At 35.9% G+C, this 72,089-nt stretch overlaps 2 protein-coding genes across 2 annotated transcripts; one reads left to right on the plus strand and one right to left on the minus strand.

Annotated features, from left to right (window-relative positions):
- Positions 1-5,865: 5,865 nt before the first annotated feature.
- LOC140798951 (beta-1,3-galactosyltransferase pvg3-like) lies at positions 5,866-6,774 on the minus strand. The gene has a single exon (XM_073153042.1). The coding sequence runs from the start codon at positions 6,772-6,774 to the stop codon at positions 5,866-5,868; it is 909 nt and encodes a 302-aa protein (XP_073009143.1).
- A 7,362-nt stretch (positions 6,775-14,136) lies between these two features.
- Positions 14,137-60,244, plus strand: LOC140798915 (alpha-mannosidase). The gene is made up of 29 exons (XM_073153002.1): positions 14,137-14,471; positions 14,547-14,630; positions 15,994-16,082; positions 16,169-16,343; positions 22,409-22,528; positions 22,601-22,684; positions 22,775-22,846; positions 22,928-23,041; positions 25,530-25,630; positions 25,713-25,806; positions 25,914-26,078; positions 26,179-26,259; positions 28,304-28,369; positions 28,488-28,544; positions 30,016-30,235; positions 30,500-30,636; positions 38,808-38,873; positions 38,971-39,030; positions 39,382-39,453; positions 42,408-42,455; positions 42,588-42,707; positions 43,432-43,497; positions 56,173-56,285; positions 56,378-56,462; positions 56,846-56,956; positions 57,018-57,113; positions 57,202-57,249; positions 57,316-57,384; positions 59,755-60,244. Exons 1-29 carry the CDS (start codon positions 14,262-14,264, stop codon positions 59,941-59,943), a joined length of 3,012 nt encoding a protein of 1,003 aa, XP_073009103.1. The 5' UTR covers positions 14,137-14,261; the 3' UTR covers positions 59,944-60,244.
- Positions 60,245-72,089: the final 11,845 nt, after the last annotated feature.

Genomic DNA, 72,089 nt, shown 5'->3' on the forward strand with positions numbered 1-72,089 from the left:
CATGTCGTTTGGTTGCTGAGATAAAATGGAGTTATGATAAGGAAATATGATTACCAAACTGTTCCAGATCTCCTATGATTATTACATTGCATCCTTATTTTCTAACCAAATCATTAAAATTAAAATAAGGATAACATTATTATTTATTCTATGATAAATCCCCCCCAAAAAATAAATTTTCCAACAAATAATCAAAATTTAATAAGATCAGTAATAGTACTACACAAAATAACATATTCTTTCTATCTTTATTTTTAGAAGAATACTACACCTTTTAGCTGGCCATACATAATTATTAACTTGAAGCATCTATTAGCTAGAGCCATATCCCACCACAACCACTCACCCATCAAGCTGGTTATAACTTGCATTGAAGATTCACACTAACACTGATGGAAAAAAAAACAGGAGAGAAAAGAAGAGAAAGTTAGGAGAGAATAATTTCTCTTGTTTGAATTGTTCTTTTAGTAGAGAAAGGGAGAGAAAAAAATAAACTTTTAATGGTCATTTATTTTTCCCTCCAGAAGTGGAGAAAGGGATAGAATACAATACAATAAGAGAAAAGAAAATATGGAGTATTTTTATATTTTATATATTTTAATATTCTAAATAAGCCTCTATTCTATTATTTACTTTAGGATTCTATTAAAATATTTAAAAGAATCAAACACAAGACACAAGATATCCATTAGATTAGATTAACATGTGATCAAGTAAATTAATCTAAGACAAAGAAATCTCAAGAATATTGAAAGGGTGCAAGTAATCCTCCTCTTTCTTTTAATAAAGAAATATAACATATGGTCTTATACAATAATGTTTCAAAAGAATTACCTCAACGGTTTGGATTAGACGTCGATAAGAAGCATCTCAAAAATCCGATGAAATCTATTAAAGAAAATGTTTAAGCTTGTTGTGATCTTTTTAAAGGAATGAGTAGATTGGCATAGAGCCTAAAGACTAAAATAAGGGATGTAGAGCATGAAGTTTGGATATCACTAATTGAGTTATGTATATAAATAAAACATACTTTTCTTGTATAGAATGTGTGACTTCACACAAACTGTAGTTTGTTTGTTATTTATCTTCTTATAGCAAATCTCATTGAGAAAAAATGGATGGTCAAGCCAATTAATTATTATGATAAATTGTTATAACTATTATAAATCTCTATGGTGTGGGTGTTCTCACTAATGACAGGTCTAGTACTAAAATTCTAGTCAGTGGTGGTAGACAATCAGTCAGCTATTTTGGACAAGTACGAATTATGAGCGATGAGCCCACTATCATATATAATGGGAGAACGTGTGAATGTCGAAAGAGTTAGCATGTCGCACGAGTCGAACTATGCCAACTTATCTAATTAGATGCACACTATATATCATGTAGGATGATGTGATATATGTTTATTCATACACTTATTGTGTTGGATGTAAATGTATAAATGCGTAATATTATGCAATTCTTTGTACATTACCAAGCTAGAGATAATGCACTTAGTAAGTGTTAGAGGCATCCCTATTTAATATATTATAAGATTTTTATGTAATTGATAATATGTTTCAAAATATTTTAAATATGTAACTATGGCTAAAATTTTTATATAAGTATATGCACAAATTGTTACAAAGGTCGATGAAGAAAATTGAAGTGAAAAAATGAAAACAAAATTCAAGTAGAAGAAAATTTTCTTGAATGTTATTCGAACACTACTTAGAAATTCTTAAATATAGAGGTTTTTCAATTACAGAAGTTTGAAGTTTGGTTTGAATAGAAATTATAAAACGGAGAAAAGAAGGATTTTGTCTCTACGATATTTGTACACTCATATTCTTTTGGAATTTTTAGCTTAAATTCTGGTTAGTTTATGGACTATCTTTTAGAGCTACTTGGACACTTTTTGGAAGAGGTGTTTAAAGCTGATTTTAATCTAACTCTAGATAGCCTGCTATTAGATAGAATAAGTTGAATTGCTATTAACTCAACGCATCGACATCATTCTCTAATAGCTTAAGTATTTAGAATAGTTAGTGAGTTAACGTAATATCAAAACCAGAGGTCATAAGTTCAAATCTAGTCATGCCCATCTTTGCCTGAAAACATAAATCTCTACCTATTTAAATTAAATCCATTTCTTTAGCTCATCAAAATATCTCATCCTAGAAGTGAGTGAGAATATTCGAATATAAAATATAAAAATGGGTACGTTCTCTAATAACTTAAGATTTTAGAGTAGTTTGCGACTTAACATGGTATTAGAGCTAGAGATCGTAGGTTCAAATTTTGTCATGTCTATCTTTGTATGAAAATATAAAACTCCACCCATTTAAATTAAATCCATTTCTTAGGCTCATCGAAATATTTCAGCCTAAAAGTGAGAAAGAATATTAGAATATAAAATATAAAAAACATCATTCTCTAATAGCTTGAGCTTGTAGAATAGTTGGTGTGTTAACACATCTACATCGGATCCAAAATAATAATATCTCAAGAGTCACTGAGACGGAAAGATCAACTTTGAGGATCACTAAGGTAAAAGAACCCAATCATGGGAAGCAGACATCGATGGGTGATCTATAAGCTTCTTGTAACTATTATAGATTTTAGTGAATGATTTCGATCAGAATTTAGGTCTATAATTTTTTTATTCGGTTTGAGTTTTTTTCACATAAAAATATATCTATGATTGCCTTTCCACACTTTATTTTTTGTATTTATTTTATTAATAACATGTGATAGATCACTTTCATATTTGATTAGAAAGTGTGAGATCTAGATTTTGTTCTATCATGTTTGCTTGTGTATCTCTATGATTGATCTCAAGCATGATGATAAGTATTTGTCATAATTCCTCATAGATTTTCATATTCTATTTGGTCATCTTTTGGTTTCACATAGCTTGTGCTTTGAGAATAATTTAGTTTATTTATTGTGTACATTTGTTTTGCATTTCATTTTGAAGCTTTTGCTATCGATCTTTTGAGATCATCTACCATTCTTCACAATGAGCATGTAATTTCTTTGAATAGCATAGATGATGAGTTGTCTGAAATATGAAAAAGTTCTCAAAATTTTGTATAAATGTAAAAATAAGCAAAAGCCTAAATGAATCCTTCAAGGTCTCTATTGCTAAAGGCTCTAAGCCTAAGAACAAAAATATAGGAGAATGATTCAATGTATTGTTTCTCAAGACATTGACCATAACGCATAAAATTACTTAAATCAAAAGAAAAAGAATCAAGGGAACTATGATGTTGCTTTATTTTCATCCTTGTTGTCATGTAACAATTCTTGTGAAATATTGTCAAATGTAGCTGAGAAAGGACTTAATTCATATAATGAAAGCCCTACTCATATTCAAGCGGCTTATGATGTCTTGGTCATAAAATCTTATAAACGGAAGAAGACAAATTTAAAGCTTGTGAGCAAACTAAAAAGCTCAAAAATGGGAAATAAGATTTGTATACCAACTAGGTTTACATATATGGAAGATAAAAAATCCAAGTCAAGTCAAAGTCAAAAACTAAATCCAAATTGGTTTAGAAAAATTAAAATCCTATTAAGTTTAAAAAATAAATTAAGAATCGAATTTTGTCCAAAATATAGTAGGAGATGGAAAACCAAGTGCTACTCTAACTAGGAAAACTAAACTCAAGTCGGTGAGTGAAATTTTGAATAAGAGTGAAAAACAGAAATTCGAATATAAATAAAAAAATAAAGCATGGCAAACACACCAAGACACATCTTTTTAATGTGAAAAACTTCTTTATATATAGAGAGAAAAAAACACAAATCCACCTAAAAATGATGAATTTATTTTATCAAGCAATAGAAATAAAACAAACTCATAACATTTCCCGATAGTTCAATATTATAGTGTTTAAGTAACATCTTGAGTACAAACCACGTGATTAACTATACTTGTGAAGAAGATTATCTCTCTTTGGTAAGCACCTAACCGATGGATCAATCCTCAAAATGCAATGTGCCAGTAGTGATGGTATCGATAATATAAACAATTTAGCTCCTTTCGATGTTACTAGATCATCCTTATTAGTAGCAAGCAATCGAACATTAACATAGCTTTCCTCACACTAAATACTCATAGGAATCTGTGAGAGAGAACTCTTCTAAGAAGAGAGTGGAAATTTTTACAATTCTCTCTTGGATTGATTATTCAATCTCTGGCTTTAGGCTTCTTAAATACAAATGAGGAATATTCTTGATTCGTGCTAGGACAAGCCACCAAAAGAATCTCCAAAACTTTTTTTGAATTTGAACTTTCTTTTGGTATCCTATACAATCCATCTTAATATCACTTATCTCGTCCGAACCCCACTTATCATGTTTGCATACGACTTAAGTTTTCTTAAGTGATTGTGTTCTAGCCACACAATCTGGATGTCACTTATCCCATTCGGATATCACTTAAATTTTCTTAAGTGATTACTTCCCAGCTACATAGACGCCCTTAGTCCCGTTTGGACGATATCAAAAAATACTATTTTTTGAACTCAAATATGCATCGATTGATTTGAAATCTTCGCTCATTCTGATCTTTCATAAGCTATGTGACTTAATCGTGATTCTAATTTGTATAATTCAATTAAATATGATATTATCCATGAATTCTTACAACCTGAAATTTACTTACTCACTAGCGACATTAAACAAGAAAAGGTATATAGTATGCATCTCTTCCTCGTGTTCTCACGAGAACTCCTTTACTGCATGATTTCTCTAGAGTACATTGACCAAGGGTATGACTAGTTCTCAACAAAGTCTTTACTCCTCTATCAAGAATCTGCATTGATTGCTACTCATAATTAAGGTCTTCTCTGAAGGTGGACAAGTTCATATTAAAGCACAAGGGAATGGTCATGCAAGTATTTCCATAACTCAAAAAAAAAAAAAAACCAGGAAGTATTTTTTTTTCTTTTTTGTTTTCTTTGAGAAGTATATTTGGTTAGAAATGTATTGCATGAGATGTGATCTGGTGAGTTGAGAGAAAGGAGAAATAAAAGGTCTGAGGATAGGAGAGAGTTGGGAAATTAAAGTACGTGTGAAATGGTTTGAAAATATTACTATCTTTTTGTATGCGATGGTATATCATTTTCTATTGTTTCATGGATGGAACTTGATATGGCAATACTATAATGGCCACATTCATTTAGTTAATCCTATATTGAGAGAAAAAGAAATAGTTCCAAAAAAATTAGCCAACAAATCCTTCTATATTGTGTTTAGGCAACAGAACAGCGTCCAATATATCTTTCATTGCAAGTACTTTTTGGTTCTTCTCATTTTAGGTCTTGTCCTTATAGCCTTCATTTATAAACCAGCTTTTGTCTAATTCAGCCATTTGTTTTAGTTTTGGATAAGAAAGCAGTCATTAACGGAGAGAGAATTTAAATGTAGTACTGATTGGCTTAGGACTGACCAATTGGGCCAAATATTATAGGCTGGATTTGCTTAGTAAACTTCCTTTGAGGCCTAAATGTTATTAGAAGATGGCACTATTTCATTTGATCCTACATTTTGCTTTCAATATCTTTGAAATATTATAAATTAATTATAACCTAATAGCACCCGATGGAGTAGAGAATATAAAATATGTAAAATACCCATCATTTGACCCTAAAAAAATCAGGTTCCTGTTCTATTTCTATCTTTAATCTTGAAAAAGTTACTCAAGGGTATAAAGATTATTTTTAATTAATTTAACTCATTAAGAAAACTAAAGACATAAACCAGCAATTTGAGCTTGGCTCGAATGTAAATGAGTCGAGCCTGAACAAAATTTCACAACTAATTTGGTTTCCCTCAAACCAAACAAGCAAAATCTAGGAGGAAAAAATTAACATATTAAAGAACATGGTAAAGCTTAGATGGCTTCAACCCATCCGTGACATTAAAATACTTCAAAGTTCTTGCCCACCATGAGTTATTCTTCAGCAGGTGCACGGCAATGGTGTCCGGAACCAACTCATGCCTGAAACAATTGCTCGGATAAGATCCCTTATAATCGTACATATCCGGCTCTGTGCCATGCCTATTCTTCCCCTTATTCCCCATGCTAAGCCACTTCCCAACCATCATATCCTCCGGCCCGATCGACTCATTCCGGGCTATCTCCGACGTTGCAATCCACTCTACCAAGTCCCAAGACAATATATACCCCATTCCTGTCATGAATGGTGCCGGAAATGGAGGAAAATTCTCTCCATCACACGGAATAATAAGCCCGTAGTACATATCCTCCCTCGACTTATTCTTCAATGACTCGACCAAGTTATCGAGACGGAAGTAGGTGTCGTCGTCCATCTTCATCACGTAGTCGTAACGCCGGTCGTCGAATAATTCTGGAAGGCTAGAGAAGTAGTCGTAGGTCTTGCCGAAGTTCATGCTCTCGGTGCAGTTGAGGATTATGATGTCGTCGTACCGCATGATCTCGAGGGAGACGACGAGAGATTGCTCCTGGTTTGTTAGCTTACAGAAGACGAAGCGGATGTCGATGTCGGCGGTGAGGCTGGATTGGAGAGAGTAGACAAGACGAAGCAGATGGCGGCGCTCGAAGTTGTCCGGATGAGTGAGGATTCCGATCAAGAGGCGAAAATCGGGTTTCACAGTGACTGGACCTACGAAGTCTGTGACAGACGGGTGGTCAAAGGAGATGGAGATGGAAGTAGTTCTGAGTAGAAGGTATGTTAGAAAAGGCAGTAGAAGAACAACGAGGGAGATGGTGGAAGGAGATTGTTTGCAGATAGAAGACATCCTCTTTCACTTCATGAAAACTGGCTATAAGGTTGATATGCTCACCAAACCATTAGCTCTTAAAGAATCAATTAAGAAGTGCACTTGATATATTTTGGACTTGGTGAAGAAGATATCTGATCTTTCCTGATTCGCTTTTCTTTCTTTTTAATTAGGTAAATGAAGCTTTTGCTTGGTCTTCTATTTGAAAATGCCTAAGTGAATATATATAAAGTTTCTTGTGGAGAGAGATGTATTGAAGTCTACTAAGTTGCTTGTGGAGAGAGAAGTACTTGATATATAATAAGTTTTGGACTTGGTGAATGGTGAAGGTCCTGAAGGAGATATTTCGACTTATTAATTAACATTGAAAAATGCTACTAATTAAGTTAATTACTTATTAGTTGCTATGGATAATGACAGCTAGTTGCTTGGTCTTCTATTTATAAAACAAACCATGTGAATCTTCCTCTTCTGTGTAGAATCAAATGAGGGTTAAGAAAATCTCTTTTTTTAATGTGTAAAGACTAAAATTCATTCATAGTTTAAATCACAGTACATTTCAGTCTATTCCATAGAATTACAATCTCAAATAGCTAGAATGGCTAGGGGGGAGGGGGGGATGTACTTTTCTCAAAAAACAAACTAGAAGGGTTGGATGGATAACCCAATTGACCTCTTTCAAAATACCAGTAATGCTCTAGGCCATCCTGGAAGGTATCTATCTTATATCCACGTTCTGTGAGGACATGGATAAGTGGATCTTCGTTGACTACTAAGCGACAGTCCTCGCAATCAACGACGATAATTCAAAGTTAGACTGGTCTGCTCACCGCTTCTTCACAAGTATAGGAGGTTGATCTCTCTGAACTCTTCTATTATGATAGGCTTTACAAGTCAATCCAAACGTGTTGGACCAAATCTGAAACTTTTTTTGTGGACCTTCCTTAAAAAAATACCATTAATGCTATTAACCACCATGGCCAAGTCACTGAAAATCCACTACCTTCCTTTGACATCCATCTCGCTGAGCATCACCAGACCCATTAATATAGCCTGAGCTTCCCCATGTAATGGTTTTTTTACACTGATGAGTGAAGACAGATTTAGGTTTTAGGGTCTTTGAAGGATGGAGACTAACTGCTATTCCTATGCCAGCCACATGAGAACCCCTCCAAGCTCCATCCACCCACATAACGGGATCATCATGTTGAGGTTGTTGGTCTTCCTCTAACCATTAGTTTGGCATGGGTGACATGGATCATCCTTTTGAGCTCCGAGACTAACCTTTTAGCTTTTTCCACCATTTTCACTAGTGAAGGGAGATAGCTTCTAAAAACTTTCCAATTCCTTCTCTGCCAGATACACCACATTACCGTGAACGCATAGTCCCTTAGTTCATTTCCTAAAGTCGAGTTAAGCATATCCAACCACCAATCCAATCTGTTAGCAGTTTGGTTAAAGCCAAACATCCCTGACAAAGGACCAGTTTATCAACATATGATCCACCCTTTCTTTCTCACTAAGCTATGAAGCACAGACAACTCTCCTAGGAGGAGGTGTCCGAGTCGGACACGAACACGAACACGCGTTAGACACGTGTTCGACACGGTTAGAAGTATCCTTAATTAAATAAAATAAAATAAAAATATTGGACATGGGAGGGACACGGCAGGACACGGGCGGGACTAATATTAGTGTTAATGGGTTGGGTTTGGGTCCTTTTTATTAATCCAAATCCAAACCTAAAATTAATTTCTCCAAACCCCACCCCTTAGAAGAAATCTCTCACTCTCTCATCCCTAAATCCTCACCTGTAATGAACAAGCTGCTGCAATGGATGAGCACGATGAACGGGCGATTGTGACGGCGTGAGCACAATGAGCGCGACGGACGAGTGGGTTGAGCAACTTCTTTGAGACCGGTTGCGATGGACAAGGTTCTCTCTCTCCCTCCCTCCTTCCCTCCCTTTGTCCCCATAAGCAGACCTCTCTCTCTCTCTCCCTACATACATTTCTTCGCGTCATATTTGTAACGCCCCCCGTAGCACGTGCATGTGCACGCCCATGCGCCTACACGACACGCGCGACGCATGCACAACGCATGCGACAGGTCGAATGGGGCCCGTCACGCACAGATACACGAGTGATATCATTGCCTAGGGTTTAAATACATATGTGTGTCCAGGTGTTTTTCAAGTTTTTCTACTTTCATAATCTTCTAACCAAATCGACAATTGTCTAGCATAATTATTTTAGATTCATAACTCTTATCTCGTTTACTACTTTTTACCAATTACTCCTAACGTTGCACAATCATAAATAATCTAGCATAAGAATTTAGTATCTATATATAGGCTAGTCAGGTAATCATACTATCATTCTACATAACTCAATAATAATACTATTGGATAAAAAAGAATTATTATTACTCAGTAATCGTGTACATTGATTCTATAATATAAAGAACATTATCATATGTCAAATATTTCATAGACTATTCCAAAATAACGCAATTTATCCGAATCTATCACTACTCATGTGAACTACAACCAAATAACAATATAATGTCATAATTATCTATGATAATACAATACGATTTAAGTAAATCAGTTATCTCCAAGATCTACTAAATGCATACTCCAATACACAAATATGTTTAATGGGTACTATTGAAACGTAGTAGTAACCTCCTTTATAGTCGTGCACGTGTACAAGTGGCATAATATTATATAGTAGAATAAGCATAATGGAACACACATTATTATCATATTTTATGTGCTAACGTACATGTTCATGCCTAATAAATATGCATAAAAATTATGATATGTAAAATCTTACCGAATAACAAAATAAAATTAGCATGCATGATATGGAACAATAATAGTAAGAAGAACGTATGCACATGTATGATATAAATGTGATGATGTCATAAAGTAAGTTATTTCATTCTCTATACTACTCTTAGATTATAGAAGTTTCACTTGCATAAACCATTTTCTTGATACTAATTGCCACTACGCCATGGGATCATTCTCATAGAGTATGGAGTCTATCTCGATAAGGAAAGTAAATAAAAAGCATAAACACAATATTCTTATCACTAATTAGTTAAATAATCTTATTGACGTTCACTATAGGCTTGGGTAAGTCTATCTCATAATTCCTACCTCTATTAATTAGATAGAGCTGGCATAGTTATACTAATGCATAACATGTTGTTAAACATAATAAAAAAAATATTCTCCTCAAATTATCGCCAAAATCGCTATTATCAAATTTACAGAAGATCGCATAAATAACATTTAATTAATAAGCTTCGTTAAATAATGCAACTTGCTTGCCCGGCCGGTGGGGAAGACAATGATCGCCCACTGACAGCAAAAACCCAATCGATGGGAGGGGAAGAGCTGTCGGTGAACCCGGCCGTCGGCAAACCCTATTGACCCCACCAACATGCTCCCCTTGGCAAACAAAAGCTAGTAAAGGGGAAGCCCAGCTGCCAAAGTTAAGGGGACGCCCGACGGCTCTGGACCGACACGGCAAGGCACGAGGCCAACGTGAGCATCCTCATGAAGAGGGGAAGCTCACCAGACCAACGCGGCAAGGCACGAGACCGCTCGCCGGCTAGATCACGGTAAGACCGAGAGGAGGACAAAATTGGAGAAAACCCCAAAGTAACAAATCAAACTTACCTAGAGGATGAGAGAGCTTCGGTGCTTTGATCCAAGGGGGTCGGTAGTTCTGGCGGTGTTTCAACGTGGCGGGAAGAAAGGGGGAAAAGACTACTAGCGGGGAGAAGAAAGAAGAAAGAAGAAAAAGAAAAAAAGGAAAGAGAAGAAAAAAAAGAAAAAGAGGGGGAAGAGAGGAAAAAGGGTGCGTGTCGGGCACGTGCCAATTTTTTTTTTTGTGGATGTTACGAAATATGTACCCATTTTGGGGCCCAAAGCTAATGAGAAGTTTAGCACTTATATACCGTACTAATATTTTTCAAATATTCAATATAGTACTAAACTTTCTTTTATTTATTTTCATTGTCATAATGCCCACTTTAAAGCCAATTTTTATTCACTTCTCTTTATAGATTTAAATAAATAAATATATGACATTAAAGTACTCATTGAGCTCTTTTAATTCCACCATTAATCCATCATTAATAATGTGTAGACCCCACTAAAAAATGAGCTCAAAATTAATAAAATATTCAGGTCAAATATATGATATTTTCAACATATAGTAGGCAAATCAAAGTAGAAATTAAGAAATAATTATAGATTTATATGAGTAAAACTTAGAATTCTGATCTGTGAGGCGTGTTGAGGAATGTAAATGTATGTCTAGTTGATGAGAAGTAAGGAAAAACAAAGTGATAAAATTTTAAAAGTCTAATCATTTACTATGTTTGGATAAAGGATATAGACCGAAAAGTGAGCTTCTTCGTTCCAATAAAATTACAAACTTTCATAATTTTAGCTTATTTTACTTCCTCTCCGTATGTGCTATAATTATCCAATTTTATTATATAAATTTAAGTTTCACTAAACACTAATAAGTCATGAATATACCAGAATTGGTTTTAATTACTAAATTGTTTCCATCTCTTTCACTCACAAACTGTGAGGGCTTTTTTATATTGTTCGCAAATGAACTCTGAAAACTAAACACATCCAAAGTTGTAATCACTCTCAATGAGTTTGATAAATAAAGCTCGTAAAAAAAAAAGAAATGAGAGAAAAATTAGAAACTTGTTAAGTGATAAATGAAGCTCATAAACTTGTTTTTTTTTTATATATATTTCTTTGAAATTCTCATTTCAAAATAAGGTATGAATCTTCTTTAATAAGCTTGAGAGGTTTTTATTTTTTCATTTGAGAGAGTCAGATTCATCCCAGATTTTAGTCTTTAACTTTTGGCATCTCTTTGACAAATCAAACCATCCAATTTAACTTGATAGATGAAGTAAACATGTGTATCTTTGAAGTATCTTTTCAACATTATAAGAATCACATTGAAAATTTATTTGGTCAAAAAGCTGCAATTAGAAAAGTATATCTGTCTCTAGACCGTGTCACTCTAGGAATAGGTTATTTATATGTTCACTTGTAATCTAAAATAGTAGTATAATAATTATGTTTAAAGAAAAAAATTATATTTTATTTTTTATAAAATATGAAAATACCTAGTGATGTATTATATTCTATGTATGTGTATATGCATTATCATTATGTATGTATGCAATATCTTGTAAGGCATCACTGTGTGTGTAATGCTTGAGAGGTTATCGTTATGTGCGTAATAGAAGTATATATTAACACTTTCTATTTACACAAAAGCTACATATTTGTTCTTTATTATATTATTGTAGACCAGGCTAAGGTGAATTTATTTATAGTGATGGTGGTGGGTGGTTCGAGGGGGTTCGACGGAGAAAGAGGTAGAGAGGATGGTATCTAGAGGATAGAAACGAAATGAAAAATAGAGATGACAATGGCGTCGGGGTAGAACCGATACTTGGAGAGAGAGGATGGAGTAGGTGGTCCGGTCCTAAAGAGGACGGGGGTCGACGGATGAGAGGGTTCCATAGTCAAGGAGGAAAGGGTTGTGTCGGCGTTGGTTATTGTTCATCGATTACTATTCACTTGATCATGACATTGCATACTATTCATTGATGGGATGGATAAACTAACTTTATATATGTACTGATTATATATTATCATTATCTATATACATAATAACTACATTGTCATTAGCTATATATGCAATAGCTACATATTAATATTCTATGTATATAGTGAATAAATATTTATAATCTATGTATATAATGACTAGATATAAACATTCTCTATGGAGACAATTATTATATATTAACATTTTTTATATGTATAATGACTATATATTAACGTTTTATGGATGCAATGAGCAGATATGTGGAAAAATTAAGTGATGAGAGATAGATTTTGAAATAAGTTTAGTCAAACCAAGAGTAAAAATTTAAATTTGGATAAAAATATTTCTAAATTAAAATAGGGATAATCTAATGTGCACTCTCTAATCTGAAATATTATACTCGAATGTTGAATAAAAAGTGAACGGAGCTAAACCCAATCCAAATGTTTAAGCCTAATATGGAAAGAGAAATAATGAGGATTTAATGAAGGGAAAGGAGGAGGAAAAGGGAGGTGGACAGCAGATCGAGGAGCTTAGATTGGGAGTCCAATGGGAACCAGCAAATCGAGGGACCGACAGAGCTCTTTGAGCAGCCTACTGTGACTTCAGACTAGATTCATGCTAAGTCCCAGAATAGAGTTAAGAGTTTGGTGGTGCTCCCACATCTCACGGATAAGGATTAAGCCATCAACTCTCTCAATTGTAGGCATTAAATACTTACCAACAAACTTATCCAGCGTCTCTTTCCTTGTAGACAAACGTCTTAGGCTGGCCCATTTAAAAATACTTAGACATAGCAAGAAGTTGAGTTTTTGGCAGGTATTCTGCTGTTTTTGACCAAACTAGTACTAGTACTGTTTTAAATTTAATTCATCAAAGCATATTACTCTAGGCACTGTAGCTCTAAAGGAACATTGAAACTTTTGGCGTCTCTATTGTACGGTAAAACACTTAAAAATGTGGCGTTTTTACTTGTAAGGAAAATGGTCAAAATTTAAGCATTTTTTCATACAAATCGGCTAAGGAAACTTTCTTTTTCAACTAAAAGGCTTGTCTGATGAGTGTTATTTTTAAAAAAAATCTTAAACGCCGAAATTTTTAGCATTTTTATTATGGCACAGTGTTTCAGACCCCTTTTTAGTAATAAATTTAAGGAGTGATCTATTTTAGTAAATTAAAGACTAGTTCGGTCAAAAACTCGATATCCACTTCTATCTAAATTAATTTAAAATTTAAATACGAATTTGGATGAATTTTACCTTGCCTACAAGCTGCTTTCCTTAATAATCTACTACTAGTTTTCATGGCCTATTTCGGGTATTGACGACACGTAGAATGGGACTCTCTATATCAAACTTTGGAATGAATGATTTGATTACTTAATATTCGATTCTTTGTTCAACTTCCATTGGAATGCATTTATGCAATTTTTCAGAATTTCCTATTTCATAATCATTCATATTTCCTAATAAACACTAATAATATAAATATATTATATGATACGGATTCGTATCGTGATTAATCGTTTGATTAAATCGGTCTATTTTCGGCGTCGTATACAAAATTAGCAGCTTCGTATCAAAGTCATTATCGAAATCGTCACCATCATCAATATCGACATTTTAGTACCGGAAAGGAAATCCAAGAATTTGGGCCGGCATATTTCGACATTCCATCTGTTTGGATAAATAAATTATTCCTGCAGAGGCACCCTTCCCATTAGCTCCAAAATCATACAAGAGTTAAAAGCAACAGACAAAAATTTCAAATCTAAAACCCATTTCCAATCCCCATTCAATTCCAGGACACAATCCCCAGGCCGATTCCATTCTCTTGGAGACGATGAGCTCCATGGAGTTGGTAATCTTCTTCATCTCCCTCGTCGTTACTTGTTCCCCTAGCTTTGCTACTGCCGCTTACATCAGCTACAACACGAGCGCCGGAATTGTCTCCGGCAAGCTTAACGTGCACTTGGTCCCGCATTCCCACGACGATGTTGGATGGCTCAAGACCATCGACCAGTACTACGTTGGGTCCAACAACAGCATCCAGGTTGGTAGTTTTAGAGGCACTGAGATGCTTCCTTTTAGTGGAGATTTGAGTGAATTTTATCTGGTTGTTGTATAGGGTGCTTGTGTTATGAACGTGCTGGATTCGGTGGTCGATGCGTTGCGGAAAGACCCGAATCGAAAATTCGTGTTTGCCGAGCAGGTATGGATGATGATTCCCAATTGGATTTGGTGTGCCATTATAGTAATAATAATTTTTCATGCCTCAAATCAAATGCCAGTTTGAAGAAATACTCGAAGATTGTAGGCAGTGGTTGATGTTGAAATATAAGCTAGCCCATTTGACTAGTCAATTAGATTAATTGGCTAGTGCAGAATTTAAGAATAATTAATATTAATTCTCTAGTTTTGAAGTAACTTTTGATCTTCTTGGATTTGTGACAACCTTTTATGTTATCTAAAAATTGGGAAACAAAGAGTCATGTAGTGAAAGAGTCAAATATGATAAGAGTCAGACGAGTACAAATGTTCAAAAATTCGGATGATTATCCTTAATTTTTAAGATCTACCGCATTGGCTTTATTTGTATCTTATCTGTATCCATGCTTCATAGATACCAAGGCACTCTTATAGTGAATGATAACTACGTATTTCCTTATTTTCCTTTTTTTTTTTATCAGTCATTCTTCCTCGCGTATCGAGAATCAAATGAGTTTTCGCCTAAGTAGCCACTTATCTAACAAATTTCTAATTTCCCAATTGAAGGCTTTGACTATAAGTGCCGTCTAATTAACTAAAATTGAAATTTCATTTCAGAATGTGAGAGTGATTCCTGTACCGTCTGAGTCTAGTCATTTGATGAATTCCTTGATTAAGCTAACCTCATTGATGACCTTCTTTTCTGCAAGAATTTCTTTTGGATACTCATCAATATTCAATATCTGTTTCTTCTGAAGCAGGTCCTTCTCCTGCTAGGATTTGAATCCTGTAATTACATATATTTTTGTCTTGGCATAAGTAATTTGGTAAATGAAAAGTAAATAAAATTAAATATATGTTTTCAATAATTAACTATATGAATTTCTTTGTTTTGTTTTCTACAATGTGATTGTGCATTCTCTTTTCTTCTATATGGAAATATATTACTACCATCAGAGCTATTACTATTACTTTCAGACGGTCGCAAGTTTGTTGAACTAGTAGGAAGACTAAAAACATCCTAGATTTTATGTTAAATCTAGTGACAGCAAATATTTACGGTGTCAAGTTTTCTTACATAATAATTTAGTTGTGCAGGAGTGCTCTTGACAGACAGTCACCTCAATAATCTCATAGAAGTTGCTGAAAGTTCTATTTACAGTAAATAACTAAAAACATCATATCCTGCTAGGCATGTGATGTGATAAGACATCCCTCAGATTTTCAGGAATCTGTTTGGTACTAAAATGTTCTATTTGACTGTCAACATATGTTCGCTAAACTAAATGATTCTCTGCTTTTTGTTTACTTATGGACTGCCAAACTTGCTTAGTTCCAAGTGATCAGCCTTTTGCTACTATTTTAAGGCATTCTTCCAAAGGTGGTGGGTGGAGCAAAATGAGAAAATTCAAGACATGGTCAAGAAGCTTGTGGATTCTGGTCAGCTGGAGTTCATGTACACAACTTTTTCTGTTTATCCTTTACTTTAAACCATGCATGTCACCTATTAATTTATGAAGTTACCATTTAACTGCATTTCAGAAATGGAGGTTGGTGTATGCATGATGAAGCTACCGTCCATTACATTGATATGATTGATCAAACAACACTTGGTCACCGTATGATCAAGACTCAGTTCAACAAGGTTCCTCGAGTTGGTTGGCAGATAGATCCTTTTGGGCATTCCGCTGTGCAAGGTTACTTACTTGGAGCAGAGGTTACATATAACTCTCTTCTCTTGACATAAGGATGTAGATTTACTGCTAAGATACGCATTATCCTCTTCTTTTAGTTTAAGTTACATTCACTCTAATTCTGTCATAAATTTCTACCTGTGATGCAAAATTTCATGAGATATTTAAACTTGGTATTTATGGTGAAATCAAGGTTATCTAGGCTAACATTGTAATCTTGTTAGTTATATCAAGAATTTGTCTACGTAGCCAATGCCTGTCTTATCATGCCACTTGCAAACTATCAAATTGACTAGCATGGCTGCGTATAGAGGCTCTAAAGTTTGTAGAAATATTTTAATGTCAAGATCAGGGGTTGCCATGCCTGTGGCACAGACCGTCCGGTACGTGCCGCCACACTTGTTGACTGTGCTGCAAGATAGGACAGCTCCACCACTAGCACCATGCAAGAAAGGGAGAGAAAAAGAGGAGAGAGGGAGACTAGCTGTGCCAAGCCATCATCGTTGTTCTCTCTTCATTGCCATGCCCGAGCCCAAAGTAGATTTTTTACTTTTTTATTTTTGACCCGCTAAGCCCATCTTCTCCATCTCTCTATCTCCTACTAGGGCATGACTGGCGATGTGGAGAGATCAATGACGATGAGGAGAGAGGAGTGATGCCGTTAATCGCCTATAGGACTACTACACAGTGATGAATTGCTGCTAGGTGAGGTGCCGCATGACACCTCTCATGCCACATGCTAGTCAAGTGCCGACACAATCTGTGCTGGTAGGCACGTCAATCCTTGATCAAGATGGACTTGTTTTATTGTAAGATTTCTTAAAAATAATGGGAAATATTTAGAATTTAAGCAACCATGAAATAACTTAATACTATAGAGTAATGTAGGAGAAGAAAGATGGGAAATAAGGTAGAAAAGCGCAATAGAAAAGAGGTAAAAGAAAATATATCAGCAGGCCGGTTGACATTATATTGCCATGCTGGTTGACATTCATTCTTTAAACATCCTCTTAAGCACATTGTCTGTTCTAGATGATCCTCTTAAGGTGATCATCAATATATTGACAATATGTTTAGGCAAATCATCTATTTATGCTCCTATTAGCAGGTTATCTTAGAGTTGATTATGTTTCCTTGGCCGACAAAGTTCTTTGACTTCTTTCCTTCTCCCTTTGACAGCCTATGATCAGACTATTGTGCCTTTTGATTGCAAGTACCAATATGATATCTACTTATTTCCCTTTCTATTACTGTCCTATCCTTCAACCCTCTTTCCTCCTTTCTTCATTTAGTTGCAGCACCATGCCATGACTTGCTTTGTTCAGTTAGTATGTTCAACTGTGCTGTGTGTCGGTACAAACACATGCTGCAACACGTACCTTGTTGACCATCGGACTGTAGAAGTAATGACGACACTTAATTCTTATTCATCTTCATCTTAATAAGTTAATCTTCTTCATTGTACTAGTTATTTTTATTCCAATCATATTGTTAATGACAGATCCACCACTTAATGGAATCAAATCATGATCTTCTCTGTGCTTTGCAGAATGAGAACCCTATAAAATCTCTTATGACTTTGTCCTAGTTGCTACATACATGAGTGAATACTGATGATCAACTGATTCAGTCCATATGAACAATCGATTGTTCTTGTCTGCTCCTAAACTTGGAGGATTAATATTTATTCAGAGCATTTAACTATTTGATTGGTTATTGGTTCAGAGCTTTTCAATCAATCGTACCTTAGGTTGATTTGCCAATCATCATGTGTATTTTCATAAAGTTCTAAACTGATTGAGTCTGTCATATGCACTTTGAATCTTTTATTTCATTTCTATCCAAACAACAAGAACTAGGGTGAGCACAGTTAGCTTGACGTAAAGAATACAAATTTGCTCTAATAATAGCAAGATAAATCGTATCATCAACTGGGGTGTCAGATGAATATATTCAACTATTTTCTCATAAGGTTATCAGCTTATCATATTCAAGGAAATATTTAAAGATTTGTGCCAATATTACCCATATCTTTTGTAAGATTAAGAAGCAATCCAACATGTTGCATTAGAAGACCTTAATTTCCTCTGTATCTTTAATAAGGAGATCTATATGTACGTGGGAGATGTTAGAATATCGTTTGCAGATTCCTGATGAATTTTAGGACTTGGTTATATTGGGGTTCATTGTTTACCAAAGAAGTGGGAAAGGGTTTGAAGGTTAGAGATGTGGATATTCAAGTAAGGTTTTGGATATGAAAGAAAGATCAAGAATCAAAATCAATGAGAAGAAAATAAGAAAGAAAGAACGAGAAGAATAGAAGGAAAAAAAGTTAAAGAAGGGATAAGTACCAAACTCACTTTGGCTTCCTATAATCACACCAGAGGGTCGTCTCACACCAATCAAAGCTTCAATGAAGAAATAAGGCACAATTTTAACTTATCTTTTTCTTGCAAATGAGACTATAACTGTTGTTACAGGAGAGGTACATCCCCTTCTCTAATAGCAGTAGATGATTACTCCTTAACTGGCTCAAATCCTAATTTCAATAGTTCACATTTTCATAGGAGACCTCACACAGTTAGTATCATAAAACATTCTCCCAAAATTCTGAAATCAAATCTAAATCTGAACAGGATGGTTTGTTTTAAGGCTATTCATTCTTAAGGCCTCAGATAGTCTAACTCATGGTTGGCAGGATCGGCTGATGCGGATTGGTGAAAGTCAACAGATTTTATTTTATTTTTCTTTCGGTTTTCTTCTCTAATCTCTTCTTCTTTTTCTTCTCTCCTTCACATACTGATTTTTTTTTCCACGTAATAACTTTCCAAATTGTGCTTGAGTAGTTCTAATTGAGTAATTTCTAAAAGCATGAAGTACTATTGAATTTCTATTATTTGTATAAGGAAGAAAGGATGAGAGTTGTTGCCATTAGAAAAAAGTATACATTAGAAAACATACTTTGGAGTTGCCATAAGATCAATAACTTTCCAACAGTTCATAATCCATAAACTACAAGTAAAGTTATAATTTGTAAACCCACTTTGATACCAGTCCACTTTCTCTCAGAATTTTCTCAAACTAATTGGAAGTGCTCTGTGATTAATAAGCAATAAAGTTCATAATTTGGAACCTGGTCACCTACAGCCATTTTTGTTCCTTTTTTATTTCTCTTTTTTTCTATTTCTTTTTCTATTTTTTTTCACTGTTCACTGACAGAAATTTTTTTCTTTTGTTTTTTTCTTCCACTCTCTCTCTAGTCTCTTCTTTTCAATTTTCAGTGGCAGCAAACTTGTTTTTAATTCTTTTTTTTGTTTTCGTTTTTGAATTTAAAGCTCTTATTTTTCTTCTTTCCCTTATGCACTTAAATTGAATCTTTTCATTCTATTTATTCTGAAGGTAGCAAAGCTGTAGTAGCTGAAATTAAGATAAAATATTTATTGAAATATTTAATTTGCTAAAATTGAGATTAAATATTTACTGAATTATTTAATTTGTTAAATTTGAGATTAAATATTTGTTGAATTATATTTTTAATTTGATCTGAGTTTAGGTGTTTACATTAAAAGTAAAATGCCTCCAAGAGAAAAATCACAAGATAGCAATATTGGTTGGCAATATTGCATTTCTCTTAGTTAAGACAAAAAATGTATCAAATGCAATTAGAGTGGAAAGGAAATAAGAGGCAACATTAGCCGTCTGAAAGAAAATTTAGCTAGAAGAGAACAAAATGTAGCAGCTTGCACTCAAGTTAGTTTGGAAGTCAAAAGAGAAATGTTGGTCCATCTAATAGGCAAAAAAAGGGAAAAATAAATTGTATAAAAACGAGAGTTAATGTTTTGTCAAGAATTGATACATGACTATGAAAATATTGATGATGATAACAGTGAGCATAGTGAGGAGGATAATAAGGAGAGACAGATAAGAAGAGCAATAAAAGAAAATAGAAATACACAAAGAGAGGAGGAGATGAGAAAAAGCAGTTATGGTGACTTTTAAAGATTTAGATAGTATATATGTAAGGAGAAAAAGAATATAGGGATAGTAGTTTTAGGACTCCTAGCGGTACAGGCTTTACGGCGGAGTGTAAAAATATTGGACCGATGGATATATATCTTAAGAAAAAAAACGTCGTATATAGACTACTATTAAGGCAACTCTCAAAAAGATAAAATGAAAAGAAACATATTGGTAAGTCTATTTCTAAATTTTTTTTCTATAATTATATTTCTTTCAATTTAGTTGATAGTCCTTATTATTAGACCACGGTAAATGCTATACAATTAGTAGGGTCTAGTGTTCCACCACCTAGTTCAAAATATATTGCTACTAAATATCTGAAGTCAAAGGTAAATGAGCTTCACACTTATATTAAGACATCTAAAAAATATTGGGATTAATTTGATTATATAAAAATGTGTGATGGGTGGATAATATAGAACAAAATAAATATAATTAATTTCTTGGTGTATTCAGCATAAGGGCAATATTTTTAAAGTCTATCGATGCTATTGTTTATTTTAAAAGTATAAATTATATATTTTTTGTTTCAGTTAATGGATGAGGTAGTAGAATAAATTAGTAAAAAAAGGTAGTCGAAGTAGTTACTGATAATAGGGCAAATTATAAGGCTGCTGGATAATTATTTATGATCAAAGTATAATATTTATATTAGATCTCATGTGCTGTACATTATCTTAATTTCATGTTGGAAGATATTGCTAAAGATCCTAAAATTAACATCGTCATACATGAAGGTCGATATTGATAAATTTTATATATAATTATGGTTGAATTCTTAATTTGCTTAGGCAGATGGTTAGTGATAGAGAGATTATCAGACTCGATCTCACTAGATTTGCTATTCATTTTCTAGCATTGGAGAGTATAATACTATATAAGGATGACATTATATAGGTATTTACATCACCAGAGTGGTCTATAAAAATTAAGAATATAAAACCTAAATATCGAAGTTTAGGTAAAGTTTTGAAAAATATGACTTTTGGGAATATATTATGAGATAATATTATAATTGCTACCACAATATTTGAGTCTCTTATCAAAGTACTATAATTTATAGACAGTGATGACAAGTCTGAGATAGATTTCTTATATAAGGCTATGGACATAGCAAAAGATTGAATAAAAATAAATGTGGACAAAAGTTATCGAAAGTGGTTGAAGTTGATTGATTATAGATAGAACAAATAACTACATAGAGATATATACGTTGTTAGTAGATATGCTTTTATATTATTATTTTATTTTTATTTAAATATTATTATGGGCTTTATTGCAGAGTGTGAGAATATTAGACCGATGAATATATATCTTAAAAAAGGAGTCGTATACAAACTATTATTAAGACAGTTTTCAAAAAGATAAAAAATGAAAAGAAACATATTGGTAGGAATAACTATGGTGCAGTGAAAGAGAAGAAGAAAGAGAGAAGAAAGAGAGAGAGAGTGAAAGAAATTAAAAAACTGAGAGAAATAAAGAAATAGAATTAAAAAATTACTTAGTGGAGTTTGTCGGAGTTAAAAATCCACGTTGCCGGAATTTGCCGGAGATAGATCTCTCTATTAAAAATAATTGTTATATGAAGGAGAAAGAAAAAGTGAAAAAGAGGAGAGAGAGGGAGAGAGTGAGAAGAAAAGAGTGAAAGAGAGGAGAGAGAGAGCTCAGATCGGAGACATCAATAATTGATATTCCTGGGTCAGATCCAGATTAGATCTATAATCGATCTGACACGATTTACCCAAAACCCACCGATCCTGATTCGGATCGAGATCAGTTGATCCTGCTAACCATGGTAAATTTGACTACCGTATATATAATATAGACTCCTCCACTCAAGCATATAGATTTCTTTTCTCTTAGCTAAAACTTATGTAGATTTCATGTTAAACAAAAGATTAGGAAAACATTTTGAAATATTTTCAAAATCAGTAGATAATCTTTTTCTTCTTTATTAATGACACATAATGTATGATTATTATTTTTTTCTATTTCTAATAGGTATAAATATTAGCTCATTATGGTATTGTTTGATACTGGGGATTTAATTGTTATACCACAATTGTAGCTTGGTTTCGATTCTGTACATTTTGCAAGAATCGATTATCAGGACAGGCAAAATCGTAAGGTGGACAAATCTCTCGAAGTTATATGGCGGGGTTCAAGAACATTTGGTTCCTCGTCTCAGGTTCTAAGCTTCACTTGCTTTTGTTTGCCTTTTTGATTATATATTTGTTAATGTGTGTAGTTAAATCTTCAGATCTTTGCAAGCACCTTTCCTGTTCATTATAGTCCCCCAACTGGATTTGGTTTTGAAGTCTTTGATGACTTTGTACCTGTTCAGGTACGATGTCGTATGAAGGAGCTGGAACTTCATACACTTTCATTTGTATCCAACTACTCTAGTGATTGTTTTCTTACTTAATTTTTGCAGGATGATCATTTGCTTTATGACTACAATGTTGAACAACGTGTAAATGATTTCATCAATGCTGCTATAACTCAAGTAAGTCCCCTCTTATACTTACAATGCTTTATATCTTCATCTTCTTAAGTTTTTCTTTTCTACGTGCTCATTTCAAATCAGGCTAATGTCACACGTACAAACCATATAATGTGGACTATGGGCGATGATTTTCAATATCAATATGCAGAATCTTGGTTCAGGCAAATGGATAAGCTTATCCATTATGTTAACAAGGTAATCCGTTTAGAATGTATTCATTTGTTTGTATTCTTAAATATAGTGAATGGGAGTAGCTGATTTGATGCAATAACTTGTGAATATGAGTGATAATGATGCAAAATTATCTCTTTGAATCATATAATCTTCCCTTCTATTATATTCTAGCTTTATTTGAAAAGATTGCCTCTGAAAATATCTTATTATATAGATCATCTTCTGTTCTGACCTCTCCAGTCAACATTCAATTACGTAAAGGATGAAAAGTCTCTAATTCAGGAGGATTACCAGTTTAACAAATCAAAATTTCCAGTAATCAGAAATTTTTATTGATGGAATTCAGACATAAGATGTGATAATACCTCTAGATAATTTTTCTAGTGCTGTTTGGGGCTTGTTTTCCACGTTGGGATGGTTTAAGGCCTCAGTAGCAAGAGATACATATAAGGTCTAAAACACAAGATTAAGCTTTCAAATTCCATTATCTTTTCATGCGGTTTTCAATTTCACTACATTCATAAGTCAAATTCATGCTTCTCAATGTGACTTATAACAAACTTATGCAGCCATAAGATTCCGTAGATTCAAGATCATTTGTACCTAAGTTGGCTTACAAGTCATTTTCTACTAGTCGGGATAAGATACAAGTCACTGTCAAGGCAAGAAATTATTAGCTTCAGAATACTTTCATCCTCTTATTTTATACGAAGGCCTGAAAGTATTCTGAAGCTAAAAATTTCGTACATGTTTAACCCAACTTGGATGAGAAAATTGCGGTAATCTGAAATAAAATAAAAAAAAAAGATCTAGTTGAATAATATGCAATCTATACTTCAATTTGATGATTTCCATATTTCTTTTCTTTAGATTTTTTTAATTGGCCAAAATAATTGTGGAAACGTAAAATTTATATTTATTTGAAATTTCAACTCATAGTTGTGAATTGCAAAATAGCTGAGATTGACCCATCTACTTGGATAATATACCAATTAGACTCCAATTAGATAATTTTCTCTACTACAATTTTCTGAAAGTTTATGGAAAATCCAAACTTCATGTATACGGCTGAACTTCAAACCAATAATTGCAAAATATGGTCGAGATCTGTTTTGATCTTGCCACCACTAATTTTGTGATTTTCTGCAATTTTCCAATTCTTTTTTCCTCAATTTTACTCAACACCAAGTGAGGATGTCCATTTTATAAAGTATGTAGCTATTAAAAACAGTCTCTCTATATTTCTACTAGGATAAGAGTATGAGCCAAATTTGAGGATTGGTATTAAAGAGGTATGTACCCATTATATCGTGGCATAAGAAGTAAGATTTGGAGAGAAGAAACAGTTGTCGATTTTTCTTCCATAACAATTTTGTACATAGAAATTTGGAGAGAAGAAAGGCCAAAATCCTACTTCACTACTATAATAATTCTATATATTGGATTTGAAAAAAATAAAAAATAGAAGGGTCGAGAACACTTGGGAATGATACCAAGGGCATGAGGGTGACACGACGGAGCTTCCAGGATTGGTAGGTGGTGAATCAAAAGGTAAAACACAGATTGCATTGACAAGGCTTTGACGGTCCAATCTGAGAAGGTGTGCTCCTATGAGGGAAGAAGAAGGAGAAGAAAATGATGATGATAATGGTGGTGGCATCGTGGGGTGGAGGAGTAGGGTTACATTTTAGAAAGGGGAGATTTTGAGGGTTTGTTTGATTTGGTAACCGATTACTCATAGGGGAATCCACGACCGCTCCTCTCATCGCGTAATGGCCGAGAGGAGCGGAAGGAGATCAAGTGTCTTTCATTTTCATTTTCTTTTTTAGTTATTATAACTATTCCCAGCAAAAAGAAATTTCGTCATTGATACTAAAATTGACTTAGTAGGAAGCTAAGGTAAAACCATAAAATTCACAATTGAAGAAGAGTGATGTACCACTAAAGAGTCACAACGAAGGCTTAGGAAATAGCTCCGGATGCTTCTAAAACATTTTATCTTCATGCTCTCCTAAGTTGCTTCCTCTGAATTGTGGTAATGTGTAGACTAAGGTAACTGGCAACTTGCCAAGGGATCCGTGGTTGCTCCCCTTGTCGCATAACAGTCAAGAGCAGAGGAAGAAGATGCATGTGACCTTCAACTTTTCAGTTATTTCAGTATCAATTTGGGGTGAATATTGCTAGAGATTTTGGGAATTTGGTTTCCAAAGAATTTTCTCAGATTTTGAAGAATTGGTCAAAATCCAATGGTTCTCTATTTGGGGTTTTTGCGAGAGAACATATGCAAGCAATTGAACAATGACATGTCCAAGTTCTTGATATAATCTATCATTATTAAGAAACATGATACTTTCTGTGGTTCTACAGCTAGTACAGTAATTTATGTTAAAAATCCATGAATATCCATATAGTTCACCATATTGAAAAACCCAATTTGGTGAATAAAAATAACTCAATAAATAAAGGAATATTGTTCACAAGAAATACTGATATTGCCTGGATATGACAGGATGACCGAGTCCATGCACTATATTCTACTCCATCCATTTACACCGATGCAAAGAATGCAGCAAATGAATCTTGGCCATTGAAATATGATGACTACTTTCCGTGAGGACATTAGTATATCTTATTAAGTTTAGTCAAAGTAATGCTTGCTCATGTTTTGAACTCTTCTATCTGATGATTACAGTTATGCTGATTCATCAAATGCTTATTGGACTGGATATTATACTAGCCGCCCAACATTCAAGCGATACATCCGTATGCTTAGTGGATATTATCTGGTATAGCAAATTTCTAGTAGGATTGCCAATAAACTACATTTATATTTTACTCCTGTTTCTCAAAATTGCATAAAACTAATGAAACATTACATGACTTATCCAAATAGGCGGCACGACAAATTGAATTCTTGGTTAGGACATCTTCAGGGTTATTTACAGATGGTTTAGGAGATGCACTGGGTATTGCTCAGCATCATGATGCTGTCACTGGTACAGCAAAACAACATACAACAAATGATTATGCAAAACGCCTATTTTATGGAGCATCAAAGGTTTGCAAGTTTCGGTTATTTTCCTTATTCCCAGTTATCTTCTTTTCTCCGAATGAGATGTAGTCAAGTGAGCTCACTAATTTCTCTGTCCTACTATTAGGCAGAAGAGGGTGTAAACTTTGCTCTCACCTGCTTAACAAGTTCAAATGGACCTTGCTCGTCTTCAGCAAAATTTAGTCAGGTAAGGTGATTATTTGTTTCTTCATTTAGGCTGATTCTGAGAGTGTGGTTATTTATAGGCCTTGCTTAATGCTCATTTCCTTTCTTCCTGTTTGACTTTTTGAGCTTGTCCCAGTGTTAGACCTGAGAATGGGGTTAACAATTTAGTGGAACGTAGAGGTATAAGCATCCTAAATAAACATCTCATATAGCAACTGATTCAAAGCTTTCATGGGTACTGATTCCAGGGATTGTCCACCCAGGGTTACCAAAAACGTTTAGAAGATAAATCTCCCACGTGCTTTAACCAGCTGATTTAAACTTATGAATTGAGCAACACTGTAGCCTTTTTTTTAGGTTCAGATTGAAGATAAATATGTAAGCAGACTGAGATGATCTCAACAATTGAATCATGTCATTGTGTGCTGAAATCTGACATTGTGATTAATGTTTGTGTTACTTCACCAATTACTCTCAAAGCTTAAAGCTGATAGAGAATGGTGGCTTTTATATATTGTATTTATTACCTCACTTCTGCGCTAAAATATTTTGACAGACTTAAGAAGTGGATTTTATCTAATTGAGTGGAGTTTTATATTTTCAGGTAAAAATGAGCATGACAAGATTTGAATCGATATCTCTAACTCTGTTACAATATTAACTCATCAACTGCTCTAAAAATTTAAGTTATTAGAGAATGGTGATTTTATATTTTGGGTATTTTATAAATCATACCTTATATTTTATCTATTTTGTGATTCACATCTTGTATTTGACGATTTTATAATTTGATCACTCCTTTTTCTTTAGAATTCTCGTTTAACACCCTAACTTTAATTTGATTAACTGATATCGATCAAATTATTAAAATACCCTTATCACTATTTTTCCTCCTCTATGTCCCTCTTCTAGGAAGACATGGGTAATTTAGGTATTTATAAATTATTTCATATATTATAACAGTATATTTTTTTGCTGGTACTGTTTAAATTAACGGAAGGTGTTAAATAAGAATTATAAGGAAAAATTAGGGGCTTGGGTTAAAAACCTCAAAGACAGGGTGTGAATTATAAAATAGATAAATTGTAGGGTGTGATTTATAAAATTTCCTTATATTTTATATGTAATAGTTTGAAATTTGTCAAGTTTTATCACTTTGCCTTCTCATAGTCATACTTTTATTTCTTGACCTTATTTCTATCAGCATAATAAGATTACAATTATGTGGTAACTTCATATATTTAGTATTGCTCCGAGGGACAAAGTTCATTTAGTTTTAAAGGTAGATAACCTGTAGAATTTTTCGAATTTTCTTATCCTGCAAATATTTCATTATTTAATTAGGTTTTTGATTTGTCGAATTTCTCACTATAAAGGATAGAAATCCTTCTTTTCTTACATTTTTCTCTCTTTTACCTAGTCTTTTTATATCTGCATGTAGTATCGGAGTGTTGTAGAGTGGAACGCGTTCCTCCTCCATTATGATCATGAAGTTGTTGACAAATAAGAGAAAATAAAAAAATAAAATTCATTCCTACATCAAATGGACTTTTTAACATTTGGGTCATGACAAGTGATCTCCTCGGAAATTTCAAAGTCATTTGTCATTGAAATAACTTAACAATGTCTGAATTGTTATTAAGTATGGATATGTCGATTTATGTCTAGAGTCTTATTTAATTGAGAATTGCTATTTGAAAGGAAACTTGGGGCCAAGTCACTCACTGAACTCCCGAAGTTATATTAAAATCAAGTTTCAAAATGTCTTTAATGTTGTCAAACAGAATATAGATGCTGATCCTAAACTACCATTTCTTCAGTTCCCCTTTTATGGAAATATCATATTATAATGATAAAAGATCATTCCTTATGGCCTTCTATTCTTTGCTATTTTAAATGCTTAATGTTTGTTCATACTATCATACTGTGGAAGTGTATTCCTACATTAATATTTTATTTTGAAAGAAATAATCTCACTGGTCCTTACACATTGATGGAAGCAAAATCTGGCCATAGATCAATCTTCTGTTTTTTTGTTTAAATTAAACTCAATTCTCCATTTCCAGTGCAATTTGCTCAATATAAGCTACTGTCCTTCAACTGAGGAAGAAATTTCAGCTGAGAAAAGCTTAGTAAGTTTTCTTGTCACATGCGGTTCTCCGCTTTTATGTAATATAAACTAAAAAACTACAGAACTACAAGAGATTACTCACTGGATGAGATGACATATTAAAATGTCTTACTCTGCAGATAGTGGTGGCATACAACCCTCTTGGATGGAACCGCAGTGATTTAATACGAATTCCGGTGAGTACATCAATGAAACCTGTCTTCAGGTTGATGATTTAGGAGTTTCCTGTTCCTAGCAGTAGAAAACTTCCAACTTGATATTGTAAAATAAACTTACTGGTAGTTAAGTTTTGAAACTTCCAGTTTTACTGAGCAGAATTTTATTGTAAACATGACAATTGTTAGATTTCATCGAATAATAATTCATTGTATTGTTTCATGGCTTGATGGAGAAGACTAGTCATTCGAATTCGCTTCTGCAATCCTTCTTTTTTTTGTTGATCATTAAGTAACTTTATGCATGGTTGCAAATTTTTATCCTCCTGTTTATTCAATATACATTCTAGGTTCATGTCTCACAAAAATTATATATTAACTTTCCTAGCTGATTATTAGAAACATTCCTTCTTCCAAATTACATATAAGCTAAATGAGTAAATTCACTTGAAATTATTTTTTATCATGGTTCCAAAAATCTGCCGATCCCGATCCTGGCTCAATACTAGTATTGGAAGTGTATCGATTGTTTCAACCGATACCTGATTCGGATCTTTGTCTCAGTTGATACTCAATCTAGATTGGGATAGGCTGATTTGGGTCAAGTGGGTCAGATATATATCCAACTCCGGGACATCAATAATTGGTCCCCAACGTCTTCTTCCCTTCTTCCTCTCTCTCTCCCAACCAAAGTTGGTGCTTCTCCGATGCAAAGATCCAGCTCTGGCAAGGTCTTTCAAACTTTGGTGATGTAGATCCAGTTCTTGTGAACTCCGACGACCTTGGATATGTGTTTGTTTTTTGCTTTCTTTCGTCTTTTCTTATTCACTGTAGTTTTATTTCTTCTCTTCTCCTCCTCTTCTTCTTGTTCACTGCGGCAGTAGAAAAATGTGGATTTTCCTTCTTTCTTTTCTTTTGGTTCTTCCATTTTTCTCTATCTTCTTCTTCTTCATTGTGTAATGAACATAATTTTTATCTTTTTCTTCTTCTTTTCGGGTATCGGTTGTACCTTGAGATGGGGGAAGTTGTTACAGAGTATTGCCTAATGTTCTTAATGTTCTTATAGACTCTCTAGTGATGTTCCTGCGGCTGTACTTGATGCATATGATCGCAAGCATTACCATCAGATTGACCCCTTCTCTTGTCATAGAACAAAAGTTAGTAGAATTGGTGTCTTTTTTTCCCTCATTTAATCTCCTAGATCTGCATGCTTCTTACAAAATTTGTCATGTAAATCCATTATCAAAACATCTAGCTGATAAAGATTCATATTGTTGTTTAACTTGTTTTGGTGGTTTAACTTACTGGTAAGCCTTATGCATGAATAGTTCATTCTATTCCTATAGTAACTATTATTCTGTCTCATAGATATTCTAATACATGATTTATTATAGTAACTATGCAATTATTAGACTGAGTTGGTACTGTTTTCAGCCTTGGGACAGCTTTCCATCTCCCTGTAGACTTTTCTGAGTTTCTCTCCATTTGTTAGGTTAACGATAACCAGCTTGTCGTACGAGACTCTGAAGGAACCGTTATTGAAACACAGTTTGTGGAGGTGGACAATGTCACACGAAATATAAGGAAATTATATGTTAAAGCTTATCTTGGAGTGTCATCAAACGAAGCTCCAAAATATTGGCTCATATTTCAAGCTTCTTTGCCACCAATGGGATGGAATTCTTACTTCATTTCCAAGGCAGCTGGGAAAGGTGCAGATTTTAGAAATTCCTTTAAAGATTATTATTGGTTACTTTATCTGAAAAGGACTAGAATTTCCTGTTCTTGCATTAGGATAGTTCAAAGGCTTGGTTAAAACCTGACATCTCCAACATAGTCCAGTACCTTCCAGTAACCTGTTCCCAAATATCATCGTGCTGAAGATGAACATTTGAACACACAAATGCTTCTAAAATAAAAGTAAAACTGATGTATTTTGGGGTTTCTAGATTGTAACTTGTTATATAATGACACAGGATTCATCAGAAATGGCTACATCTCTACCTTGACTTCTCCAGAAAATGGAACGGTTATTGTTGGCCATGGGCCTCTCACATTATCCTTCTCATCAAGAACTGGCCAACTTGAAAGAATGTCCAATTATGCTACAGGAGTGAGTTTTTATCCATGCTACTAAATACAATGTATCTGGCATGAATAATTTGGTATGGCAAATTTCATCTGGTTAACTAGTAAAAATACGTAGGCGTTAATAAACTCGCTAGTTGTTACTTCATAAAACTGCATCAGGTACTCTAAATGGAACACATTAAATTGAAGTGAAACCAATTACAAGGTTGCATTGACACTCGTGACCTATGTTAGACAACTAAAATTAAAATTGATGGTTAAGAAAAAGATCTACAAAGATTGTCGGTGAAAGTTCGCTTATTAGACAACTTAATAAAATATCGCCATATAGAAGAAATTGTTGAACTAAAAGAGTAGATAATATCTGTCACCCTCCATTTTGGAACATGATGGCCATGAATCTCTAGAGTAAAATTTGGAGCAACATAAAGCCTAAACAATGATTAGATCTTAAGTAGAGGTTGGTACAATGGATATGTGTCACGACCCAAAATAGGAATTATGACCGGCCATGCATCTCAATATGCTTGAGATGCACGAAGCCTTAATAATACTCTCTACGTATACGATGACAAGATAAATAAATAAAATGAGAATGTGCTTTATTAAAATTTTATTACTAAATGCAATTAAAATAAAAACAATGTTAATATTTTTGAGTCTCTAAAATAAAATAAAATAAAATAAAATCTTCTAATCTAAAGCACAAAATCTAAAAGAGCGGAAAGGTAAATAGGTGAATCCTAAGTGGAGGTGGAATCCGGGTACATCACGCTCAGTTGCTCCGCTGACTATTACCTGAAATAAATAAACAAATACAAAAAAAACAATAGAACTCGTGAGCCAACAACTATAGCTCAGTGAGTGGAATCCACTCGAACCAAATAAATTTTAAAACATATTAATGCTGAATAAATTAAACTAAAAGCAACAATATCCATCATAATATGCAATAGGCATGCTCTCTACATAATAACAATAATAATAATAGAGAAATTTCACAACTTGTAACCTTGCACGTTTTCAACATATTAACATCTTTTTTGATATTTATATTGTCATATGTCTCAATGGGTCTAAACCCTGTAGATCCACATCAACTAAAAGTCACCTCGAGATGACGCTCGAGACTTTTCTTCATAGCTGATCCGGTTAGGGTCATCAGAGGGTATCACCCTGTGATCAACACACTCTGTCTTTTCCTCTAACCGTTGAGAGAAGTTAGAGTCACCTAGGAAATTTTCTCATACTTCCTAGGATTGTTCCCTAACCCCGCCAGAGTCACCTAAGAAAGTCACCGCAGTGATCTAATTTAGGACTTTCCCCTGGACTTCCAAATAGACTTGAGTCACCACGGAAAATCGTAAACGATTTATACCGGGACTGTTCTCTAAGTCGTATCAATACTAGTCTTATTTTTCTTTTCACAATTTTTCAATATTTGCACGAAGTATGGTGATGCACTGAATATAATAATTAAATGCACACAGGAAAATAAATTTTCGCACGTACGGATGAAATAAATAGATTTGCACACAGAAATTGCAACAATTTAATTTTTACATATAAGGGTGAAATAAATAATTTGCACACAGATAATTTACATGGTCTAACAAAAATACGAAATACAATAAAATAAATATGTGAGTGAACCCACTCACCTGAGTCTAGGCAAGACAACCAAAATCTCAAATCTCTAGCCCACGTACTAAAAATCACCACCTTAAATAATAAATAACAATAATATTTTTAATTAAAATAATTATTAAAAATGTTTATACAATTCAACCTAAGAATAATTAATTTGGGCTAAAATAAGCCCAAATCAATTGGGCTGGGCTGTAGTTGGCCCGCAGCCCACCCAATTAATTCTTAAATGGATTGGGCCAAGGCCCAATCCAAATAGATAATGGAACCGGGTCGGGTTCCTTGGATTCGGATCCAACCCGACCTGAATCCAACACTAAAAGGGAGAAGATCAGACTCGGGCAACCCGAGTCTGTCTTCCCCAAACCGAAGAGAGAGAGAGAAAAAGAGAGGAAAAGAGAGAGAAGGAAGAAGAGAAAGAGGAAGACGCCGGCGACCGCCACGGCGAAGGTTCGCCGGCCGCACCCCCGGCATCTCAACACCCATACGGTGCCGCCGTCCTCGCGAGGTGGAGGAGAACCCGCGAACGGCGGTCCGTCCTCTCTAGTCAGCTTCTTGATTTCTTAAAAAATAATAAATCCTCACAAGTTAAGCTAGATGCCCTGCAAATAACTCATCTATTAGGAAATGTTACAACTCTTGGAGGGAATAACCAAGCTCGGTCTAGGTGGGGACTAGGGGCAAGTCGAGAGGACTAGGAGGTGCTCTCGATTAGGGCTAGATGTGCACATGGGTGGGACGATGACTAAGGTTTTGATTGGCAGGTGGTTGTAGTCATGGAGGTGATGATGGAGAGTTGAGATGAGTAAGACAGACATGGATGAGAATGGAAGGAAAGAAGCAAGAGCACCAAGGGTTGGGTGCTCTCGAAAGTGGGCTGCGTGTGGATCGGTGGCTGTGGGCAAAGTAGGCCTCAGCTAGGGTTGGCTAAAGACGGGAGGAAGAGGGAGGAGAGAGAGAGAGAAACTAAGTTAGGTCTGATTCAGCATGACCTAATTAAATTGTGTTCAGAACTTGTATTGAAGGCTAATCGACTGGACCTGCTTTAGTAAATCGACTAAGACCCAATAGCTAATTTGGTTTGGACTGAACCGTACATGGACCAAATGAAAGATAATGAGCAAATGACACAACTGACTCACAGACTCAACTAACTAGGACACGGGCTCGACCCATACTATAACAGGAATATGTCTAATGACAAAAATCAACACTGAGACATAGTAGCAGAACATGAATTGTAATGGAATGAATACATAAGACAATCTTAGAAAATAATAATTCTCTTATCTCGTACTAAATCAAATATATGCTAAATTGAATTATAATTTATTCATAATATCTTATATTAAATAAATCAATATAACAACATAACTGGTATCTGTTAAAAGTGTACTATTATAAAAACTCATCAAAATTAATGATATACAATAGTATCTCATTAATGGGTATTTTGACCCATGACCACATCGTAGTTTAATTACCATCGTGTTAGCATTCGAAACGTCTCTAGATAGCTGATTATCTAAGGCCACAATAGGAATCTCTGTAGCGCCCATTGATCTTTTTGCTAGACGCTGAGTAAAATTAAAGTCATTACAGATAAAAATTTAGAAATTTTTTCTAATCCGGCCAGATTTATTTGGTAGCATGCCGTGGCATACTTCCAAGAATTTTTTCCCTCAACTTATTTTATCAAAAGTTTGGGTTCCGAATCTTACTTTTATCAGTATTCATTTATATTGATTCATTCTAAATTTCAAAACATCTATCATCAAGATTCTCAATTCTTCTCAATACAATTATATATAACTTATTCATAAATAAAAGGCATCAAGATGCTAATATTTTTTAAGATATATGAAATTCCATTTTATAATCATGTATAGAAAACATGAATAAATAATAACCAAAGGTTTGATCTCATGAAGATTCTCATCTCAAAATAATTATTTATATTTAATTTTCTATAAATAAAATATATCAAATAAATAAAATCTCTTCCATTTTATTTTTTGTAAAAAAATTATATAAATAAAATATTTACAAAAATCTGAAATTCCATTTATCAAGATATTATTGATTTGTTAGAAATAGCACATAATAATCTCTTTTTATTCTGAAGATTTAAGGTATTGCTTATCTTCCAAACCTTTCGGGCAGAGAGAAAGAGAAAGAACCCTCACGAGAACGATTTCCGCACACGTAGCATAAATAACAGTATCTTATTAAAATTCTCATGTCACTAAGTTGCATATAGTAAAATAAAGGGTTAAATACATTTTATCCCCCTGTAAATATGCCCAAAATTATTTTACCTCCTTTATACTTTAAAAAATTTCAAATCAGTCCTTATATTTATGACCAATGATAAGCGGTGTCGTGCCACCATCGGCACGGTATGGGCATGCTAAGCAGCACGCCCCTACGTGCCAGTGACACGCCTTTACGTGCCACTGACACATATTTATAATATTTTTAGTAAACCTTTTAAGATATTTGGAGATGTTTTTAGATCTTCGGTATGTCAATTTTTTATTTTTTATTTAAATATATGTATTAAAACATACATTATAGTGCTTTATCTTTAAATTATTTTTGTAAATGACCTATTTTAATAAAGATAAAGCAGTAGTTAAATATAAATATTATTCAACACATACTATGATTGAATACATTCAATAAAACTAATATCAATGATTGAACACTACATAATATAATTAAATACTTCAAAATAAAATTGAACTTATAATATTAATTAATAATAGTTCAATAATTAATACAAAAATTTTAAAAATTAGGATTGGGATTGGGATCGACCTTTCGAAAAGACGCTACATATCGACTGTAACAGTCGCTTGGATCAAATTGGATTTTTTTAATTACGTAAATTCCAAATATTATTTAAAAATGCAGAAATATTTCTAAAAATTTAGAAAAATTTGACAAAAACTGAGAAAAGAGATTAAAGAGAGCAAGTGGAAGAAAACCAAACAAAAGAAAGAAAAATTATGATGTAGTGAAGAAGAAACTAGAAGAAAAGAAGATAGAGTGGAAGAAATGAAAAAACTCAGAGAGAAATAAAATTAAAAAAATACCTATCGAAGTTCGTCGGAGTTAGATCTGTGTCGCCGGAGTTCGCCGGAGCTTAATCTCTCCATAAGAAAAACAATGGCTATATGGTGAGGAGAGAAAGAGAAAAAAAGAGTGAAAAAGAGAGTGAGAAGAAAGAGCAAAAGAGCGAATGAGAGAAAGAGAAAGAGAGAGTTCGGATCTGGCCTGGATCGTGATTGGTCGATCCGGCAAACCATGATTAAAACTAATATCTAGTAGAATGACGAGTAGGATCAAAGACTTTATTTGCTAGCACAAGAATAACATAAGAATGTTGCATTAAATACTATCAATATTCTTCAAAACTCATTCACTGATAATATTACTCGTTGTAACGTCTTACATAGTTTTCATACAAATAGAAATTTTGTAATTCTCTTATAATATAATATGGATATTGAACATGCATGAGAATCACCAGCACAGGCATACTATAAGCATATATAGATTATGGATATAGAGTATGATAAGAGTGTTGTGGCTCTAGTGGGTGTGATTGACATGATGGTAATAATAATGGACTCATATTATCCTATGGGTGCACCTCACCTAATATCTTGCTACATATAGACTCAAGTCCTCTATAAAACCTCTCTGAGAAGGTTGTGTAATAGGGATGTATGTCTTATCTCCATCATTGTCACTGCCAAACTGAGTCTCGTCATTATCATATCTAATCTCATCATGATCAATTTTATCTAAGCCTTCTAAATGATCAATAGATTAGTTGATTTGATAATGATTGATGAAAATAAAAAAAAATTATAAAAAGAGGCTCCACATGGCACAATGACTGGCCGCGACCGTATTGGACAACACACGGCCTCGACACCCACCCGTGCCGTGCCATTACTTCCATGGCAAGTGCTAGTCAGCATGGTCATCCATGTTTACGAGTGAAGTAAATCGTCAGTTTTTTTTTCAAAGTTAATGGAGTGCGTCTAAATGACCAAAATGCACTCATCATATTTATTAGGCAAAATAGATGGGTTATTGATCTGATTTTTTAAAATCCATATTTATCTTATTTTTAGATGTGACTATTAAGCTTCATAAAATCCCAAGTTTTATAAAACTTACCAGAAAGTAAGAGAATAAAACATCTGGGTATTCTTTGAAGAGAAATAAACTTATACAAGAGGGGAAGGATATTTTTGTCCATAAAATGTTAAAAATGGAGACAATTCATCCCGCCATTTAAGTTTTGAAATATTTTGAATGCACTCCATTAATTTGGATGGAAAACCTAACGAATTCACTTTAGTCATAAAATTATAGGGGGATAAAGTGATTTTGGGCATAAGTATAAGGGCTAAAATGTATTTAACCCCAAATAAATCTAATCGAAAGTTTTTCATAAAAAACTTTTATCCAATTCAATATTATTTTGAATGATAAGGAATTTAAGAAGACATGAGTAGGAACTTGCCTTGATTTCGAGGTGCTTCATTAATTTTTTTTCTTTTTTCTTCTCTTTCCTATCTTTTTCTCTCTTGGTACAGTTTGCTCTCTTATTTTTTCCTCTCTATTCTCTATCTCTCTTCCATTTTCTATCTCTCTTTTGTATAGCAATATCGCTATAGTGCCGACCCACTCCCTCTCTTAAACTATCACCCTAGGGGGTTTCTTTTTCTCTAACCTGCACGGCACCCTCTATTTATACATGGAAAAAGAGTTACTGTATCCTAATACGAAAGGATTCTAATCTCTTTCCTTATTTAAAGAGATACCTAATAAATAAAAAAATATTGATTTGATTTAATCCAAACCCTAAAAGTAAATGATGAAACTAAAACTTATTATTTAGGTTGTCATAGAATCCACAAATAGGAATATTAAAGCAAGAATGGCCGTGCCGGTGGCGGCATGGCACTTGGCACGGGGTGCGCCAACGGCGCACCCCTGTGCCTTCGACTTGGCTGTGTGCCGGTTTTCGTGCCAATATAGAGCCATTTTTTTAAAATTTTTTTGAGTTTTGTCAATTATAATCAAATCAACTTTAATCGTTTTCTTAGCAAATATGGTTATGAATTATGGAGCCAATTTTTTTTTAATTTTTTCTTAATTCCATCAATCATCATCAATCAACTTTAATATTATATATTGAATGTTATTATGTTTTCAATTATATTATGGAATATTTCAATCATATTATTGAATGTTTAATCATTAATATTAATTTTATTGAATGCATTCAATTATATTATGTATTGAATAATAATTGTATTTGACTATTGCTTAATTTTAAATAAAACATGTCATTTACAAAAATAATCTAAAGATAATACACTATAATATAAATTTTAATATATATTTAAACCAAAAATCAAAGATTGACATATTGAAGACCAAAAACATCTCTAAATATCCTAAAATTTTTATTAAAATTATTTTAAATGTGTGCCAGTGTTGTACGCAAGAGTGTGCTGATGGTGGTACGGCCATTGTCATATTAAAGTAGTACACTCTATCTGACTGTCTGATATAAGCAACTAGAAAATTTTATTTGACAGTATATACTATTCTTATTTCTTCGATGCTGTCCGTATACCAGTATTGATATATATATATATAGCACGGTTCAGAGAAACACTAGTAATGATCACTTTTATAAGTGCTATCAAACTTAACAATCCCAACTTTTTCACCTTGATTGTCGTCTTATCTGTGTGGCTCAGTGCTTACCAAGATACCATGACTTTGCCTCAGCGGCATTGACATAGGGACTATCTTGGAATTCTGCACTTTAATGCCTTTGGTCCAAGCTAGAACAGGCCTATTTGGCACATGGACATGCAACCCTCGGTCCAAGCATGACAACTGCTATAAACATCACCTTACTTTTGTTTATTAATGAGTTTTGAGTTTGTCTACAGTCATGAATTATTTACTCAACAAACAGAGATACTGAGGAAAAATTATGTTATGTTTTTATTTCAGTTACAGTTTGGACCATCATGTATAAATAGTTAATACTTAATAGTTTACATATAAATTACGTATAAATAGTTAATACTTAATACTTATGTTTTTATATGATATAATAACTAAGTTGATACATTTTACTATAATATTCACTAAGGACTGTGAGAAGAGGCTGTTGGTGTTTAGGCTTTGAGCTCTAACTAAGAAATAGTGTAGGGTTAATTGGATGTTAAAGTCTCAAATGACATCTTTCTTACTCTCAAGAGTCATGTACTTCCTTTGAAGCTAAAAATATGAATTTAGTTTCCCCTCACTAATAATTTGTTAAGTTGATACAGTGCAGACTCCAGCAAAAAGAAATATTTCTGGTAGATCAGTAACATCAGTTAGTGGCAGATATGTTTATCTCTTTATATTTAAGAATTTTGATATTGGAAATATGGAATAGTATCAATGTATTTCAATTTTCTAAGAATACTATTTCTTAAAGAGGACCATATGCATCAGGTGGATTTGCCTATACAACAGACCTATCTTTGGTATGGTTCAAGTGGCGGTGATGCAGACCCACAGGTTTGTCTCTTGAATGTAATTGACCAAATTTAACTTTAACAAATATCCTATTTCAAGCTTATTCTGATTAATTACAATGAAGTTGATATTCTATTAGGCATCTGGTGCATACATTTTCAGACCAAATGGTGCTCCACCAACACTTGCTTCTAGATCGGTAATTCAAATTCATGTCTCAATTTTCTACTCTTACAAATTATTAGGTTTCAACCTTCAATTTAATAGAACAGTGCACATGTTGTACATTATTCCAGGACCTATTAAACATACCCTGGACAGATTACTGTCGTAATGCAAATACATGTACTGATTAAAATTAAAACTGGAACAAAATATCAATTTTATCAATCAGGTCCTGTTAAATCAATTAGATTATACGTTTATTAGAGTGTGACATGGTGTATTATTCTATGTGAAAAGTGGTGGTTATTCTTCACCCCAAACTTTGCCGGAATATTCCTGACAGATACCTCTTTTAATATTCTTGTGCATCATTGATTGATTTCAGGTATCTTTGAAGGTTTTACGTGGCCCGCTTGTAGATGAAGTCCATCAACAGTTTAATTCATGGATATATCAGGTTAGATATCAAATTTTGTTCTTTTAGCCTTTGAGGTCAACTATATTTCAAGATTTCGTGCATACGATATCTTGGCAGTTATTACCTAATAACAACAGAGAGCCTTTAGTCCTAATGATGTACAACGAGAGTATTGGTGAAGAACAAAATAACAAAACCTATGGAATCCACGAATAGGTTATTGGAATCCATCAACGAGAAAAGTAGTCAATCTCAAAATATCAAATATTCACTAATCTTCAACAAGAACATCTCAAGCCTTTATATAGGTGAAAAGAACAAAAGAGAAATAGGCCAAAATACCCTAACATATAAAGACCAAAATACCCTTAACATCAAACTCCCTACCTTATGGCCTGTCGTCAGCCAGACTATCACTAGATGGGCTGCCCTCTTATGCCAATGCGAGCACACATGTCTCAAGGTGGTATCAGCATCAGCTCTCTTGGGGTGGAAGAAACTTAGACTCAATTGAGTGGAGCTGAGGCAAGATGTTTGAATCGATCTGCTGTAGCTCCTTTGGAGTAATCTACATATTGTCAGACTATGAGCGGCCTCTTCATTGGACTAGGAAATGGTGAACTCTTCATTTAGTATTAGATGTTGCCTATTTGCCCAAAATAGCCTCCATCTTTTCCTTTCGTGTGAATGGAAAAAGAGAAGTGGTGGATCGGAAACAAATATATCTAGAGAGGTAGAAGTGGGTGTATCATATGGATCATCTAGGATGGTCAGAGGAGGTTTATAAGCAACTAAGTCTTTAATATTAAAAGTGGAACTAATGCCATAATTCGAGGGAATATCGATAACATAAGTATAAGGTCCTAAACGTTTCAATGTTTGGAAAGGTCCGACACTAGTAGTAGCTTGCAGTTGTTGCAGAGTTGGGCAGTGTCGGGTGAGGGGTTTGGATGGGTGGATGTCCAAGAGTGGGTTTGGGTGAGTTTTTCTATCGCCATCTCAGGCTCATGTTGCAGTGGATGTAGTCCTCCCTTTCCTCACTTGGTTCTTTAGCGGGAGACGATTTGTGTGCCCTTTGGGCCCTATATCTTGTTTTTCTTGCTTGTCGTAGATTGGTTGGTAGTTGGTGGCGAGGGCTTTCATCAACGCCCGTCGGTGATTCTTGCTTCTTCCACCCTTAGGGATTCATAGGGCTACATGTCTTTAATTGTCGGATCGTGACGGAGCCGTAGGCTTACTTAAGGTCTTTGTGCCTACGAATCTATTAGGATCATATCTTTATTGCTGTGTTTTTATCTTTGCCCTTGGGCATGGTACTTTTGCTTTTTTTCTCAGTGATATCTACTGGAATAGCCAAGTATGGGGTCACCTTGTTCCCCCTCTTTTCTTTGTATTAGATTGTATTGGTTGTATCAATGTTTGAGCTAATGGAATAATCTCCATATAGGCATTCTTTAAAAAGAAATTCATGAGAGTATAACATTAGTAGAAAACTACAAATCACTACCCATCGTGCCCACATTGAATGATGCAGTGACTTGAAATGCTCTTTGTCACCTCTAGGATGACATTACAGTGTTGATGGCTTGATGCCGACACTATCAATAGTTGCTAAAGGCCATCTAATGCAGTAGTGCTTCCTGTAGTGTTGCACATTATGTGTAGTGTCACGACTTGAATTCAGAATTGAGATATACGAAGCCTTAACAAATAAACTTCCCAAATCCACAATATAAAAGAATTCGATATGAACTAATAAGTGTAAGTGAATAATTAATAAAACTCCAAAGGTAATAGCGGAAACCAAATTTGATAGTGTCAAGGCAATAGATAGTGTTCAAATGTTAACAACATTTAATACAACTAAAAGTAAAAGATTAAATCTTAAGTGAAAGTAGAGTCCTAGTGTATCACGTTCAGTTGCCACATTGTCCAACATTTGAAAATGTTAGGGTTGGGTTGGGGGGTGGTTTATGAGCTAGTTATTTTAGTTCCGTGAGTGAATCTCACTCAAGGCTCCACCGTATATAATAAACATTAGGCATGCTCATAGCTAGAATGATAAGAGACAAGTAATAATAATATATTGATAACATGCTTAAGATTTCATCATGTGGAACCTCAATCTCAAATAAATGTCATATTGTTCATTTTTGGGTCTGAACCCGTAAATATATTAAGGATAAACATCTTTTCATTATAGAACACATCCCGTATGAAATAGCTCCGTTTGGACCAACTAGAGCCTATTGGTTCAATGGATAAAAAACTTTTTTATGATGATCCTTGGAACACTATTTGAATTCTTATCAAACCGCGCTGCCGCTCTATCACCATTCGAATGCTTGGTAGTATCATTCAAATGTTAATTTGATCTTCTCATTTTTCTTTCTTTCTTTCTGTATATTTATATTGTTCATCAACTATCTGAAAACTTAAGGTGTTATAGAACGGTAATTTTTTATATTTTATATTCTAACATGCCCTCTCACTTTTGGGATTGATCTATTTTGAGAGGCCCAATAAGTGGATTTGAATTTAATAGGTGGAGGTTTTCTATATTTTAAGGCAAAGATGGACATGACATTGGTTTTATTTGCTTATTTATGGAACTTCTCCTAATGGAGACTCTCTAAAGAGTTTTGGCAGGGAGTAGCAAGAGAACATGTCCTTTATATAGGGGATGCATTGCTACAACTATTCATTCCCAGACAATGTGGACTAAATAAAAAATTCATGATTTCTCTTGACAGAGTGTTTATGAAATTTCTAGAGGGAAACTTGAATTTCACCAATTGCTATATTAGACACTTGCCTCTTATGCATGCTTTTGTTTTCTATTATTTAAGAAAATACCCTACAACTCCATATTCATTAACAAATTTTCACTAAACCTACTGTTTCATTCATGTAACATGTATTAATATTTTGACATAGCTGCATTAACTCATCAATGCCATGGAAAGGTATCACACAAAATTGTCTTATTTCAGGTCACTAGACTTTATAAGAACAAGGAGCATGCAGAAATTGAATACACTGTGAGTTATTTTTGCTTATTTGAACAGCTTATGCTATGTTTAGTATAATTTGATTCGACTTTCAGAATTATCCATCTTTACATGCTTTTTGTCCACCATATTCACCAGCAATTTTATTCTCTTGTACTTCAGATTGGGCCTATTCCTACTGATGATGGTATTGGAAAGGAGGTTGTCACACGACTGACAGCAAATATGGTTACCAAGGGGACATTTTATACAGATACGAATGGAAGAGATTTCTTAAAACGGGTACTTATCAGAATCTTTCCCCTATAATGTCTTAAATGCACAGAATGTGAAATTGTATTGATATCGATTTCTTACTTGTTTCTTTGTCACATAACATCCTTTTGATCTGTAGTTTGTGTAATCTTTTATGGTCGGATCCTTAATGCGATGAAGCAAGCATGCACCTTTAGATTTCAGTAGGAGAAACTACCATGATATGAAAATGCTAGTTTCTTTTTCACACTAATTTCTTTTTGCAACTTCAGATGACTTTGGATATTGTTGGTAACTTGGTGCTTGAAAATCATTCCTTGATCGTGTAACTTTTATTAATTTAAACTGTAAAGTGAAGTAGAATTTATCATGAATTTTGATCCATAACTTAGATAAGTGGATCAACTTCTTTTTTCAGTATGCACCAATAATATTTTGTATCCTATATTTGCTACAATGTTGCTTCAAGGTATGCCCATTTAGAAGAACAGATTGTCATGCTTTCATTATAAGGTGAGGTTTTCACTAATTGGAGTCTAAAGCATGAGAAACAGTGTAATTTCTATATGCGCACCTACCAAATGTCATACAATTTTGGTTAGGTTATTTTTATGTCATAAAGAAGATGGAATACAGGCAAGCATTGCACATATATTTTTGTTTGTCTTTGGCTCTTCCAAGATTATAATATTTTTTCATAGTCTTATTATTTCTTGAGACTTTAAATCAACAATACAGTTTTTTTTTATAGGTACGAGATCATAGGGATGATTGGAATCTCCAAGTGACTCAGCCAGTTGCAGGAAACTACTATCCGGTATTTATTTAAGATCTGCAATTATATGTTGGTCATGCAACTTGTTCCTTTTTGTACCACAAAAGCATAATGTAATTAGACAAATTCGAATTGTGCTTTTTTGTAATCAACCAGTTTTCATATGCGAAGCTTTAATTAGGAAGTCATTAGGTTATCTGATGTAAAAGGGCCGTAGAAAATTGTTTGTTTATTGTCCCTCTCTCTATTTATCATAAAATTTTTGGAAAAGAATACTATTTTTCTAGCCACTGATCACACCTAAAATCACAGAAAGGCAACATAAGGTGTAGAGAGAAAATGAAATTACTTTCTTTCACCTTGGGATAAACTTTTTTTTAATTCCAAAATATATTCAATAGATAAAATGTTATAAACCATTTCCCAAATATTTGCTTACAATATGAAGTCTAGGTTGTGTATATATGTATATTACATAAGACTATAAACTTTAAATAAAGCTTGTGAAAAAGTTACAACACTTTTATGATCATAGAGGACAGCTTGAAGTTCAAAGTTGCCGTGCTAGCGGCACATGATGTATCGATATTGGCTTTGCACAGCACATTTGTAACACCCCAATTTTATAAAAGATAAACTCCATGCGTCACAGAGCCTGCTCCCCCCGTCCTCTCTTTTCTTCTTCTTCCTCTTCCCTTGTCGTGCACGCCATCTTCCCCACCTCCATTAACCCCATCTCCCCCTCCCCCACCACACCACTTCTTCACCTCACTACCTCTCTCCCTCTCCTCTCTCTCTCAAGTTGCCGACGCTGGAGCCGATGAAGCCCCGGACCAAGAGTCGTCGAGCTTGCCGACCAACCCCCCTTTGGTAAGCCCTCCCTTTTTCCTTTTTCTCCCGTTTTACTTACCCTCCTCGGCCTCGTGCTGAGCCACCGCCGGCACCATCGGCCTCGTGCCGCGCCGCCAGCGCCGCAGCCCTAGGGGCTTTCCCACTCCCCCTCCGTCTCCTCCCTCGGAAGGAAAATACTGAGGGAGGGTCGGGGGTTGTTTAACCCCCCAAAACAACCCCCGCACCCCCCTTAGTGGGCTGCAATCAGACCGCAGCCCACTGAGCCCCTTGGTAGGCTGCGGTCAGACCGCAGCCCACCTAGGGATGGCCCGTGTGCTGTGGTCACCGCAGCCCACCAAGGGGCTCAGGGGGTGTGGGGGGTTAAACAACCCCCTACCCTCCCTCAGTATTTCCCTTCCGAGGGAGGAGACAGAGGGGGAGTGGGAAAGCCCCTGGGGCTGCGGCGCTGGCAGTACGGCACGAGGCCGAGGAGGGTAAGTAAAAGGGGAGAAAAAGGAAAAAGGGAGGAGGGCTTACCGAAAGGGGGTTAGTCGGCAAGCTCGACGGCTCTCGGTCCGGGGCTTCGTCAGCTCCGGCGTCGGCAACCCGAGAGAGAGGAGAGGTAGTGAGGTGGAGAAGTGGTGTGGTGGGGGAGGGGGAGATGGGGTTAATGGAGGTGGGGAAGGTGGCGTGCAAAGCAAGGGAAGAGGAAGAAGAAGAAAAGAGAGGACGGGGGGCAGGCTCTGTGACGCACGTGCTCGGCGCGTGCGTCACGAGGTTTTTTTTTTGTTTTTTAAATTGGGGTGTTACAACTATCCCCAACAATAAGAAATTTCGCCCTCGAAATTACGCACCTGAGTCGATAAATAAATGAGGGTAAGTAAACTGAATCTCCTTCTCAGGCTCCCATGTAGCTTTCTCTACTCCATGGTGCCGCCAAAGGACCTTGACCAAAGGTACGACTCTTCTTCACACATCTGTCAATGATCTGTACTGGTTGCTCCTCATAGGACAAGTCATTTCTCAGCTGGATAGGTTCTTCCCTCAAAACATGTGACTAGTCATTCAGATACTTTCTCAAAACCGACACATGGAACACATTATGAATCTGAGATAGCTCTGATGGCAAATCCACCCGGTAAGCAATCGGTCCTATCCGTGCCAAGATCTTATAAGGGTCTATATATCAAGGGCTCAGCTTGCCCTTTTTTCCAAATCGAAATACCCTTTTCTACGGCGAGACCTTGAGGAAGACTTTGTCCCCGACCAGAAACTTTAGATCTCAACGTCGACGGTCAGCATAGCTCTTCTGTAGACTTTGGGCAACCTGCAAGTGTTCCTGTGCTTTCCGCACCGTGTCCATGGTCTCCTGGATCAGCTCTGAGCTCTCTATCTTCCGTTCCCCCACTTCATCCCAACTGATAGGTGTCCGACATTTCCGTCCATATAAAGCTTCATAGGGGGGCATCCCAATGCTGGAGTGATGACTATTATTATAGGCGAACTCAATTAGGGGAAGGTATCGATCCCAACTGAGTCCGAAGTCTGCAACTGAGGCACGTAGCATGTCCTCTAAAGTCTGAATCGTCCGCTCCGACTGACCGTCAGTCAGAGGATGATAGGCAGTGCTAAATTGCAATTTGGTACCCAATGACTTAGCAAAATGATGCCACAACCTAGAGGTGAACCTAGGGTCACGGTCAGAAGTTATAGAAACTGGTGCCCCATGGCGGGCAAAGATCTCATCCCGGAATAAAGTGGCTCTGATGATCCATAGAATTAGTGACCTGACTGAGAGGAAGTGAGCTGACTTGGTCAATCGATCCACAATCACCCATATAGAGTCCTTTTTCTTCAAGGTCTTCCGCAAACCCACCACAAAGTCCATAGTGATATGCTCCCACTTCCACTCAGGAATGGGTAAGGTCCTGAGTGTCCTAGCTGGTCTCTGATGTTCAATTTTGACCTGCTCACAAATCAAGCATCGAGCTACAAATTCTGCAATGCTCTTCTTTAGTCCCGGCCACCAGAAGTATCTACGGACATCATGGTACATCTTCGTCTCCCCAGGGTACACACTATAAGATGTCTGGTGAGCTTTCTCCAAAATCGCCCGACGGAGTTCGCCCACGTTAGGTACACAGAATCTATCTCCAAACTTCAGGGTTCCCAAATCATCAAGGCAAAAACCCTTTTTACCTGAGTCTCAAACTTGCTGGAGGACTTGCAGTAAATGTGGGTCTTCTGCCTGTGCAACTCTGATCCTCTCCGCTAGAGTCGGCCTCACAGTTAACTAGGCCAGCAGTCCAGCACCCACATCTTTAGCTATGATGTGCATGTCCATCTTCTGCAGATCTTGCAGGATATCCTTCTGCTACGTAATCAAACTAGCCAAATTCCCCATCGACTTCCTGCTCAAGGCATCAACCACCACATTTGCCTTTCCAGGGTGGTAGTTAATAGTGTAGTCATAATCATTCACCAGCTCAAGCCACCTGCGTTGTCTCTTGTTCAACTCTCTTTAGGTGAATAGGTACTTCAAACTTTTGTGGTCAGTAAAAATCTCGCACTTCTCCTCAGAGAGATAATGCCTCCAAATCTTCAGAGCGAACACTACCGCTGCTAGCTCCAAGTCGTGGGTAGGGTAGTTCCGCTCATGGTTCTTAAGCTGCCTGGATGCAACTCCGCCCTCCTGTATTAGAACACAACCCAAGCCCGAGTATGAAGCATCACAATAGACCCTGGTAGCCCCTCCACTACGAGGAACTATAAGGACAGGTGCAGATGTAAGTCTCCTCTTCAACTCTTGGAAGCTCTCCTCACAATCAGCTATTCATACAAAACACTGATCCTTCCAGGTTAGCTTAGTGAGGGGACTGGCAATTTTTGAAAACCCTCCCACAAAACGCCGGTAATACCCAGCCAAACCCAAGAAACTACGAACCTCCGAGACGGTACTTGGTTGCCTCCAATTGAGAACAACGGTGATCTTAGATTGATCAACCTGGATGCCCTCTCCCGAGACCACATGCCCAAGGAACACCATTTCCTCCAGCCAAAATTCACACTTGGAGAATTTAGCAAATAACTTTTCTCTCCTTAGCACCTGCAGTACCACCCGAAGATGCTCTTCATGCTCCTATTCTGAGGCAGAGTAAATCAAGATATCATCAATGAAGACCACCACGAATCGATCCAAGAAAGGGCGGAAGACTCGGTTCATCAAGTCCATGAAGATAGCTGGTGCATTGGTCAAACCGAAAGGCATAACCAGGAACTCATACGACCCGTACCGTGTACGGAAAGCGGTTTCTGGGACATCCGCTTTCCTAATCCTCAATTGATGATACCTAGATCTCAGATCAATCTTTGAGAAGACGCACGCCCTACACAATTGATCAAACAGGTCCTCAATGTTCGGTATGGGGTACTTATTTTTCACAGTCAGCTGGTTCAGTTGCCGATAATCAATGCAAAGGCGGAGGGTACCATCCTTCTTCTTCACAAACAGGACCGGAGTGCCCCAAGGGGATGAGCTAGGCCGGATGAGTCCCCTACTTAGCAGGTCATCAATTTACTCTTTCAGTTTTTCCATCTCCTTCGGAGCCATACGGTAAGGTGCCTTGGAGATTGGTCTTGCCCCTAAAATTAGGTCGATGGTGAACTCAGCTCCCCTATCTGGGGGAAGCCTCAGAATGTCCTAAGGAAAAATATCTGGAAACTCCCGCACCACTAGTAAGTCAGTCAGGATTTGGGTCCCAGCTGACTCGATGGATATGATTGCCACCAACTGTGAACAGTCCACCTATCGATCCTTACACAATCGACACTCAATGCCATCATTAAGCTGCAAGATGACCTCCTTATTGTAACAGTTAATACTGGCATGGTAGGCAGCTAACCAATCCATCCCCAGGATTAGATCAAAGTCCTGCATCTCGAGGGGTAGGAGGTCCGCCTTAAAATCTCACTCGCCAAAAGTCAAGGTGCAAGATCGATAAACATGGCGGACTTCTAGAAAGTCACCAAGTGGGGTGGCTATGACTAAGGGCTCCACAAGAGGTCCCGGCGCCACATTCGCATTTTCCAGGAAGAAAGTAGAAATAAAAGAATTGGTGGCGCCAGGGTCAAATAAAATATTAGCGGTGTGTGCAAATAAAGTTATAGTACCTATCATTGCGTATATAAGTCTCAACTAAAAACAGAAACACATTTTTCACAATATGTAAATTTGCACAGGGTTAGGATGGAGGATCTAATATTATGTATGAATAGGACATACGTAAAACTTAAAACATGATTAATTTACTCGGTTACCTGTGGCCACCTCATTGGATGCTTCAACATCCTGTAGGGTCATATTATGTATGAATAGTACGTCCGCCCCGCCCTCTGCTAGGAGCTCCCGATTGTGCGCCCCTGTGACCCCTACTCGCGTTAGTACTGGCTCTCGATGCTCCAGATATAGCAGGCGTGGTAGGAGTGGCTGGCGCTCTGACCAACAGGGGACACTGCATGCGGACATGCCCAGGCTCTCCACATTGGAAGCAGGTAACGCGGGCACTGAGGCAGTCACGAGATATGTGACCCCTCTTGCCGCAAGCAAAACAAATCCAACCCTCAGGGGTAGACTGCTAGAAACTACTGCTGACCTCCCACCACTAATAGAAGGTTGAGCCCTACTCGGCCCGCTTGAACCCTGAGGGCTGGGTCTACTCGGGATAGCACTAGAACCTACGCCACCAGCATAGGGGTGACACCTCGGTCGCAGGAAGGTCCCATCAGAATGACCTCCACAAGGACGCCCATTAAAGCGACCGGTACGACCCGCTACCCGCTCCTGATGCTGTGAGCGCTCCTCAAGTAAGTCCCTCTCCGCTATCCTCGCACTCTCCACTAGCTCTATGTAGGTCAGGTTCTTCACCATGTTCACCTGCTTGCGGATCTCGATTCGGAGGCCCATCTTGAACTAGTCAGCCCTAGCTACATCATCAGGTAGGACTCTAGGGCAGAAGCGGGACAAGGCATTGAATCTGTCCTCATACTGTGCCACTATCATATTCCTCTCCCTCGTCAGCTCAAAACGTAGGGATGCATAGAAATATTTCTGGTCAAAGGAATCCGAAAATGTCCTCTAAGTGATGTACTCCCCAGCAAGGCGATCTGGCATCATGCGCTCCGTGGCCCTCCACCACTCTTCCGTCTCCCCGCGGAGAAAGAAAGTGGCAAAGGTCACCTGACGACTCTCCGGGCACTCAAAAGCAGTCAGGATCTTCCGCACATCCACCATCCACCTATTAGCCTCCATAGGGTCCGTTGTGCCGCTGAACAAAGGGGGGTTAAGCTGCATGAACCGTTTCAGCGACCAGGCATACCCACCTCCAGTTTGCTCGACTGGAGTAATATGCTCTAACGGCTCCTTCGGTATGTGCATCCCAGACATAGCCGCCGTGCACTCCTGAACTAACTCTTCAATGAGCCTCTCCTGCTGTATAACAAGCTGCCCTAGGGCCTCAATGCTAGCTAAAGTACCGGCAGCTAGTTCGTCAACGGGGGCTGAAGCCCGTCCACGACCAGTCGCACGAACAAACCGAGCATGTCTAGGCGGCATTCCTGGTAAGTTCAACGCAGTTTAGTTCTTAATTCACAAGTATGTCAAAAGTCGTGTGTGACTCTATTATTCATTACTCCTAGTTATTCATTACTATTATCCATTTCCTATGTATTTGGATGATATCTAGGAAGACTTGCCGGATTTATGGTGAACCTAGGCTCTGATACTAAGTTGAAACACCCAAATCTCCAAATACACGTGTAAACCACGTGGGTAAATCCCCCCACGCAGTGCATCACATGACCTGTCAGTAAAAGGATTTCACAAGGCACACAACAGCACAAATTCACCATAAATAAATTCAACCATAAGAGTCCGGATACAAGTTCCACAGGCCACAACAAGCCTTCTAAATACACATCCAAAATACAATGCTAAAGTCCAAAATACATCGTCAATCATAACGCCCTCGCAGGGGCTTAATACAACTAATAGACATACTGAAATAGAAAGGCAGCTATTCCTCGCTACTCACACCTGCGTCCCTTAGCTCTGAAATAATGCTACAAAGAGGTGGTGAGCTCACAGCCTAGCGAGTAGGATCCATACAATCTAAAATAATGAAATCATATGTGCATATTCAATGTATGCCTATATTTGCTAGCAATAATAATATGCTTGTTGAAATGACTTTCCATGAGTTACTAAATCAATGCAATCGATAAAGATTACCAGTAACTATCCTGAAACATGCTAGTTCATAAACGTATCAGGATAAGTCCACACAGATATATACATCTTGATACAATCTCTTATTCATACAAATCTCAATCATAGTGTTTACATGTTATGTATAGCAATAAAAGAGTAGTTTAGTCATCTCATGCCTACCAAGGCATTAATCATATTTATCATAACTCATCGAGCTATTTACCACACAGGGTAAATACACTCAAGAAAATCATCCATCACATAACCATCCATCATCTCATACATCGAGGGGGAATATATACACATCTAGCGGTAATGCCACCTACACATGTATGGCGACACTACATGTGATCGGTTGTCTGTGGCCATCAGACTAAGGACCCCGGTTGTAAGCCCATATCTCACTCTCTCTAAATTATCACTGCCCTCAGCGGGAGAATCGGGAGCCCTCGACTCATCAACGGACGCCCTGACCCTACGTCGTCGGGTACCGCTAGAGATATATCCCCGCCTCACAATCATGTTCTTCTATCATTATAATCTAGTTCTGACTATGCAGTATAATTACCTGAACACCACATAGGCTCCTGACCTTAGGTGTAGGCCGCTAATAGTATAGTCATATAAAATACACTACCATTAACCCTGGGCTGAGTGAGTAGGGTCAGGGCGTGTCAAGTTCTGACTACTAATGATAGGTGAAAGTGGTACAGTGTTTGTGAGTGTATAAGGCATATCATAGTCATCCTGATCGTTAGATGTCTAGGTTTTTAGAGCTTAAAGCATGCCCTAGTAAATCTACTTAAACTACATAACAATTAGAATCCAATTTGATTTTTTTTGTTTTTTCTTTTAGAGGCAAAAAGTTTGGAAAAATCTTGGTTTTATAATTTTAACTACAATTTTTAGCTAATAAGTTACAATTTATGGTTCAAAACTGAAAAAAAAGAACTTACGTGAATACTTAGGTATGCTATGATACCTATTAAAAAACATAATTAAACACCCTAGGAGATAGAATCTATCACACTCTATCGATAATAATATATGAAAAATAAAGCGTAAAAAAGACAATCCCAAACACAAAAAGTTTTTACGTAAAAAAATCTTAAACCAGGTAAAAATCCATAGATCCAAACTTGGATCAAAATCAATCACTAAAACCTATAGCAATTAACAAGAAGCTTGTAGATCACCTGTCGATTCCCATGACTCAATATGTATTAACTTTGCTCGCTAGATCCCACGATACACTACTTTTCATGATAGATTTTTAAACTTCAGTGACTTTCGAGGTTGACCTTTCTGTCTCTGTGACCCTCAAGACAGTTCTTCCAGATATGATGTAGATGCGTAGAGATGTAAATGATTTAGTACGATTTGTCTAAAGTAGACACGTGATCTCTAATGGCCTCTAAAATATGATCTCAAAAGTTAATGATCGACGACTTTTCTAAAAGAATGATCTCTAATTTAATACTTGACGGCCTTCACTCCTAGGGTTAGATTAAAATCCATTAGAAATAAGATAAGTATTTCTTAGAGATGAGATAAATATCTCATAGAGATAAGATAAATATCTCTTCAAAGATATTTCACGGATTCTCTTAGAAATAAGATAAATACATTTTAGAGATATATCCAAATCTAAGTTAAATCAAGTCTTGCAAAACGTAAAATTTGCAAGTCAAGTGGGGGTGTTCGAACGCGGTGACTTGAAGTGTAAACACGATGCGAACACCCAACTATGCAACTCTGTATGTGTGAACACGCTATGAATGATTGCAGGATGCATTAGAACGACCCTATAGTGCATTCGAACGGCTCTATAGTACATTCGAATAGCCTCATAATACGTTTGAACGGCCCCAGAGTGCTCCGTTCGAATGGCAAACTAGACAATTGAATATAGAGTGGTTGTTCCTGTGCTCTTGGGTATTTTTCCATACTACTTTAACCTTCATGACACCGTTTGAATACTTCAACATAATGTTGACTTCAAAATCAATCTTTCACTTTAATATTTTTTATCAAGTATCTTATAACTTGTCATAATTTGTGCATATGCTTATACATAAAATTTAAACATATTACATGAAAAAAAATTATGTTTTGAAATACAATTTGCCAATTACATAAGTACAAATATCTTACAAAAACAACACATAAGTTCGAAAATTTAGGGAATGACACATAAGTTAGACCAATTGGACTCCAAATTGAGGGTTTTTCCTACTTTCTACACTTTTAAACATAAGTTAGAAAATTTAGGGAAAATCCTAATTTTATATGTACTGATGAAAATTTGATCCATAAATGAAATTGCGTTAAGATCAACCTCTATGTAGTAGATCTACCTTATAATTTCAAGGATGGCAACGTGATGAGGGAATGACACCTAGTGGCATAGCCTTGTGCTGCGCTAGGCCAATGTTTGTCAATCGGCACATGTCAGGTAATGCTCTAATAAAGCAATAGCCTATTAAGATTAGTCAAAGAGATATTTTGTCTCTTTATTTGGTAGCCACTTTACCAAAATAAGAATAAAAGTGATAAAAGGTGAGAGAAGGTGAGAGAAGGGGAAAACAGGAAAAAGAGAGAAAATTAAGGAAGAATTTAAAATTATTCTTCAAATCCTATCACAAGGTAAGTTTTTCTTTCATTCTCTTAAATTTTTCTTTTCCCTTTACGCTTTAAAAACTAATTAGGGGTGTACAAATAGTAGATCTAACTTAGTTTTGTTAGATCTATCATTGTAAGGGTCTTTCTACCTAGATCTATTATTTTTTTGCTAGACCTATGAAAAACTCTTTAAAATATGGGAATCAAATGGAGAAATAGATTTCCTCCAAATTTTAAAAAATCTGAAATTACTTAATCAAATTAATTCAAATTGGGTCAAAAGGAGTTGATTTGAACCCAAATTTATAATCTTATCTGAAAAAGTTTCAACATAATTAGATTTTCCTATGATGATGATGATGATGATAAGACTCAGCCTAGGATTGGTGGTGGTGATGATAGGGATGATAGGGATGGGACATGTATCCCATCAGCTTTCTTAGTGGCAATATTTTTATTGAGGTAGAAAATTTTACACACATCACCTAAGATTAAGATCACGGGGCAAGACATAGACAAACACGATGACGAGGTCGATGGTGAGCGAGAAAGCTGTTAGGAGAGTTGTCATACAGCACCCCTTGTGCCACGTGTTGTTATGCCGCTAGCATAATAAGTATCGTCTGGCATATCCCATGCCGGTCCACATGGCCATCGTTGTGTAAGACATTATAAATTTACAACAAGCAATACTATCAATTGATGAGTTTTGAGGATTACCGATATTATTTGATGCAAAATTTTTGTTTCATTCTTGTGCTGACAAACGAAGTCTTTGATTATTCGCATCATTCTACATTCAACTAGGTTTTAATTTTAATTATTGAACTACTATCAATTAATGAATATATTGAATCATATTATGTGTTAAATTATGTTTAATAAACTAAGTCAATTGCAAAATTAATCTAAGGATAAAAGATTCTAATGTAAGCTTCAATATACATATTCAAATAAAAAATATCGCTAAATACCCTATATATATATTAGAGGTATGCTAATATGTGCCAGTGGCATGCAGGGTTGTGTCGATCAGCATGCCATATTTAGATTGAGAACTGGCAAATGCCTTCGGCATGCAATCCTTGCTTCATATTACAACAATCAAGCTCCAACTTTTTTTTCCCTGATTTTCCTTTAATCTAGTTTAGTTAAGCTTGATATGTAGTGGCATAGGGGAGTATCTTTGGCACACCCCCAGGCCACATGCCAATACTCCATTGGCACATCACACATGGCAATCCTTATATATATATATATATATATATAGTAAATTTAAAGTCGAGTATTCTAGAGTTTATTGATTATATGGTTACTGTATCAAAAACTCTTGAAGTAATTCATATTTCTGTTGCCCCAAACCAAATGCAAATGCCATTCCAGCTGCTACCTAGATCTATTCACTGTCACATCTATAATCTATTACCTATATCTCATTGAACCGGAAAACATTATTATCTAAAAATTAAAATAGTAAAATAGTATCTGTATTTTGCTACTTAGTGATGCTTTAACAAAGAGGAAGGATTTGGATTTTAGTATGACAAAGCCAATCAAGAATTATATTCTGAGAAAAATATCTCAACATGTTAGGTTTCTACATATGCATTCTGCTGTCCTCTCCAAGTCTACATATGCATTCTGCTGTCCTCTCCAAGTCCTAGCTCCTACAGCCATGTGATACTCTAACATGCTTTGCCATTCTCGGAATGAACTCATGGCATCCCAGTCCTTCTCCAACCTCATCAGATAGTGGATATTTGTAATAACATAAATTTCTAAATAATAGAGATTAAATTTGTGTAACAAAAAGTACTCTAGTACCCCAACCTTCTAGGATGAAACTTTGTTTGGCTCCCGCAATTCCTAAGTTGCCTTGAGAATTCAATATTTTGAAGTATGGTAAAAGTCTAGATTATTGACCTAATAAAAGACTTGAGTTAAGAGAATGAAAATAACCTAGATTTTCTTAAATATATATAAAATAAATGATATACAACTAAAGGAATTCTAAAGTTTCAAGGACAAAATTTTGTTTATTAGGCATATTTTAATTAATCAAAATTTAAATATTACTAAATAATTATTAGTGGCTAAAACCAACAATGTTATGTTAGGTAAAATATATATTTTACCCTTCATGTGGTTTGGCAAAAAATTGCTTTGCGTTCTTATTTTTACATTTGTAACTTGCAACATAAATATTTCGATACAAGATGATAGTGAAAGAAGTTTTCTATTGAAACTATTAAACTTTTGACCTTTTCTTCTTTTATATTCTCTCTGAAAAAAGAAATGTTGAAACATAAAATATAAAAATTAGCATTTCTTGACAGTTTAAACTTTTAAAGTAGTTGATGAGTTAACATGATATCAGAGCAAAGGTTTTTGAGTTCTGAATCCTACTAGGCTCATCTGTTGTTTAAAATATATATCTCCACCCATTTACAAATCCATTTCTTGGGTCTCTTAAAATGTCGCAATTCCAAAAATGAGGGGGCGTGTTGAAGTATAAAATATAAAGATCACCGTATAGTTAATGAGTTAATAATAGCAAAGAAATATGAAACAAGACAAAAGTTCTAATGGAATAGATGTAGCATCTGTTATTCAAATTATCCATAAGATGCACATATACTTACTAAGGGAAATATCAAATAAATCCATAGAATCTCATACAGATTGATGAAAAATATTTCTAGTCTCCCTTTAGAGCTTATTGGATCACGAATTTAATGAATTTTATTTTATCAATGTTATACATCTATTTTTAACTGGTTTATCTGCTATCCAAAACTCCAAATAGAAGATGAAATGTTTCAATTAAGGTATGGCATCCTGTTTATTGGATCACGAATTTAATGAATTTTATGTTATCAATGTTATACATCTATTTTTAACTGGTTTATCTGCTATCTAAAACTACAAATAGAAGATGAAATGTTTCAATTAAGGTATGGCATCCTGTTTATTTATTATTTTACTTGTGAATACTTCAGGTCAATCTTGGAGTTTATGTAATGGATGGAAAATCCGAACTTTCTGTCCTTATAGATCGCGCAGTTGGAGCTTCCAGCATTCAAGATGGGGAAATTGAAATCATGCTCCATAGGTTTTATTTCTGTCTTTTTATTTAGTTTTATTGACTATTTTCATGGTCTGCTTTCTATGTAATTTTGTCTAATAAATATTGTTCAATTCAAGGCGTCTGCTTTTTGATGATGCTAGAGGTGTGGGAGAAGCACTTGATGAAACCGTTTGTGTAGATAGTTATTGTGAGGGGCTTACGGTATGATACATGTTACCTTTAATCCTTTAGACTAGTTTGCTTGCATCATTACAGTTATCCTATTTGTTATCCTCTTTCATTGTCTTTATACTTGCAAATACATTATGATGTAATATCCTAAGATGTTATAGTGCAAATTAGATCGCTGACTCCCCTCTTTTTTTTTAAAGAAATATGTGATTCTCTGCTGTGGTTTTGATGAACATTAATTCACCCATACTTCTTTTGTTGTTTGTATCACAGTATCACCTACTCTGCCTGTCTGTCATAATGTCTACATCTAGCTCAATTTGGACAATGCCTATTACTAGTTCCTTAGACTGATTACTTAATCCACATAAATTCCAATAATTGTTGTTTTTCTGTTCTCTATGTTATATCAGGCTAGAGGAAATTATTACATGAGCATCAACCAACTGGGAGATGGATCACATTGGCGCCGAACATATGGTCAAGAAATTTACTCACCTTTTCTTCTGGCGTTCACTCACGAGGTATATCATATACTACACAGTGTTGTTCCCTATTTCATTTTACTAACTGCTGTTCTTGTAGGATGAGAAGAGTTGGAAGCTATCTCATGTCACAAAAGCAAGTTTGATGGACGATACTTATAGTTTACCTCCAAATGTTGCAATTATCACACTGCAGGTGCTGAAAAAAAAATTCTGAGAATATCTATTACTAAAGAATTGTTTTCAACGAAAATGGTAAAGAGAGTTTGATTTGAATTTTTCAGAATCTAGATGATGGAACTGTCCTCTTTCGGTTGGCACATCTATTTGAGGTATGGAGACACTTATTATTCTCTTAGCTGTTTTCAATATTTATTGAATTTTCAATGAATCTTCAGGCTGGCGAGGATGTCCAGTATTCAGTAATGGCCAAAGTTGAGCTGAAAAAAGTCTTTGCAGGAAAAATGGTATGCACATCTCTTGACTTTTATATACATGTGGATATTTTTATGAGAATGCTGATTTTTTAATGCTGGAGTTAAAAAGTCCTAAAAGGTTTCTACTTCTACTCGTATATATATTGTTAGATAATTAACCCAAAAGCCTAAGAAGTTAGTTGACGGGTTTATAATGTATATAACGCCTTAACACATCCTCTCATGCGTAACTCTAATACCGCACATGGATAGATAACAAGATGTGCGACCTATTTGGAACATCATAGGAGTCCATGAGAACAAACACAGATAAAAAAACAAAAATAATTAGACAAGAGACAATCTTTACATTATTCACTCAATGTGGAAATTGCCCCAAAGATCCCATCAGTTTTACCATGTAAATCACAAGAAGAGAATATACGGAAGAAATCACTCTCAACCTAACTTAAGATCTTCCAGTGAATTATTGATCAACCAAACAATGAAGGCAACCACAGGGAGGTCCCTCGACTGTAACACTATTTCCTCTCTCAAGCTTGATGAATGATAATGAGTGCAATCTCGTCCTTCAACCAAACCTCCATCCAAGGGCAGAGAAATTCTGGTCTTAAGCAGCCAGCTTGTCTGAGAAAGAAAGTAGGAATACATAGAATGAAGTAAAAGTAAATCAGAGTTTGGTTGAAAATGATTTAGGTTGCCATTGGATTTGGGACAGAGAGATCTCAGTAAGCCTGGTTCTACTGATCATGTCTCCTTCCCTGAAGAAAAGGCATCAAAGTGCTGTCGAAGCAGATAATCAGTCCCCAAGTGCAATGTTCCTTCTTCTCAATCACTGTGCTTTTGTTCACTTGGAAATTTTACATTCTCTCTCTATATAAGATTTATAGCCTCTCTCTATTGGCACTACAACCCTCCATGAGATCTCTCACAAGTTATTGATCTTACAAGCTCTTGCTGTCTTGTATGTTAAACTGTTTTAGCTTCCGTTCATATTTATAGCCTCTCATCTCATAGAGGAAAGATGAGACTACAATTAGACTTAGAAGATCCTCCATTCTTAATGGCATAAGGGCAATCCTCTAAAGGAAATTTTCTGAAGGAAACTAACACCAATAGGGAATCCTAAATAATCACATAGCAGAATGAATCCATCGAATCCATCCTCTGGACTTACAAGCCCTGCAGCCTGTTGGTGGTTGGCACATTGTAGTGCTGCAATGGGATGTGGTAATAGGTTGCCTGCTGGTGCAGCAGTAGCGCTGATCAGTACCATGGTCCTGAATTTGTTGGAATTGTCACCTGTTCTGAAACACAGAGAGTAGGAAGGCTAGGTTCCTTGCACTAGAAAGTTAAGAGGGAAGCAATGGAGAGAATCAGGGAAAGAAATTAAAGTTGGATCTGCACATGTAAAGTTAAACTTGGACCTAGACTATAGTTAAAAGGCTGTTTAGAAAATTAAATATTTGGTGTTTCTGGTCATAAACCTGAAAGCTCAAGGTTCAATTGGAAAATACTGAAAAGGTACGACCCAACTCATAATTTGGAGAAACGGGATTGTTTTAAATAAATCTTTCTGTTGATAATATTACTAATAGAATATTAAATATAATGTCGTCGTTCTCTAATAATTTGAGCTTTTAGGTCCACTAATTATCTAACATGATATCATTCATAGCAGAGATTCTAAGTTTGAATCCTGCCAGACCCTTCTTTTTCCCTATGATTTTCATATGTGACTCTATTGTTATATTGACTAATTGCTATTAACTCTAGTCTATGGTTTATATAACTCTACTAATTAGATTCTTAAAATACTCTTGGCAAATTTATAACCTTGATTCACCCTCTTTATATCATATCCCACCCTAGTCCACCCTATCAAATTAAAAACCTCTTCCTGGATTTAATCTTCCTGCCTTATCTCATTAAAGTGTATTTTAGGTATTTTAGAAATTACTTTTAGTATTTTATCGGAATGTTCCTTGGTTGATAATACTCTTCCATTTTAAAATGGTTAGGTTTAATTAACTCATGATGGAATATAAAAATTATAGGACAAAAAGAGAGGTTGAGTACAAAATCCTCAAAGATGAGGGGTTAATTGAAAAATAATGAAAATATAGAGTGTTGTTGAATTTTTCTCTAAAAAAATATAAAACTTAACGAGTTCAACCTCAGAATGAGAAAGAGTACTAGAATATAGGATATAAAAACTATTGTTCTATAATAGTTTAAGATTTTATCTAATAATGCTTTATGAAATAGCGACTGCCTATCACATGTCAAACAATAATATGAGGATTGTGGTCTGCCACTGCTTGTAAGATACAGTTTGACTTGCCGATCACCAAAGTTTCATGCATAAATAGAACAAGTTTATCTCTATTACCATTGCAGATTAAAGAAGTTACTGAAACAAGCTTATCAGCGAATCAAGAGAAGTCCAAAATGAAGAAGTTGAGCTGGAGAGTTCAAGGGGATACAGAAAGCATTCCAACTCCAATAAGAGGTGGTCCAGTCAATAATACAACTCTTGTAGTAGAGCTGGGCCCGATGGAGATACGTACTTTCTTGTTAAAATTCTAAGGTAATCTGCTGTAATCTCCTTCTACAAGTTCACCATTACCTTCCCCAGAAGACACGCTGAGATTTTAGTGCTTGATGAGCTTTTATATGTAATTCCTCCAATAAAGTGATCGTCATAAAGAATTCAATTTGTTCTAAATTAGTGCCCTATAAGCAGTAGTAGCAATGAGGCTTAATCTCAAGTTATGAGAAGGCAACAATCTTATTAATTTGAGCTTGTTCAGATGGTACCATTTTCTTAATTGCTTGTGATATTTAATACCTTTGATGTTGTTTAAATAATGTGCAACTTTTATGGGAATTCTTATACTTGATGTAGTGGGACATTTAACATAGCTCAGCTACTCCTCATTAGTCTTCAGAAACTATCTTAATTGTAATTGGCAAAATTGTCCACTTTATCATAGATACAGCTCTCTTTTCCAATTTTTTTTTTCCTAATTTACATTTTCTTTCCTCTGTTTTGAGAAGAAAAGGCACAACTCCTGCAGACACTTCATTTCACTCTTTTTCATCTTTGGGTAATGGTAAAACATTTCATTATAATCATATGTGCAAGTTAAAATGGCGATAAATATCTTTAATAAAGTAATACCAAATCACTCTATATTAAAATAAAGCAGTACAGTTGCTTCTGTCCTCTTCTTTGTTAGGCCACCCCTCATCCCCTGAATGTTTAAACTAAAACGTTACAAACTTCGTTCCCTTACCTTCAAATTACACACTCTGTACTTTTGAATCTATTTATTACTTCTCTTTCGAAAATTGAAATTACTCTTCTGAGGTATTCAGCTTCACTTGGGTCCTTATGTCTCCAAAAAGAAAAAAACAATAAGAAAAAGAGGAAGGACGACTCTCTCGAGTCCTTTGATTAGTTGAAATTCAAGAGAAACAAATGAGCAGCAAACAAGCCAGTGAGATTGTGCTCTAATAGTCAGGTGCTTATGTTGAATCAGTATTCTCGAGTTTAAATCCTATCACAATTGACAGGATTCATGTGGCTAGTGGTCAACGTCGTTGTTGTCATCAACACTCGATAGGCAAGGAGATCTTTGGTACGATTCTTACAACCTTTGAATGTCAGGCTACTGTAAAACGTTATCATGTAGAGGTTAATTCACAAGATTTGATAGTAGATCCAGAGAATGATGATAGTCTTGAACTACTACTATTTGAGGCACCTATGTTTGATGATTACGAGGTGGAAGCAGTGAGGAACAATTCATCAAAGATGGGATGACCAACTTTCGGTGTATATACTGAAGAGCGATGATGAAAGTCTAAATTCCTAATTCAGTAAATCATGATTATACCTAAAGAGGAAGTGAAGGACTTAACACATGAGATTGATATGACATATTTAATGGCATTTATCCTACAGTTGTAGATTTGAAGTACAGTAAATTTTCTCCTATCATTGCTGTGAAAAGTTTTTCTGAGTAATAAAGTTGTTGCAGATCAACAAGAAGAGATCAATGCCAAGTATTTTCATCAAGTTTGTTAGTGCAATTATTTTATAATAGCAAATTCATGAATAAAATCATTCTTATTAGAATTGTACAACTAGAATGATATGTATACTCAAGTCACATATATTATGGAAGATCGGATCGTGCCAAGAAATCAATCTTAGGTGAGAAGAAAGCAAAATCAACCTGGAATTTTATACCCCATTTCTATGGGACTTAATAGGCATTTGAATGTTGGTATAGGACTGCCAAAATAAACTAAGTGGTGCCCTGACGGCATTTAAGGGCATCCAAATGCCGTGTAGATCTAAAAAGAAAATTCTAGGTTTAAGGTTCAGACGAGTTTTTCTTATGTGAATCTCCTAGTATGGAATAGAGATTTTGTTCACCTTTATTTAAATGACCTCAAAGGTGGGAGTTTTGTCCAATTTCGACATGCCTTCGTTCTCCAATCTCATAATTATTTTATTCCAAAGCCATTAGATCTAATACTCACAAGACTACTAGCTAAATATTTTAGAATTTTCTTACAAATATATTGATGCAGATTTAATTCATAACAATGGTATTAGAGCCATCATTTCTCGGCCGATGGTGAACATACGATCCAAAGCAAATTTGAGGGAGATCGCCGTCATGAAAGGCTAAAAACTCATCTCTATTCTTGTGGAAGCTTCTCCAACGCCGCTGTCACCACCTCCAACCATAGGTATCGACGAACCACCCTTGTAGGCGAGGGTGCTACTTGAATCTATGGAGTTTTGAAAGATTTAATGAAGAAAGCCACAAAATCCATCATGGAGAAGACCGAATGGCTCGACAAGGTGCTACAAACCTTAATAGAGGCCATCCTAACATAACACCACCACCCACCAATGCCCACCATCGTCGGCCACCGTCGAACCCACTGTCCTCACTGCAAATATTACCAAACTATGAGGGAGGGGAGATGGCCCCCAAACTGTGGCCACAACACCTCCTCCAGTAGTGGCGGAGCCCTTGCTAATGTGTGAAAAAAATTAAGTTCGAGTAGAAAATAAAAAGGCAGATACAGATATGAAATATAAACACCGTTAACACAAAGATGACACATTTTTTAATGTGGAAAACTCCTCTCAGATATAGAGAAAAAAACCATAGAATTGCCCAAAGTCGGTCGATCTTATTTGACCAAGCATTAGAAACAAGAGTTACTTATCACCCCTCCATGCACTCCAATATTGTAGTGTTTAAGGCCTCATTTCATTTTTGCATAAAGTTTTTGAAGGATAACTTTATGCACATCTCTTAATTAAATATAAATTGGATACACCTATAATTTTACTTATATTTTTTTATTTGATTGTAAAACTAATATGAACCGGGTTAATTCGGATCATATCAAGGGGACGTTGGACTCAATGGATTGAGTATAATTATCTTATGTTTATATAATTTAGTCAGAGTCTTAGTATGTTAGGATTTTATTTAATTAGTTAAATTCATCTCTATACAGTTTTGGGAAACTATTGAGAAGATATTCGCCGGGTATCTAAATATTATTAAACCACATGAAGTAGATCGGCGACCTCATGATCTATAACTTTTGTATTCAAGGTTTCTAAAAATTCAGACTCTATCTAAGGCAAAATGAAGGACTAATCCAAGATAGATAAGGAAGACTGGTTTAGTTAAATTTATTTAGAACTCTTTTGATTTAATCTTTATATATAGGGCCTTATGGCTTGTATCTTAGATATCCATGCTTGAATGAATTGGCTTTGCCAAAAGACTCTTCTCCCTCGACTCCTCCCTCTCGTGCTACCTTGTTCTTCATTGCCGAGCATCGTCCTTGGTCACGGTTAATGCCACTACCACCCTTCTCTTACATCAAATCATCCCCTCTCATCCCTGAGAGTATGGTCCGCTTCTCCGACTTTATCTAGCTTTATGTTTTATCCCATTACTGCTACCATCTTCCACCTTCCATAACTCTAATCTTAGCCACAACTTCATTATCCACTTTCCATGTTCATCTCGCCACACCCTTACCTTTGGTCAATATTTGGATTATATATCTTGACCTACTCATCTGATCGACTTAATTATAGTTGTATTGCATCTCTAACTTCCAAAGGAACAACTCATCAGAATTTCAAGTCTTTTTGACAGTTAGATCGGTCGACATTAATCTTCAAAGTTCTATATTCAAATCTGTCCAAAAATTGACACGAATCAGGTCAAACTAGTTCGTTACAAAAATATAAGTTTATATATGCATTTATATTTTAAATAGTAAATAAGTATGTAAACGGTGATAAAAACATTTGCTTGAAAAATGTGCATAACTTTATCGTATCCCTCTATCTGTGTTAAGATTTTATGCGTAACTTATCACGTAACTTACCTTATACAAGCTCAAATATATTTAAGAGATACCTAATTTATGAATAAGTACTCTTTATATATGAACCAAATACCACCTAAGTAATCTCTTGAACAAAAGTCGCCTTGTAAAAAAGAATCACATCCCTTTGATAAATACACAAGAGACATATTGACCTCAAACACAATATCGATGTCATGATAGATATCAATGAAGACAATATCATTTCAACTCCTATGGTACTATGGATGATTAGTAGCTCCAAGACATATGATAATATCTCTCCTCACAATGATAGAAAATATCACTTATATAGAGGTGGGACACATTAGTGTTTTGTGATAGGAGAAACCACCAAAGAAAATCCTAATATGATTAAGTTTAGGAGGCTAAAGATAAGATTAAAAAAGTGTCATCCCTTATCCTTCTCAATCCAACAACAGATAAGCTCAAGGTTTGTCTAGTAGTAGATAAACTCAAGTCTTACCTAATGATCGTAGTGTCTCTCGAGTTTAGCTTTACTATTACATCAGTTCATCAGACATTCTTGGCACTTCAGCTTTGACCAAAATTTTGATAGAGCGTCATATTCTCTCCCACCCTATGCATAATCATCTCGATTGCGTAGCGATTCTAAAAGTATGCGATGAGACTTTTGTATTGCCATAGCAAGTCCATCATTTACCGACTTGCTTCATTGCATGGAAATGCTTTCCAATACACTAAATATTTAGGGGTTGGTGGGACTCCTCGACGTCGCATCATGTGAGGGCTGAGGATGGCTTCAATCTCTTCATCGAGAATGAATGTCATTGTCACTAGGGCATGTCGTAACACTCCTCGGCTATAGTCTTGTAGGTCCTCATGGTAAGGCTTGAGGAAACCTACATGCAAAACTAGGTGAATTTTGATATTTGAAGTTAACTCTAATTTGTAGACCACTTTGCCCACTTTCTTGACGACCGCAAATGACACTCCATATTGGTGAACCAACCTTTTGTGGACCTTGCAAAAAGTTTGACAAGAACTCGATCACCCACTTCGAACTCTAGATGTCTTCCTTTGGCATCGGCCCACTTATTCATCCTCCATGTAGCCTTTGCGAGGTAATTCTTCTCTTTGAGATCAATGGCAAATTGAGTAGCATTTGGATGTGACAAGCTTCTCCTACAGCAACGGTATGCAGTACAAGCGATTGTCATCCTATCGCAAGCTTGAAAGGGTTGTGATGAGTCGTCTTGCTACGCTATATATTATAGCAAAATTGAGCCATATTGAGGTGATACACCCAATCTCGCTAGTTGACATTTACATAACACTGCAAATACTCTTCAAGTAGAGTGTTGATATGCTTAGTTTGTCTATCGATTAGCATATGAAGACTGGTGAAAAATTACAAGTCATTTTCTAGGATTTTGAAGACTTCGATCCAAAATTTGCCTATAAACCTTGGATCTCTATCACTAATGATTGATTCAGGGATGTCCTGTATATGGAGTAGTAGTCAACTATCACCATAATCAAGTCTTTATCTCCAATAGATGATTAGGCACAAGTAAAGACTCCAAAAAAAATCCACTGGATGCTTGTGATCCACCTTGTCTTGTTGGCAAACAAGACAGGTCCTCACATAACCTTAGACGTCAATGTGCACTTGAGGCCAAAAGTAGTCAACTTCTAATAGTGTCAACGTCCTCTTTTGCTTGAGATGTCCTGCTCATTTGGTGTCATGGTATTCCTTCATGAGGTCCCTCCACAAGTTCCCCCATTTAGGAACGTATATCTACTGTCCTTGGATGTAAATTAGCCCATCGTTGAGCCAAAACTATCACATTTTGCCCTCCACAGTGAGTGTGGATAGCACCTTTTCTATAGAATCTTTGGTCATGTGCCAATGTGAATGCAATCGAGAAGGCCTCCTTGGAGTTGGCACATTGCTGCCAGCTCCACTCTTTGACTCAAGGCATCTGCAACTTGGTTCTCTTTGCTCAGTTTGTCACATGATGAATTCGACGATGAAATCTTGCCATCGTATTGGGGACAACTCCTCTAAGTCTAAAGTTAGCTCATTGCAATATTATTCATCCGCACAACGATCTCTAGTCTCAGCAAGTAATGACACCATGTCCACAAGCAATGTACCACAATGGTCATTTCCTTCTCTTTGATGGTGTAGTGGCACTTGGCATCATACAATTTTCAACTTTCATAAGCAATGGGTAGCCTTCCTGCACTAGAGCACCACCAATGGCAAAATTTGAGGCATTGATATGTACCTCGAAAGATTTAGATGTGTCGGGCAGCCGCACACCGGTTCTTCCATCACTGTACTTTTCAAACAAGCAAATAGCTCCACACATCATTCAGTCCAACACCATGGGTGGTTCTTCTTTTAGCAAATCTATCAAGGGGCTTCTGAGTACCTTTTGATAAACTAGCCACAGTAATTTGCAAGTCCAAGCAAAGATCACAAGTCTGTTGTTGATTTTGGTGTCTCCCACTTAAGGATTGCTTGTATCTTTGCCTAGTCCATCCTAAGACCACCATCACTAATCCAATGCCCCCAAGAAGTTTTCTTCTTAAGTAAAAGAACACTTTTCTAGCTTCACGTATAGCTGGTTCTCTTTTAAGACGTTGAAGATCGTTAGTATGTGCTCAACGTGTTCTTTGCGAGTGGCATCGAGGTAGATGACAATGAAGTGGTCAAGGAAGGGGTGGAAGAGCTTATTCATCAAGGTGCAAAGGGTGGCTAGGGCATTTGTTAGTCCATGGGGCATAACAAGAAATTTGTAAGTACCATACTAAGTTACGCACATTGTCTTGGCCCCATCGTCTTTCATGATATGCACTTGGCAGTAGCTTGGCCTCAAGTCTAGCTTAGTGAAGAACTTCGTTGTGGCAAGTTGATCGCTCAAGTCCACAATCAACAGTATTGGATACTTGATGGTCATCTTGTTGAGAGCCTAGTAGTTGATGCATAGTCGTAAGGTTTCATCGCTCTTCTTTTGGAACAAGACCAACGTTCCATATGGTGCCTTCAAAGGTCAGATGAAGCTTGTGTCCAACAGCTCCTTCAACTATCTTGGCAGCTCCTTGAACTCTGGTGGTGCCATTCGACAAGGCATCTTCGCTAGTGGCTTAGCATCAGGCTCCATTTCGATGGCATGGTCCACCTCTCGACTAGGTGGCAAGCCATTAGGCAATTTGGCAGGCATGATGTTGTTGAACTCTTCATGGATGCATGTGATTTCTGTAGGAACAGCAACAGTAGTAATAAGCTCTTTGCCGTCGATCCTCAGGGTAGCAAGATACATGATTTCACCTCGCTTTGCCCCTTCGTTCAGCTACATAGCTGATAATGTCTTTGGACAGGGAGAGGCCTTCGTTAGTTCGCACCATTCAAGGTGTCCCTTCTTGTAGGATGCTAAGTGCCCTTAGATGTGGCAATGGCACTACTTTATTAACGAAGAGAAACTCCATGCCAAGGATGAGGTGTGTTAAGTTTTTAGTATTGGCAATTATGTACAAAATATTCTAAGTGTTTTTATACATGTACATGAGCATTTATACAAGTTTTGAAAATATTTCGATTGAAGAATTTCAAGATCAAAGGAGAAAGGTTTCTGCATTTGCACTGCGTTCGAATGCGCTCTCAGGAGTTCACACATACAGAGAATGCGTTCAGCGCATATGAATACGTTCACAGGCGTTCACACATACAAAGAACACGTTCAGGCCATTCGAACACATGCACAAATGTTCGCACATACAGAGAACGCGTTCGGCAATTCGAACGCGTATATAAGAGTTCACAAATACAAAGAATATTTTTCTGTCATTCGAACGCAGTCAAAGGCCATTCAAATGAACTCTGCATCCATTCACAACATATTCACACATACAGAGGAGTGTATTTGCGCGTTGGAACTCAACTAGTGAAAATCAAGTCATCGCGTTCGAATACACTTGGGCCCGTTCAAATGCACTTGAGAATAAGTCAGCCCGTTCGAACGCACTCGGGCCACGTTGGAACGCATCTGCGTAATATGCAAATTTTGGACTTACGTGAGTTCGGATATAACTTGGATTTGGTTCTATCTTGGTTACATATATAAGCATTGTGATGGCCTAACTCTGCGGTGGTTGGTGAAGATAATTAAAAGAGAGTTCTTAAGGCTACATCATTTTTTCTACCAACAAGGTTCGTCTCTTATACATCGCATTAAGCTTTTGTCTTAAGGGTCATCTAGACGAAGGATCAATCTCAAGGGCTACTGAGATTGGATATCAATCACGGAAAGTGGTGAATCGTGGGTTCTAGCGAGCAAGACTGAGAGGAACAAAGTCGTGGGGATCAACGGGTTATTTTGTGAGTCAATCTTGTAACTGCTACTATTTTCGTGATTGGTTTTGATCCGAGTTTGGATCCGTAGTTTTTTTCCGTTTAGGTTTTTCCATGTAAAAATCTTGGTGTTCATCTTTTCTTTTGTTTTTTAATATTTATTCCGCTTTTACTTAAGTAAAGAGGTGATATCATTGCCTAGGGTTTAGATATATACGTGTGTCTAGGTTTTTTTTAAGTTGAAAATCATCGATGCTTGCAACTGTGATATCAACATGTCCCTTCCACATGCCAAGACTTATTTTGACACTTCTAGCCATGCCTAGGACTGATCGATCAACATAATTAGTGGCCTTCATGTAGCTGCTATCTCTTTCCAGCTAAGGCTAAGTCATTTAGCCTTCGTGTCCGGCATAAAGTTGTGGATTACATCGATATCAATCGTTTCACTAGGCCACTAGCTCTTTTTGTGCCCATGGCTACAACCCATCGAGGAAGGAGAATAGATGATCTTCTTCCATCATGTTAAAGATTGATAGCACCAAACGAGTGAGCTCCTTAACAAGTATTTGAGGGTGTTGTTATGCTTCAATCTCCATAACTCTTTTCGAGCCAAAAACTCAACATTTTTAGGGAAGAATTGCAACTTGATCTCACGCTTCAACCAAGTGTCAATATGATATAGACCCTTCTCAATCTCTATAGCATGTCAACTCCACCATAACATAGAGTTGTCAGTGAAGTACATGGTCGTTGTTTGAACCTTCTCGTCTTCATCCACAAACTGCATAGTGTTGAGGTAATGCTCCATGTTCCATAAGAAGTTCTCAACTTCTTTGGCATTAGGGGTGTAAATGAGTCAAGCCTGAGCGAGACTCAGCACGAAATTAATTTCTAGCCTTAGAATTGGGCTCAGGCTCGACTCAGCTTAACTCGAGCCGAGCCTGAGCCGGGCCAGACAGAGCTCGAGCCTGAAATAAGCCTATCATCAAGCCGAGCCAAATCGAGCCCAAACTGAGCCAAAGAAGAAGAAGAAGGAGGAGGAGGACGAGGCGCACCACGATGGAGGACGAGGCGGCACCGGCGGAGGACAAAGTGGCACCCTTTTATACCGAGCCTATCGAGTTGAGCTTGAGTGAACCGGCTCCAGTTTAGGCTTGACTCGATATTAATTTTGAGCTGATTTTGGCATCTCGGGCTTGACCCAGTTCTAATCGAGCCGCTCGTCGAGCTTGACAGCCCTACCTGGCATCTTGTACACAACGGAAATAATGAGGTTTGGCATCGCGCGACATAAGCGAGTCCCTTGTGGGGGAACCTTCGTGTGTGACCCCACCTTTTGGAGGACGATACCTTGGTTTTGAGATCATCGATCTCCTCAACCTTGGCCTTAGCTCCCTCCAAGTCTTGCTTATCAATTCCTTTATTATTTTGTCAAGCAAACTTTGCTCTAAACTCACAAAATTGAGATTTGAAAGCGTCCATCGCAGTATGTACACTTTCCTCAACGGCTCTCGTGTTATCTTTGAAGTCAACTTTGAGATTCTCCAATAACTCTAGTCGGTCGTCAAAGCGCATAAAGAAGCCTCAAGCGCTATCCTCTATAGGTACAAACTCCTTTAGGCACTCCTTACTTTTGTCTCGCTTGGGGTTCTTTTTCTCGGGCATGACGTTGACGATTGCTACTTCAGAAGATAACATTGTAGTCGCAAATCAAAGATGTCTTTGATACCACTTGTCACAGACTTAATTTTTTTAATCAGTTTGCTAGTCCGTACGACACCCTATTTTCTTCGCAAGATGAAGTAAGCCTTGAATGATAGTATAGAAGTAATAAAGGGAAAGAGACTTTAATAACTTAGAAAAGATAAGCTTCCTCAGTAAAGTTCTTATTTATATTTCATTCACTAAAATTTTAGATGGATCACAAGCAAACAAGAAAAGACAATTAAGCAAACGCTAAGAAACATTGCAAGCCTACACTATTCAAATAAGGAGATCTTGTATTGATTCATCAACACATAAAAAGATTTTCAGCTAAAAGATGTGGTAAGTTAAAGTCTAGAGATGATGATCTATTCAAAGTATTACAATGTGTAGGGAAAAAAATGCTTACAAGATAAAGCTTCCAGATGATTATATAGTTTCTGAAACTTTTATTGCCACATATTGATCTCTATATAATGAAGACATTATAGGAGACAACTCAGGAATGAGTTATTTTCAACCCGAGGGAGGGTAGCCTGTTCGAACAAAGAACACAGTTCACCAATGATACATTTTGTCGATCCCAGTACAGCAGAAGTATGTTCACCGACATTTAGCCTCCGACGTTTGAGTCGAATGCCGGTAAAATGCTGCAAGTTCTGTAACTATTTAATTCTTCGTCTGTTTTCATATAGAAACAATCATTTTCCTTATCTATATAAGAAGATGCTCAATTTTGCAATTTGGCAGCAATTAGATTATTTTTCTTTTGGCAACAATAAACTAGTGTTGAATTCCAGTTCAAGTTCCTTCCATTGGAACACTCATTCAAGTCATTTGATAGTTCAAACTAAATGCAATATTCTAATTCAATGCCATCTCTTTGAGTGATATTAGTATTAATCTAAACCAAGGTGTAGTATATAAATGTTGAATATATTGAATGTAAATCACAAATACGTGGAAAGATAAGATGTTAAATATAAATTTTTCTAATTGTTCTTGAATTCATTTGGGCATTATTAAATTAGCAAACTGGCCATTTGTTATCTAAGTTTTATACGAAGCAATGTCTCTCATCGCAATTGCTAATAATTCATATCAAGGTTTTGATGCTTGACTTGATTTACTTAAAACGCAACTGGAGAAAGATGTGGACATGGGCTGATTCTATAAAGTGGTTGGTGGTCGACAAGGCAAAACTCGTGCAAATTTGTATATAGAAATATATTAAATTAACAAATATATTTATAAATATATATTTAAGAGAGATCTAAATTATAAATAAATATTTCTTGTGCATTTCAACCTTTTGTTATAATGTACACTTTGACTTTTGATATAAATAGATGACATATTTTGGTAATATTTAACGATTTTGAGAGAGTTTGTTAATTTGATACTCATATGATTTGACATATATATTATTTTTTTCTATACTAAAATACCGGCCTTTTCCTAAAATAAAATTGTTTTAAAAATATTCTAGGATGCTACTACCTAGACTATTGGTTGTATAAACAAAGTTAGTTGAAAAGCACCTTAGAAGACCATATCTCTACCAAACCCTTTGACTATGTTAGGTTTGAATCTAAGTCCACAATGTAGCTAGTTGATCCAATTCTTTAGCAAGGGTTAAGATACCTTGAAGTAGCACGTATATAAGCACGTAAGCCCGCAAACGAGCTTACATATATATTTTTTTAAATAATAATATAAGGTTATTATTTTTTTCTTTTTATTTTTTTGTTATAAGCCCATTTATAAAGCTGTATTATTTTTTTAAGAAGTTTTTAGTATTGCAAAAGCCCATAATAATTCTATAATTTATTACTGACTTAGTAAATTTTAAATATTTTTAAGAAAAATTGAAGAAGTATGAGAGATGATTTAATATAGGGGTGTAATTATTACTTAGATATAATTGAAAAAAAGTAAAAAATATCTATTTTTAAGAAAATATGATTATGTGTCATTTAAATAGTACTAAAATAGTATTATTAAGTATGTAAAATATAAATGTAAGTCAACCATTTTGGACCTGTATTAAACTTATCAGTAAATTATGTTAAAAAATAAAATTTTAAATTTTCCACGGATGTTCTTTTTTCTAGTGTTATTTATTTTGTCGACAAAGATGAAAGAGAAGTTCTTTTATAATAAAAAAAAATATGAATCTTTTACGTGAGGAAAGAGAGGAAGAAGAGAAAATAGATAATATTGACAAGACATTCAGATAATAGATATAAATCATTTCAAAGAT

This window comes from Typha latifolia, chromosome 12 (genome assembly GCF_019914945.1).
Source record: "Typha latifolia isolate L0001 chromosome 12, TyphaL0001v2, whole genome shotgun sequence".
Lineage (NCBI taxonomy): Eukaryota > Viridiplantae > Streptophyta > Magnoliopsida > Poales > Typhaceae > Typha > Typha latifolia.

What these genes read in the sequence shown, in the direction of transcription:
- LOC140798951 (XM_073153042.1), bottom strand. Translation starts at nt 6,774, where the DNA reads ATGTCTTCTATCTGCAAACAATCTCCTTCCACCATCTCCCTCGTTGTT.
- LOC140798915 (XM_073153002.1), top strand. Translation starts at nt 14,262, where the DNA reads ATGAGCTCCATGGAGTTGGTAATCTTCTTCATCTCCCTCGTCGTTACT. An exon ending in GTTACTTACTTGGAGCAGAG is followed by an intron (nt 16,344 to 22,408) that starts GTTACATATAAC and finishes CCACAATTGTAG; the next exon opens with CTTGGTTTCGATTCTGTACA. An exon ending in TTGCAGGAAACTACTATCCG is followed by an intron (nt 43,498 to 56,172) that starts GTATTTATTTAA and finishes TGAATACTTCAG; the next exon opens with GTCAATCTTGGAGTTTATGT.